Source organism: Bos javanicus, chromosome 4, assembly GCF_032452875.1.
Source record: "Bos javanicus breed banteng chromosome 4, ARS-OSU_banteng_1.0, whole genome shotgun sequence".
Classification (NCBI taxonomy): Eukaryota; Metazoa; Chordata; class Mammalia; order Artiodactyla; family Bovidae; genus Bos; species Bos javanicus.
In genome coordinates this window covers 52,691,520-52,763,608 of record NC_083871.1, presented here as the reverse complement: position 1 = coordinate 52,763,608, position 72,089 = coordinate 52,691,520, and positions in this window count along the sequence as shown.

The following is a 72,089-nucleotide window of genomic DNA, read 5'->3' as shown; positions in this document are numbered from 1 at the left end:
CATCAAGAAGCTTTTTAGTTCCTCTTCACTTTCTGCTATAAGAGTGGTGTCATCTGCATATCTGAGGTTATTGATATTTCTCCTGGCAATCTTGATTCCAGCTTGTGCTTCTTCCAGACGAGCGTTTCTCATGATGTACTCTGCATATAAGTTAAATAAACAGGGTGACAATATACAGCCTTGACGTCCTCCTTTTCCTATTTGGAACCAGTCTGTTGTTCCATGTCCAGTGCTAAGTGTTTCTTCCTGACCTGCATATAGGTTTCTCAAGAGGCAGGTCAAGTGGTCTGGTATTCCCATCTCTTTCAAAATTTTCCACAGTTTGTTGTGATCCACACAGTCAAAGGCTTTGGCATAGTAAATAAAGCAGAAATAGATGTTTTTCTGGAACTCTTTTGCATTTTCCATGATCCAGCAGATGTTGGCAATTTGATCTCTGGTTCCTCTGCCTTTTTTAAAACCAGCTTGAACATCTGCAATTGGCTTGGAGAATTTTGAGCATTACTTTACTAGCATGTGAGATGAGTGCAATTGTGCAGTAGTTTGAGCATTCTTTGGCATTGCCTTTCTTTGGGATTGGAATGAAAATGGACCTTTTCCAGTCCTGTGGCCGCTGCTGAGTTTTCCAAATTTGCTGGCATATTGAGTGCAGCACTTTCACAGCATCATCTTTCAGGATTTGAAATAGCTCAACTGGAATTCCATCACCTCCACTAGCTTTGTTCGTAGTGATGCTTTCTAAGGCCCACTTGACTTCACATTCCAGGATGTCTGGCTCTAGGTCAGTGATCACACCATTGTGATTATCTGAGTCATGAAGCTCTTTTTTGTACAGTTCTTCTGTGTATTCTTGCCACCTCTTCTTAAGATCTTCTGCTTCTGTTAGGTCCATACCATTTCTGTCTTTTATCGAGCCCATCTTTGCATGAAATGTTCCCTTGGTACCTCTAACTTTCTTGAAGAGATATCTAGTCTTTCCCATTCTGTTGTTTTCCTCTATTTCTTTGCATTGATCACTTTGCATTGAGGAAGGCTTTCTTATCTCTTCTTGCTATTCTTTGGAATTCTGTATTCAGATGTTTATATCTTTTCTTTTCTCCTTTGCTTTTCACTTCTCTTCTTTTCACAGCTATTTGTACGGCCTTAAGTGAATACTAAGTCTGTGTGTTTGTATTACAGGTAACATGCTACTTTTATAAATACTCTCATATTGTATGCTTCATTACCACAAGGCTTTTAACATGGCATTGACAGCGTTGTACTGACTAATAGCCAATAATAGTAACATTACTTTGCTGCTACTGCTAAGTCACGTCAGTTGTGTCCGACTCTGTGCGACCCCAGAGACCCCAGAGACGGCAGCCCACCAGGCTCCTCCGTCCCTGGGATTCTCCAGGCAAGAACACTGGAGTGGGTTGCCATTTCCTTCTCCAATGCATCAAAGTGGAAAGTGAAAGTGAAGTCGCTCAGTCGTGTCCGACTCTTAGTGACCCCATGGACTGCAGCCTACCAGGCTCCTCTGTCCATGGGATTTCCCAGGCAAGAGTACTGGAGTGGGGTGCCATTGCCTTCTCCAACGTTACTTTAAATAGTAGGAAATATCCTGTAACGGGCTCTGTGTGGACTAGGCACTGAAGAAATGTTCGTTTGGAATCATGTGGCTTGATTATTTTTCAGCACTTGAATGTGATCTAATTCTTTTTTTTTTTTTTTTTTGTTACCAAGTTCTTTATTTATTTATTTTTTTTTATTCTTCCAATTTTATTTTATTTTTAAACTTTACATAACTGTATTAGTTTTGCCAAATATCAAAATGAATCCGCCACAGGTATACATGTGTTCCCCATCCCGAACCCTCCTCCCTCCTCCCTCCCCATACCATCCCTCTGGGCCGTCCCAGTGCACCAGCCCCAAGCATCCAGCATCATGCATCGAACCTGGACTGGCAACTCGTTTCCTACATGATATTTTACATGTTTCATTGCCATTCTCCCACATCTTCCCACCCTCTCCCTCTCCCACAGAGTCCATAAGACTGTTCTATACATCAGTGTCTCTGATCTAATTCTTAATCAAATGGAATGTCATTTTCACAGCCTATGGATGGGTTGACAGAGGGTGAGCAGGATTTAGGAGTTAGACTTTTTGTATTGTGAAGAAGAGTAGTAAGTTTAGGGGATCAGAGGCATTTGGACAAAGTGGACAGATAACTGCAGATTCCACTATCTAGGAAATCTTGATGAAGGAGTTTATGTAATTTTGAGTGTTCTCTAACTCTTTGGAGGAGAGGTCAAGTTTAAGATAGAAATTCCAGTTTGTAAGTTACAGGACCAAAGGTTATGTCACTAGGAATTACTTTGTAAACTACTCCATTACAGCCTTGTCTTATATATGATTATTTACAAATAGACCTGTATAATTTCCCAGTAGGCTTACTTAGTCAAGAAGTAATCCTTAAGATTGTCTCTTTATTTTTTTTTTTAATTTATTTATTTTAATTGGAGGCTCATTACTTTACAATATTGTATTGGTTTTGCCATACATCAACATGAATCCACCATGGGTGTACATGTGCTCCACATCCTGAACCCCCCTCCCACCTCCCTCCCCGTACCATCCCTCTGGGTCGTCCCAGTGCACCAGCCCCAAGCATCCTGTATCCTGCATTGAACCTGGACTGGTGATTCATTTCTTATATGATATTATACATGTTTCAATGCCATTCTCCCAAATCATCCCCCCCCCCCCACAGAGTCCAAAAGACTGTTCTATACAACATATACTAATGCATATATATAGAATTCAGAAAGATGGTAATGATAACCCTGTATGCAAGACAGCAAAAGAGACCTCGTTAATCTCTCCTTAAGGCAAGAACCAATGCAACAGTTTTAAAGCAGTTCAAAATTTATTCCATTTTATAGTCAAGTACCGGAGAAGGCAATGGCACCCCACTCCAGTACTCTTGCCTGGAAAATCCCATGGATGGAGGAGCCTGGTAGGCTGTAGTCCATGGGGTCTCTGGGAGTCGGACACGACTAAGCGACTTCCCTTTCACTTTTCACTTTGATGCATTGGAGAAGGAAATGGCAGCCCACTCCAGTGTTCTTGCCTGGAGAATCCTAGGGACGGGGGATCCTGGTGGGCTGCCATCTATGGAGTTGCATAGAGTCGGACAAGACTGAAGCAACTTAGCAGCAGCAACAGCATAGTCAAGTACAGATTGAGAAGTTGATAACTTTCAAACTAAGAAAAATAGGATACCAATAACATCTGGATTTTATTTATCATAAAATTTCTTATACCTGATACTGTGGTTAATGTGGAGTAATTTTTTTTTTCTCTACTTGCTGAAAAAGCCTTTTATTCAGAATATAAGAAAAAAATTTTAAATTTTGTGGAAGTCCCCTTAAATCCGGTGTGATAGTAGTTTTGCTGGATTTTATTCTCAGAAGCTCTGTTTTGTTTAAAAAATGATCCTTTATATTGTTTATTGTTTGTGTGTTTTTTGTGAAGTTGCTCAGTTGTGTTTGACTCTTTGCAATCCAATGACGCTTTACCATCTAAGCCACTAGGGAAGCCCTATATTGTTTATAATAGGTTATTATTTTGGTGTCATTTTTATCTTCATCAGAATTAGTGAAAGAGTCAGTTCCTAGGCAGGTTGATAAGGAGTCTAGGGGTCCCCAAGGAGAGAGGGGTCTGGAATTCTCAAGGAGGAAGAAAGGACAAGCTTTTTTTTCCTTCTCTACATTCCTTAGGATTATATAACAATAATGTATCCTGCCTGAGGACAGTCTCTGGATTAAACCTTCTGGCTAATTCTGTTATCTTAAAATGTAAATTATGGGAGGTCTTTACAACCTCCAGACATTTTTTGGATTCATTGGAGAGTATATAACTTCATTGTTAACACTAGCAAGCGGGTACTCTTTCTGCCCCCTTCTGATGCCTATGTCAGAAGCTTTCTCTATCTCCTTTATACTTTAATAAAACTTTATTACACAAAAGCTCTGAGCGATCAAGCCTCGTCTCTGGCCCCGGATTGAATTCTTCTCCTCCGGGGGCCCAGAATCCCGGTGTAGAATCCTGGTGTCTTCGAGTGATTCAACAACAGCCTTTCATTAGTGTTGGAATGTATTAAGGGAGTAGGTTTCCTTGTGGCTCGGCTGGGAAAGAATCTCCCTGCAATGCAGGAGATCCAGGTTCGATCCCTGGATTGGGAAGATCCCCTAGAGAAGGGAATAGCAACCCACTCCAGAACTCTTGCCTGGAGAATCCCATGGACAGAGGAGCCTGGTAGACTACAGTCCTTGGGGTGGGTTGCAAAGAGTCGGGGACAACTCTTTGTGTGTCCCTTGATATTACTATCTTTGTGTGCCTGTTAATATTAAGAGAAATATTAGAAAGGAATAGAAATAGATACTTCCTTATCTCTAGATGATTATGCAAGATACCTATTGGAGAGCAATGAATGTCATTGGTTAAATTCCCTAGGAATAATTCTCCCTACTTCCAAGGTTGGCCTAAATAAGAGCTGGACTTGAAGGCCAAAATTCATCCTGAGGAAAACTGACAGATTCTTTGCTTTGGTAGTGCTCCAAAACCTTTGATACTTATCTGAAATTTGGGATACACTGATTTACATAACTGTTCTAAAGTAAGCTTTAAGTATGGAATAATTCTTAGCTTTTAAGCTGTGGATAGTTTGGTCATTAGCTTTGAAAAGTACTTCTGGACCACAGGACGTCTTTTGACTTTTTCTTCAGTTTGAATCTGACCATATCATAGGATAGAAGTAAGCCCATAATCTGGGCTATTGTGTCATTTTGGGTCTCAAGCATGAAGAAAAATACAAACATATTTATACACATAAACAAAATGTCTGGAGTTTTACCTATGAACTGGTTTAAATAAATCTGAATATAAAGTATTTTAATTCTAGTTTTTCTGAATACAAATTCCTTCTCTTGTTTGATCAGATCCATATTGTGTGTCTGTATTACAGTAAAATTAAATACCAAGCACGGTTCTTTATAATGAATTGTATTTAATGTCATTTTCGCATGAATCCTGTGAACTAGTAATTGTTTTCTGGGGAGTTGGATCAGAGAAGCAGAGTCAGGGAGGCCAAGAAAGAGTGTGAACCCAAGTAAAGGGAGAAGGCAGCATTAGTGACAGCTTAGATCTGGCATTCTACTGTTATTGAGAGTACTTTTAATAAAGAATGCTGTGAAATCCTGCTTGGTTCAAGATATTGTCTCTAAGCAGCAAACATCAGGCTGGAGAAGGGAATGGCAACCCACTCCAGTGTTCTTGCCTGGAGAAAACCAGGGACGGAGGAGCCTGGTGGGCTGCCGTCTATAGGGTTGCACAGAGTCGGACATGACTGAAGCGACTTAGCAGCAGCAGCAGCATGATGAACCTACTGATAATCCTTCTTAGGCCAGATCTTTATTATCTAAAAAAATTAAAAATAGCTTTATTGAGATGTAATTGACATATAACAGTGTGTAAGTTTAAAGGATGAATCGAATCACAAGCTGGAATTAAGATTGCTGGGTGAAATATCAACAACCTCAGATATGCTGATGATACCTCTTTAATGGCAGAAAGCAAGAGGAACTAGAGCTTCTGGATCATGGTGAAAAGAGCAGAGTGAAAAAGTTGCCTTAAAACTCAATATTCAAAAAATGAAGATCATGGCATCAGATCCCATCACTTCATGGCAAATATGTGGAGAAAAAGTGGAAATACTGACAGATATTATTTTCTTCGGCTCCAAAATCACTGCAGACAGTGACTGCAGCCACAAAATTAAAAGATGCTTGCTCCTTGGCAGAAAAGCTATGACAAACCTAGACAGTGTATTAAAAATCAGAGACATCACTTTGCTGACAAAGGTCCATATAGTTATACTCAGTTGCTCAGTAGTGTCCAATCCTTTGCAACCTCATGGCCTGTAGCCCGCCAGGCTTCTCTGTCCATGGGATTCTCCAGGCAAGAATACTGGAATCAAAGATATGACTTTTTCCAGTAGTCATGCACGGATGTGAGAGTTGGAGCATAAAAAAGGCTGAGCACCAAAGAATAGATGCTTTTGAATTGTGGTGCTGGAGAAGACTTGAGAATCCCTTGGACTGCAAAGAGATCAAACGAGTCAGTCCTAAAGGAAATCAACCCTGAATATCCATTGAAAGGACTGATGCTGAAGCAGAAGCTCCAATCCTTTGGCCACCTGATTCGAAGAACTGATTCACTGGAAAAGACCCTGATACTGGGAAAGATTGAGGGCAGGAAGAGAAGGAGGTAACAGAGGATGAGGTGGTTGGATAGCATCACTGACTCAATGGACATGAATTTGAGCAAACTTTGAGAGATAATGAAGGACAGGGAAGCTTGGTGTGCTGCAGTTCATGGGGTGGCAAAGAGTTGGACACAACTTAGCAACTAAACGACAACAACCTGTTTATTTGATAGTTACATATTACAAAGTGATTACCACACAGATTATCCAACATCTCCATCATGTCAAATAATCGCCATTTCTTTTTTGTGGTGAGAACATTTAAAGTCTACTCTTAGTAACTTTCAAGTATATAATACAGTAGTATTAACTATAATGAGCATACTATATATTAGATTCCCAGAACTTATGTTATAACAGAAAGGTTGTACCCTTTGACCAATATCTCCACATTTTCCCCAGCTCTCAGCCCCTGGTAACTACCACTCTATTCTCTATTTCAGCTTTATTAGATTCCACATATAAGTGACATTATATAATATTTGTCTTTCTTTGTGTGACTTATTTCACTTAGCATAATTATGCTCTCAATATTCACTTTGTCACAAATGGCAGCGTTTCTGTTTTTCTATCTCATATCTTCTTTATCCATTCATCCATTGATAGACACTTACATTATTTCCGTATCTTGGCCATTATGAATAATGCTGCAATGAACATGAGCTTGTAGATATTTATTTGAGATCCTTTTTTTAATTTCCTTTGGATATATACCCAGAAGGAGATTGCTGGATCACAGGTGGTTATAGTTTTAATTTTTGAGGACCCTCCGCACTCTTTTCCACATTGGCTATACCAGTTCATATTTTTGGTTACATCTTTAGAAATGTAGTTAATGTCTAAGGATGAAACATTTTAAGATTCTTTATATAGCCACTTAATCAGTATGTCAACCCTTGGCAGATATATTTTATAAAAGTAAGAATTAATAGTACAACTAGTTGACACTAGTAAGACTTCATTCACCGTATAATAATGTAACTCTTCTAGTTTAAAATGAGCATCCTTCTTCAGATATTAAATGACCCACTTCTGAGGCTTCATAAAATTTTCAACTATTGTAAAAAAATTTTTTTCCACTGTTTTATACTTTGTGACAGTATTTTTCAGAGCCACAATTATGAAAGGGGTGAAGAAAAAGGGCTATTTAAAATGTTAAAGGAATAGATTTATTTTAGTAAGAGGAGAGTGAGAAAGAAAGCCAACGTTAATGTTTACATGGAGGAGAGGTTATTTTATAGGGAATGAAGGCAGCTCTTTTCTTTTTCCACTAATATAAATATTAAGTGATAGACATTTATTTTAAAGTATAGGGGTATGTTTGACTTAGAGAAAATGTTAACAGGAGAATATTATGAAAGTGGATTGTAAAATCTCCTTTTAAACATATTTTGAAAGAATAGGCAATGATGCAGTTTGATTTGGGGAAATTCTTGCCCTGCATGCCCATTCTAAATTATAACCACAGACATAAGCATAAATGGAAACCCACTCCAGTATTCTTGCCTGGAAAATCCCATGGATGGAGGAACCTGGTAGGCTACAGTCCATGGGGTCACAAAGAGTCAGACACGACTGAGCGACTTCACTTTTTCACTTTCACTTTCACTTTATGGGGTAAGCTACTCTTTGAATTAATTCAACATACACTTACAGGGCTTCACATTGTACTAGACACTGGAAGGTCAACTTCCAATTCACAGTTTGCATGCAAACAGAATGCAGATAGATACGCAGACAAATGAAATGTAACGTAAGTGTTAGCTGGAAAACGGGAAGGACCAGCCCAAAATTTATGACCTCCATCTATGGATTCTTGTAGACGTGTGCCAAGGCACAATGTCAAGCACTCTGTGTACATTATTTTGTTTATATTCACAACAACCTCATGGAATATATACTATCATTTGCCAGACTTTATCAGTGAAGAAACTAAGGTTAGAGAAGATTAAACAACATGTCCAAGATCATGCAGACAGCAAACTGCAGAGATTGATTTCAAACACAGGTCTCTGGCAGTGGAGCTGAAATCCTTAAACACTGGGCCAGGCAGTCTAAGCCTGAGAGGAGGCAGTGCTGGGTGAGTGGGAATTGAAGGGACTGAGGAAAGCCTCTGGGAGGAGATGCTATAAAACTGAATATTGGCTATTTCTATTTTGTAAATAAGTCCATTTGTATCATTATTTTTTAGATTCCACTTACCAGTTCAGTTCAGTCTCTCAGTTGTGTCTGACTCCTTGTAACACCATAGACTGCAGCATGACAGGCTTCACTGTCCATCACCAACTCACGGAGCTTACTCAAACTCATGTCCATTGAGTCAGTGATGTCATCCAACCATCTCATCATCTGTTGACCCCTTACCCTCTTGCCTTCCATATTTCCCAGCATCAGGAAATGAGTCATCAGTTCTTCACATCAGGTGGCCAAAGTATTGGAGCTTCAGCTTCAACATCAGGCCTTCCAATGAATATTCAGGACTGATTTCCTTTTGGATTAACTAGTTTGATCTCCTGGCAGTCCAAGGGACTCTCAAGAGTCTTCTCCAACACCACAGTTCAAAAGCATCAATTCTTTGGCATTCAGCTTTCTTTATGGTCTAACTCTCACATCCATATATGACTACAGGGAAAACCAGGGCTTTGACTAGATGGACACCTTTGTTGGCAAAGTGAGATCTCTGCTTTTTAATATGCTGTCTAGGTTGGTCACAACTTTCCTTCCAAGGAGTAAGTGTCTTTTAATTTCATGGCCACAGTCACCATATCTACAGTGATTTTGGAGCCCAAGAAAATAAAGTTTGTTACTGTTTCCTTTGCTTTCCCATCTATTTGCCATGAAGTGATGGGACCGGATGCCATGACCTTTGTTTTTGCATGTTGAGTTTTAAGCTAGTTTTTTAACTCACCTCTTTCACTTTCATCAAGAGGCTCTTTAGTTCTTCTTCACTTTCTGCCATAAGGCTGGTGTTATCTGCGTATCTGAGGTTATTGATATTTATCCCTGCAATCTTGATTCCAGCTTGTGTTTCATCCAGCCCGACATTTTGCATGATATGCTCTGTGTATAAGTTAAATAAGCACAGTGACAGTATACAGCCTTGGCATACTCCTTTCCCAATTTGGAACCAGTCTGTTGTTCCATGCCTGGTTCTAACTGTTGCTTCTTGAGCTGCATACAGGTTTCTCAAGAGACAGGTAAGGTGGTCTGGTATTCCCATCTCTTGAAGAATTATCCACAGTTTGTGGTGATCCTCACAGTCAAAGGTTTTGGCATAGTCAATAAAGCAGAAGTAGATGTTTTTTCTGGAACTCTCTTGCTTTTTTAGTGATCCAGAGGATGTTGGCAATTTGATCTCTGGTTCCTCTGCACTTTCTAAATCCAGCTTGAATATCTGGAAGTTCTCAGTTCACATACTGTTGAAGCCTCACTTGGAGAATTTTGAGCATTATTTTGCTAGCATGTGAAATGAGTGCAATTGTGCAGTGGTTTGAACATTCTTTGACATTGCCTTTCTTTGGGATTGGAATGAAAACTGACTTTTTCCAGTCCTGTGGCCACTGCTGAGTTTTCCAAATTTGCTGACATATTGAGCGCAGCATCATCTTTCAGGATTTGAAATAGCTCAATTGGAATTCCATCACCTCCACTAGCTTTGTTCATAGTGATGCTTTCTAAGGCCCACTTCACTTCATATTCCGAGATGTCTAGCTCTAGGTAGGTGATCACACCATCATGATTATCTGGGTTGTGAAGATCTTTTTGTACGGTTCTTCTGTGTATTCTTGCCACCTCTTCTTAGTATCTTCTGCTTCTGTTAGGTCCATGCCATTTCTGCCCTTTTTTGTGCCTATCTTTGCATGAAATGTTCCCTTGGTACCTCTAATTTTCTTGAAGAGTTCTCTAGTCTTTCCCATTCTATTGTTTTCCTCTATTTCTTTGCCTTGATCACTTAGGAAGGCTTTCTTATCTCTCCTGTTCTTCTTTGGAACTCTGCATTCAGATGGGTATATTCCACAAATAAATGATATCATATGATATTTGTCTTTCTCTGACTGACTCACCATAGAAAACAAACATAGTCACCAAAAGGGATACAGAGCAGGCAAGAGAGATAAATTAGGAGTTTGGGATTAACATATATATACACACTACTACATATAAACTAGGTAAACAACAAGGACCTACTGTATAGCACAGGGGACTCTACTCAATATCTTGTCATAACCTATTATGAAAAAGAATCTGAAATATATATATATATATATATATCTGAATCACTTTGCTGTATACTTGAAGCTAACATAATGGTAAATTACCTATATGTGCATGCTAAATCACTTCAGTCATGTCTGACTGTTTGCGACTCTATGGACTGTAGCTTGCCAGGCTCCTCTGTCCATGGAATTCTCCAGGCAAGAGTACTGGAGGGGGTTGTCATGCTCTCCAGGGCATGTTCCTGACCCAGGGATCAAACCCATGTCTCATGTGTCTCCTGCATTGGCAGGTGGGTTCTTTACCACCAGCACCACCTGGGGAGCCCTATATTTCATTTTTTTTTTAAATGAAGTATTGAATGAGTAGGTATTGGCCAACTCAATAGTGATGGTAGTGGAGGGGTGGAAAGTGAAGTGGTGGAAGGGATGGGAGGTGGAGAGGTGGGTGGAGGAGGGATGAAAGGCAGAAAGCTGAGAAAGAAGAATGGGAGGTGGAAGGTTTGGAGGTGGAGGTGTGGGTGGTAGAGAGGTGTGAGGTGAAGGGGTATGAGATAGAGAGGAAGATAAACTTGGCAGAGAAAGCAGCTGTGGACAGAATTAATCTCAGTCACATGTTATTTAAAGATTCTGTCATTCTAAAGTCCTCACTGAGTTTTCTGGTGTTGAAAGCAGGGTTTTCAATAAGAAGTGCTCACGGGATGACAAGCTATAAGAAGTTGTCACTGTCTTCCTTAGTCCAAGTACCATAGCATTGCATTGGACAGCTACATTTCGGTTGTTCTGCCTGTCTTTGGTAAGGCCACTCCCCTTTTTTCCCTCCAGCCTCTAGCTGCCTTGTAACTACCATTTTAGTTCTTTCTCTTTTGTTATGAAGGGACATGGTCTCCTTCCTTTAGCGAACACTCCCTCCCCTGTCCTATTGTGCAGCGGTTTAAGCACAGCCTCATGATATCTCATGTACCCTATTGTAATTGACTCTTGTTGAAATCCTGAAATAAATTACCCTTATTCTGGGATTTGATATTACTCCATCGTCTGACAGCCTCTATGACCATGCTTTCCCTCTCAAACATTTGCAATTCTTTTCATTTAGAAGGGAGAGGGAGCAGTAAAATTCATAATATTTTTCTTCTTTCAGGATTTTTGATGTTCCAGTTCTTCTGTGGTCAATTAATACTCATCATTGTGGCACCTCATGCGCCCTCTATGCTAATTCTCTTTCATACATCTCTCTGTCTGATGTCATACATCAGTACAAACAAATAAATATGGAGCCATTTGGTTTGTATTCTTTTTTTCCTGGTTTTTGCTTCTTCTCAGGAAGATAAATTTTATTTATTTTTTCTAACTGATACGTAGATACACATTTTGTGTCTCACGTAATTTTGTTTCTTAACTATTAGAGCTTGATTAAGATCCCAAATGGACTCTTCTCTTTCTGAACTGAATTCATAAGCAACTGTGTGAGAGAGGTCGAGTCATACCAGTGGCCTCATAGGAGGTGATTTAGAACTTAGCTTTACATCTGAGCCATTACTGACCTCCAAGACTTAGTCCCTGAATAAGAAAATTAGACCGTGTGAGTCCAAAGCAGAGCTGGAGAGTCACAGGCTTTTCCCAGGCCATCCCCACAGGGTCAGAGACTGGCCCGAGTTGCTCCTTCCTCTAGGGAAAAGTGAGTCAGAGCAGCCAGAGCTGGGACTGACACGTTCAAGGAAGTTTCTCCACATAGAAACAGGAGACCAGGGAAAAAAGGAGACTCTTCCATGTGGAAAAGAAACCTGATTTAACTTTGTTTCCTTTGATAATGTTAACTATTGTTCCCTTCATATTAGCCTTTTGTGTTTCATTTCATACAGAGAATTGTCTTTTACGATATACAATTTACAATTTGAGGTAATCCTCAAATATATTGATTTAGAACTTTTTCTGCCTCATATTTTTCAAATTGGGGCCCTTTCACTCTCCCTTTAAAAGTATGCTATTGTTCTATTGTAACTGCTATCCAGTTAAAATAATTGATATTTTTATAACATGGGCTTTAGTAATGCTCATTTACAAAGTGCATTTTCCTGAATTGATTTTATCAGTGACTTTTCTTCCAAAATAATTTCCTTTTAGGAAGATATCAGAACAGCACACATAACTGTCCCCAAATCATATTTGGAATAAGATCACTTGGGAACATGAATCAAAGAAGGTATACACCCAGCACAGCTCGGCTACTGATAGCAAGCAAAAGAATATGTAGTTTAAAGATTTCAAGACATAGGACATAAATTTCCTCTGTGTGGTTCAACTGCCTTGTCTAAATTTTCATTAGGCTGATTCATTCGTTCCCCAGCAGTGTTATTTGATGTGATTTTTCCCTAACAGCATCCATGGTGTAAAACTATCTCTTACTGGCTTTTATCACAGTAGGATTCAGGGTGCTCATTTTGGAAAGACTGCAGGTCTCAATAGATGGTAGAGAATTCAGTAAAATGCACACAGAGAGAGTTTAAGAATTGTTTTTATAAGACCGGAAATCCATATTGCTTATATTTTAATGATTTTCTGCAGAGGGTAAAAATTCTGCCGGCAATTAGAGGATTGTGTGACATTCAAGTCTGCCCAGAGTAAGCAGCCAAGCAGAACACTCTCTGCTCTACAGATTTTCATTGTTCTACTAACTTTCCTATGCCAAAAACACTCAGTTGCTCCCTTTCACCAGCCTCTAAGGTCATAAGACAGACAGTTCTTTCTTGATTACTCAAACAAATACATGTCTGATTCAGAGGGGGGAAGAGAGTTGCCAACAGTCAACGCTTAGGAAGGGCAAGGCTGCTTTCGCTTTTTAAGCCAACCTGATGAATCACCACATCCATGACTAATTGTGGTATTAAAATGTACCCAGTAATACAGCCTGTTTTTTAGAGAGGAAAATACTAATAGAGACACAAATAAATATGGGATAAAACTAGACACTTTTTTCATGACTATATACATAGCACAATTGCCTTGACAAATATCTGCACATAAACTTTCAATTAAGTCATAGAAAATGTGGAATTAGCATTGCTGCTCTCAACCTGGCTTTCTTTACAAAAGTCAACTTCATGGGCTCAAAAAAATATTTTCCAAATGTTTTCTAAATTTCATAAGGTTAAGCATGGGCAGTGACTTCAATAAATTATGATGCTGAAAATTTTTGTTTTATGGAAATGATAAAAACAGACTGATTTTCACATATATACATATATAAATAATATACAAATGTAATATGTAATGATTTATATAATACACATGTATGAAAATGTGTGCACATATATATATGAATTATGTATATCATATATGTGCATATATATGTGTAAGCCTCATGTTTTCTTTGCATAGGTAGCTACAATATGGAATTTTTAAAAAACAGTATGGTTTTTGTCTTCAATTGTATAGTCTGTTGGAGAGAAAATACATAAACAGAATTCTAATATAGTAAGAAAAGATCAGTAACAGTTCTGTACTAGTTATGGAAACAAGGGAGGAAATCTTAATGGAGGGAAGTATATCAAGAAAAGGTTTGATGGAGTCTTTAGGGTTTTCTATGTAGAGGATCATGTCATCTGCAAATAGTGAGAGTTTTACTTCTTCTTTTCCAATTTGGATTCCTTTTATTTCTTTTTCTGCTCTGATTGCTGTGGCCAAAACTTCCAAAACTATGTTGAATAGTAATGGTGAAAGTGGGCACCCTTGTCTTGTTCCTGACTTTAGAGGAAATGCTTTCAATTTTTCACCATTGAGGATAATGTTTGCTGTGGGTTTGTCATATATAGCTTTTATTATGTTGAGGTATGTTCCTTCTATTCCCGCTTTCTGGAGAGTTTTTATCATAAATGGATGTTGAATTTTGTCAAAGGCTTTCTCTGCACGAGACAGCAAAAGAGACACTGATGTATAGATCAGTCTTACAGATTCTGTGGGAGAGGGAGAGGGTGGGGAGATTTGGGAGAATGGCATTGAAACATGTATAATATCATATATGAAAGGAGTCGCCAGTCCAGGTTCGATGCAGGATACTGGATGCTTGGGGCTGGTGCACTGGGACGACCCAGAGGGAGGGTATGGGGAGGGAGGAGGGAGGAGGGTTCAGGATGGGGAACACAGGTATACCTGTGGCGGATTCATTTCGATATTTGGCAAAACTAATACAATATTGTAAAGTTTAAAAATAAAATTTAAAAAATAAAATAAAATAAATAAAAGAAAATAAAAAAAGAAAAGGTTTGGGAAAGGGAGAAGTAAGCTGATCTTAAAGGATCTGGGGCAGTTAATCTTATAAAGGTAGAGGGAGGGTGAGACAGGCAGTGAGTGAAGGGAATTTCAGGTAGGGGAGACAGCATAAACCAAAAAGGCAACTAGGAAAGAAACTGCATGAGATGTATAAAAACAAAAATACTTAGACTCAAGTAGAGCAAGAGGCACAAACTAAGGTCTGTGAGTCACGTCTGGCCTACCTCCTATTCCTATATGGCCTATGATCTAAGAATGTTTTTTGCATTTTTAAGTGGTTTTAAAAAATAAAAACAAAAATATTACCTTATATTTTTTATTAAAATTTTACAAAATTCAAATTTCATTGTTCATAAATAAAGTTTTATTGGAACAGAAATATATTCATTCATTTAGATATTACCTATGGCTGTTCTCCTGCTACAAATAGTCGGGGACAAGGACTGAATGTGGTATTCCCCTTGCATTGCAGTGTTGTTTGCTGCTGCTGCTGCTAAGTCACGCCAGTCGTGTCCGACTGTGTGCGACCCCATAGACTGCAGCCCACCAGGGTCCCATCCCTGGGATTCTCCAGGCAAGAACACTGGAGTGGGTTGCCATTTCCTTCTCCAATGCATGAAAGTGAAAAGTGAAAGTGAAGTCGCTCAGTCGTGTCAGACTCCTCAAGACCCCATGGACTAAAGCCCACCAGGATCCTCCATCCATGGGATTTCCCAAGCAAGAGTACTGGAGTGGGTTGCCATTGCCTTCTCCTCAGTGTTGTCTATTATACCACAAATCACAATGAAACACTTAGAACCTGGCAGTGTTTGGGTACCATGCATATCACCACCTTGCAATATTATTATTTCTTTCCAGTGCATACTTACCATATTAAAACAGGAACAGAAACATGGACTTCAAATAGAAAGTTAAAGTTGGTCAGTCACATCTGACTCTTAGAAGCCCCACATTCTATACGGTCTGTGGAATTCTCCAGGCCAGAATACTGGGATGGGTACCCTTTCCCTTCTCCAGGGGATCTTCTCAACCCAGGAATCGAACCTGGGTCTCCTGCATTGCAAGTGGATTCTTTACCAACTGAGCTATCAGGGAAACCCTAGGCCATACTTTTAAAAGTATAATCAATTTACAATATTATATTAGTTTCAGGTGTACAACATCACAATTTGATAATTTTATACATTACAAAATGATCACTACAATAAGTCTAATTACGATCAACTAGGGCTTCCCTGGTGGCTCAGTGGTAGAGAATCCATCTGCAATGCAGGCTATGTGGGTTCAATCCCTGGGTCAAGAAGACCTCTGGAGGAGGAAATGGCAACACACTCCAGTATTCTTGCTTGAGAAATCCCATGGACAGAGGAACCTGGCGGGCTACAGTCCATGGGGTCCCAAGAGTCAGACATGATCTAGCAACTAAACCACCACCATCACCATCAACCACCATACAAAGTTATTATATTACAATTGACAATATTCCCTATATGTACACTATATCCCTGTGACTTATTTATTTTATAACTGGAAGTTTGTCCTTCTTATTCTCCCTCCCCCATTTCCCTCATGTCCCACCTCCCTCCTCTCTGGAAACCTCCAGTATATCCTCTATATCTATGAGTTTGTTTCTCTTTTGTTATGTTTGGATTCTTTTCTTTGTGTGTGGTGTTTTCTGTTCCACCTTGGGAGGTCCCTCCAAACATTTCTTATAAAACTGGTTTAGTGGTGCTGAACTCTTTTAGCTTTTGCTTATCTTTAAAATTCTTTTGTCTTTCCTTCAAAACTGAATGGTACCTCTGCCTGGGAGAGTATTCTAGGTTGTAGGCTTTCCCTTTTCATTACTTTGAATATATGGTGCCACTTCCTTCTGGCCTACAAAAGTTCTGCTGAAAAGTCAGCTGATAGTCTTAGGGGAGTTCCCTTGTACATAACTAGTTGCTTTTCTCTTGCTGCTTTTAAGATTCTTATCTTTCATTTTTGACATTTTAATTATAATGTGTCCTGGTGTGGATCCCTTTGATTCCTTGTCTGGGACTCTCTCTGCTTCCTGGACCTGGATGCCTATTTATTTCCCCAGGTTAGGGAACTTTTCTTCACATAATTTTTATTACTATGTGAAGCTATTATTTCATCACATCATTTCTCTTCCCCTTTTCTTTCTTTCTTCTCCTTTTGGGACCCCTATCATGCAAATGTTAGTATGCTTGATGTCCCAGAGGTGTTTTAAACTATTCTCAGTTTTTAAAATTATTTTTTCTGTTCAGCTTAGGTTATTTCCAATACTTAATCTTCTAGCTTATTTAACTTATATGCAGAGTACATCATGAGAAACACTGGGCTGGAAGAAGCACAAGCTGGAATCAAGATTGCTGGGAGAAATCTCAATAATCTCAGATATGCAGATGACACCACCCTTATAGCAGAAAGTGAAGAGGAACTAAAAAGCTTCTTCATGAAAGTGAAAGAAGAGAGTGAAAAAGTTGGCTTAAAGCTCAACATTCAGAAAATGAAGATCATGGCATCTGGTCCCATCACTTCATGGGAAATAGATGGGGAAACAGTGGAAACAGTGTCAGACTTTATTTTTTGGGGATCCAAAATCACTGCATATGGTGATTGCAGACATGAAATTAAAAGACACTTACTCCTTGGAAGGAAAGTTATGACCAACCTAGATAGCATATTCAAAAGCAGAGACATTACTTTGCCAACAAAGGTCTGTCTAGTCAAGGCTATGGTTTTTCCTGTGGTCATGTATGGATATGAGAGTTGGACTGTGAAGAAAGCTGAGCACTGAAGAATTGATGCTTTTGAACTGTGGTGTTCGAGAAGACTCTTGAGAGTCCTTTGGACTGCAAGGAGATCCAACCAGTCCATCCTAAAGGAGACCAGTCCTGAGTGTTCTTTGGAAGGAATGATGCTAAAGCTGAAACTCCAGTACTTTGGCCACCTCATGCGAAGAGTTGACTCATTGGAAAAGACTCTGATGCTGGGAGGGATTGGGGGCAAGAGGAGAAGGGGACGACAGAGGATGAGATGGTTGGATGGCATCACCGACTCAATGGACATGAGTTTGGGTGAACACTGGGAGTTGGTGATGGACAAGGAGGCCGGGCATGCTTCGATTCATGGGGTCGCAAAGAGTCGACTGAACTGAACTGAACTGAACTGAGCGACTGAACTGAACTGATCTAGCTTGTTGATCTGTTTCTCTGTATCATCTACTTTTAAATTTTCTTCTAGTGTATTCTTTAAGTTATTGTGTTCTTCATCTCTGTTTGGTTCTTTTTTTATATTTTCTAGCTCTTTGTTAAACTCACTATGTTCATACAAACTTCTCCTGAGTTTGAGGATCTTTATAATCACTACCTTGAACTCTTTATCAGATAGATTGCTTATCTTTCTTTCACTTAGTTCTTCTGGAGTTCTGTCTTGTTCCTTTATTTGGAACATATTCATCTGTTTATTAATTTTTACCTGATTCTCTGTGTTTATGCCTATGTATTAGGTATGTCTGTTATGTTTCCTGATGTTGGAGAAGTTGTCTAATTTAGAAGATGTTCTGTGGGGCCCAGCAGCACACTCCCTTCTGATCACCAGAGCTATGCTCCAGGATGCTCCCTATGTGAAATGCATGGACCCTTGTGTTGTGGTGGGGATGACTAGTGTGGCTGCCAGCTAGTAAGTGGGGTTGTGCCCTGGCCCACTTGGCTGCAGGCTCTGCCTAGTGTGGTGGTTGTTGTCTTGCTGGTGGATGGGGACCGGTCTGGGATATCAGACAGGATTTTTAATGCACAGTGGAATATGGATTTTTTTAAACTGAGTTATATGGCAAAGCATTGTGTTTGCAATGCAATGACACTATAGCTTTGCTAACAGAATATAGTATGTGTCAATATTCCGAGATTAATAATTTGTCACAGTATTCTCAACTCATAGGAAATTAACAGTCAGAAAAATTAGAAAACTTAAAATGGACTATCTCATTATAGCAGAATTTCTACACAAAATTAAAAAGTCAAAAATGAAGTTGCAACCGAATTAAGTTTCTGAGCAGATCATTTGTTACCCACACAAAGAAAGCCACTTATCAATGGTGAGTTAATAAAGTCATATCTGATTGCAGCAACTAAAGGATATGTCCAGAGAAAATAAACTTGAATAAAACTGTTAGCCTTTCCATAAGACCAGTTGCTTCAAGAGTTGAGGACATTAGAAGCAAAATCAATAGTCAATTGAGAAATAAGACAAATAATTTCAAGTGGTTTTGCTTGGTTTTTGATGACTAAGACTTAACACTAAGTTTAAGGTGGCTAAAGAATTAGCTTCATGGTTCCAAAAAGTATGCACTGGAACAACTACAGATGAGAATATTTTCATAGAAGTTGAGAAAACAATAATTCAATAAAACCTGGAGCAGAATCTGCAAAGATGTGTTACAACTGACAGTAGTAAGAATATGTATGAAGAATGAAATGGGACACATTTTATAAAACTTGTGAAACTGTGAATTCATTGTATGCTGCTGCTGCTGCTGCTGCTAAGTCGCTTCAGTCGTGTCCGACTCTGTGCGACCCCATAGACTGCAGCCCACCAAGGCTCCCCCATCCCTGGGATTCTCCAGGCAAGAACACTGGAGTGGGTTGCCATTTCCTTCTCCAATGCATGAAAGTGAAAAGGGAAAGTGAAGTCGCTCAGTCGTGTCTGACTCTTAGCGACCCTATGGACTGCAGCCTACCAGGCTCCTCCATCCATGGGATTTTTCAGGCAAGAGTACTGGAGTGGGGTGCCATTGCCTTCTCTGGAATTCATTGTATACTCATCAGCAAATACTTTGCACAAAATTGTTGACTTTATCATTTGTCATGAATCTAGTAGCATCATGGTGAACTGCATTCACCTTCATGGATTTAATCATCATTTCTATGAATTTTTGTCAGAAATAGAAGCTAAACAGGGCTTCCCTGGTGGCTCAGATGGTAAAAAATCTGCCAGCCATTCAGGAGACCTGGGTTTGATCCCTAGGTCAGAAAAATCCCCTGGAGAAGGGAATGGCTACTCACTCCAGTATTTTTGCCTGGAGAATTCCATGGACAAAGGAGATTGGTGGGCTACGGTACATGGGTAATGTTTTGAATCACAAAAAATGTTAAGCCGCTTTATACTACCATTCTTTCAAAAGTTAAAATAAGAAGTGAGATCCAGTCCAGTTTAATTTTATAACAGATACATGTACTGACCTCAAACTACAGTTGCAGAAGCATTTTTCAGAATTAAATACAAATAAGGAAATTTCCGTATTTCAAAATCCATTTAACTGTTCAACTGATAGCTTCCACCTAAACTTCTTCAATTGGAAGTAATCTGCAATGCAGTGATATATTAAAAAACAAGTATGAAGGAGAATTAATACCATTCTATAAATGCTTTCTAAATAATACTTGTGCTTAGTTAAAATTATATGTTCTTGGATAAATATCAGCATTTTAATACCTGTCTATATAAAAAAGGCATTTTTTCAGAGTGAAATACATGAACGTCTCAGAACAGACCAACATTAACAGATGTATACTAGTGATCTATTTTGATGATAGAGAATATTAACTTTGAGTCCCAATTGAACAAAATATTATTTAGAGGAAAGAGAATGCTGTTATTCTCATAGTGGATTGGGAGTACAACAAATCATTATACTCAATTATTATCATTATATTTTTAATTTTGTCAGTAAAATATTTGTGGAAATTTGTTCTCTCCCTTGTTGCATATTTACCTACATAAGATCCAGTGATTCTCCTTTTGTCCTACAAAACTTAAAATATTTACTATCTTGCCTCTTTCAGAAAGACATTGCTGATCCTTAGGTAGAGTAAAAAACAATAACCATATCATGGCAAAAATTAGTATATTTTTTACCTTTAAATTTTTAAAATATATTAACTGACTGGTTCCAAATAGGTAAAGGAGTACGTCAAGGCTGTATATTGTCACCCTACTTATTTAACTTATATGCAGAGTACATCATGAGAAATGCTGGTCTGGAGGAAGCACAAGCTGGAATCAAGATTGCTGGGAGAATTATCAATAACCTCAGATATGCAGATGACACCACCCTTATGGCAGAAAGTGAAGAGAAACTAAAAAGCCTCTTGATGAAAGTGAAAGAGGAGAGTGAAAAAGTTGGCTTAAAACTCAACATTCAGAAAATGAAGATCATAGCATCTGGTCCCATTACTTCATGGCAAATAGATGAGGAAACAGTGGCTGACTTTATTTTGGGGGGGCCCAAAATCACTGCAGATGGTGACTGCAGCCATGAAATTAAAAGACGCTTACTCCTTGGAAGGAAAGTTATGACCAACCTAGACAGCATATTAAAAAGTAGAGACATTACTTTGTCAACAAAGGTCCATCTAGTCTAGGCTATGGTTTTTCCATTGGTCATGTATGGATGTGAGTTGGACTATAAAGAAAGCTGAGCACCAAAGAATTGATGCTTTGGAATTGTAGTGTTGGAGAAGACTCTTGAGAGTCCCTTGAACTGCAAGGAGATCCAACCAGTCCATCCTAAAGGAAATCAGTCCTGGGTGTTCATTGGTAGAACTGATGTTGAAGCTGAAACTCCAATACTTTGGCCACCTGATGTGAAGAACTGACTCATTTGAAAAGACCCTGATGCTGGGAAAGATTTAGGGCAGGAGGAGAAGGGGACGACAGAAGATGAGATGGTTAGATGGCATCACCGACTTAATGGACATGGGTTTGGGTGGACTCCAGGAGTTGGTGATAGACAGGGAGGCCTGGTGTGTTGTGGTTCTTGGGGCTGCAAAGAGTTGGACACGACTGAGCAACTGAACTGAACTGAACTGAACTGAAAGTTATTATGTTAAAATTTTCCTACATATATTAATATTTTCCTTTGCTTTGACTCCATAAAAACATTTCTTTTCCTCAAACAACAAATATTTATTTCTAATTTTTGCTACCTGAATTTTTTAATTTAACTCTTTAGTTTATTGAAAAAATTTTTAACCAAACTTCAAAATGTGTATCATTATTTTTTCCAAATATTTAACCAAATATCCTATTACCATTTATTAAATAATATTGCCTTTATTTTATAATTTGAATTGATAGCTTTGCTATATACTAAATTCTTTTACCTATTAAGAGTTACTTATGAATTGTTTAGAGAAGGAAATGGCAACCCACTCCAGTATTCTTGCCTGGAAAATCCCACAGGCTGAGGAACCTGGTGGGCTATAGTCCATGGGGTCACAAAGAGTCGGACACAACTTAATGACTAAATCACAACCACCATGAACTGTTTATTCTATAGCTTTAACCTGCCCTGCTGCTGCTGCTGCTGCTAAGTCACTTCAGTTGTGTCCGACTCTGTGCGACCCCATAGATAGCAGCCCACTAGGCTCCTCTGTCCCTGGGATTCTCCAGACAAGGATACTGGAGTGGGTTGCCATTTCCTTCTCCAATGCATGAAAGTGAAAAGTGAAAGTGAAGTCGCTCAGTCGTACCCGACTCTTGGCGACCCCATGGACTGCAGCCTACCAGGCTCCTCCATCCATGGGATTTTCCAGGCAAGAGTACTAGAGTGGGTTGCCATTGCCTTCTCCGTTAACTTGCCCATTTTTGCATAAATAATCCACTGAATAATTATTGAATTTCAGCTTATGCAGCAGTCTAGGCAAAATCAGTAAACACAGATGCACTATGGAATTTAATAGAGGAATTAGGCCTTAAACAAATGTGGAAGGTAGTTTGAGGACTACAATCAAAGGATTGGAGGCTCAATCACTAATCACTTTTGCCCAACAACTTAGAACAGACTGGAGAAATTGAAGCTTGGAGGGAAGTCTGAGAAGCTGCATCTGGCTGTCACTATGACACTATGTAGCAATGAAATGTTAGCTGACAGTAAATTCTATGAAGCTGTCACATCAGGTTGCCATGACCTCAAAAAGAAGTTCATGGAAATATCTACAAAGCCACTACATCTGGCCACCACACATCCTTAGAATAACGCTTTCTCCATCATGTCCTCCAAAACTTACATGAGCTCATCGCATGAGATCAACAAATTAGAGAAAGGGATTCCTGAAAATCTAATTCCTTAGAAATGGGAATACTGCAAAGTTGACAGCTAAGAATTGAGCAGTATCCACACCATTGTCAATCCAGTTTCCACTTAACCTTTTAGCCATGTAAACTTATTAAAGATAACAATAGTATTATACTTGTACCTAACTAAATATACACTCACTGTCACTAATAAAAGTGAAAACAAAACCTTCAATTTACCCATCTCTGAGTGATGTTTACTCCTGTTCAGTTATATTCTTTCCTCGATAAATCTGTCTTAAATACCAAGATATAGAGTTCAGATATAGAGTTAAATATCATTTACTGTTCTGAGGGGAGAAGAAAAAATATATAAAGAATATAAAATAAATATGTGTGTGTGCATATATATATATATATATATAGTATCCAGTTATTTGATCAAATACTAATCTAGGTACTTCTATGAAGATATGAAGGTAAGACATGCTTAGCATGTGTCACCAGTTAACTTTAAATAAAGAACACCCTTACAAAATGGATGGGCCTCATCTAATCAGTTGAGTATCCAGTTATTTAATGCTAGAGTATCCAGTTATTTAATCAAATACTAATCTAGGTACTTCTATGAAGATATGAAGGTAAGACATACTTAGCATGTGTCACCAGTTAACTTTAAATAAAGAACACCCTTATAAAATGGATGGGCCTCATCTAATCAGCTGAAAGACCTTAAGAGCAAAAATGAAGTTTTCATGGGGAAGATATTCTGCCACAAAATTAGGACATCACTTCCTTTATGAGTCCCCAGTCTGCGAACCTGCTCTATAGATTTTGGACTTGCCACCTCTACAATTGTGTGAGCAACTCCTTAAAATAATTATATATATAAAATCTCCTACTGGATCTGTTTCTCTCATGTTTATCTTTTCTGCTTTATTAAAATGACTAAAGCTTCCTGGACAATAATTAATAATGGAGATGATAAAGAACACCCTTTTTTCCCTGTTGCAGTGATCATTATTGCTTGAATGCTTATCAGAAAAAAAAAAAAAAAAGAAACTCATCTATGACAAAGAGAACTTAAAAAAAGACAACAGAAGAGTTGTGAGTCTAGGATCATATATTTTGAAAAAGAAAAATTTATCTAATGTCAGGCAAATCATTTATTCAAGTCTAAATAGCTTCTAAAATCTACCTTCTATAGTTCTTACACTAAATTTATTTAATTTCTTCTGATTTCTCATTCAAATAAAAGTAACTTATATTCAATATATATTTCAGAAGCTTCAAGTTTTATGTCTAGAAAGTTATCCTAAAGGAATAATCCTGAGTGCATATAAAAGATATTGTCATAAATATATATGGTAGACATATATAATTTATATTGTGTGCATATATGTATATATTCATAGGACATAAATGTATATTTGTTTTATATATTACTATATATTATTTACATATATATATATATATACACATATATCACAGGGATTTTTTTGTTAAATAGAAAAAAATGTCTTAAGTGTTCATCAAAAGAGAAACTGTTCTATACTTCATGGTATAATCATACAATAGACAATTATGGCTCCATAGAAAACTACATTATAGAAAATTATTTAATTCAATGGGAAAAATGTATCTTTATTTTATTAGTAAAAATAAGTTAAAAACTGTACTCACAGCATGGCTATATTTTTGTGATTAAAACTTAAGATAAACATCTTATATATTCTATAAGTCCTATATAGAGACAAATATAGTCATGTCTATTTTACTTCTCTAGTTTAATAACCTCAATCACTCTAATCAGAAAGTTTAGTATTACACTTTTGAAAAGCTACATCCTCTCTCTATTCCTATATTCTGACTTTACACTTCCTCCAACCAACAAAATGTTTCTGAGAACTCTACAAGATTACTTACTTCTAAAGGAACTTGCTTCCCAATGCCAGTTTGAAAGATTACTAGAAAGCTCAATGACTTCACTACTGCCTCTGACTTTTTTCTGCTGTAAAATATTGCTATTGAAGAACACATTAGCAAAATTTTTGTCACTGTCTACTCTCCAATGATGCCCGTGCCAGTTAAGATCCTTGTACAGAGTATAGAGGGGCCTCCAGGTAGACTTAATTGCAAGTGATGTAAGCACTCTAAATAAAAAGCAGAGATTGACAGACTGTATGCTGCCTAAAGGAAACCCCTTTAAGTATAAGGACACAAAAAGTTAAAAGTAAAAGGAAAATGAGGAATATGTATATCATATGAGAACTGTAGAAAGTGGATCTTAGAAGTTATTTAGACTTGGATCTATGATTTGCCTGACATTATATAGTATTAAATTTCAAAAAAAATATTAAACACACTTTCCCAGACAGTTCATTTTATTTATGCTTATCTCAATAAATTGTTTAGTTTGGCTACCTATATTATCTATATACAGTGTATTCACCAGATAATGGCCTCAGTATATCCTGTACTTGGTCACAAATTGACATTCAGTCTGTAATTCTTATATTTGCACCAGATTATATTTTATTAAGTAAACAGAGAGGTTGTTTTAGCAAAATAGGATGTAGTTAACAAACTCCATGAGAGGGATGAATTAATATTAGGGAAAAAATTTCTAAAAGTCAGAGAGCACATTTTACTATACATGCAGGGGGCTATGCTGCCAACTTCACATTCACTGTCTCACAGCTCACTGATAACGACTGTCCTCACAGCAACTGTATCTGGTGGTTGCTATTATGATACAATTTCATAGACCAGGAATTGGAATTGTTATAATGGGTAAGTAATTTGCTGAAAGGTTGTGTACAGTTGGCAAGTTGTAGAGGAAGAATTTGATGCCACACTTTCAACTTAGTGCATGGCCTCTCAGGTTGATATATAGATGGTGGTAAAAGAATGTGCATGTGTCTTTATGTATGAAAAGGGAAGTTGTGGAGACTATATTAGGAATTACAGAGTAAGAAATTAATTTATATTTCACCATTTAAAAACTATGGATGAAGAGGTTATGCATTTCAATGTAGCAAATTGACCAATTAAAAGAGTTGGGCAAATATTTAGGAAGGGAAATATACTGTTTCTCCAAAACTTGAATTTGGAGTTAGAATGTATATCCACTATGCATTTGGAAGGAGGAGGCCAGAAATTCAAAACTCTAAAAACAACTTTATAAGGCAGACAGGATTCCTTTGGGACTTCATATTAAGCTATTTTCAGTAGGAGTACAAATATTTTGTTCAAAATGCTAAGAAACGCCCTTGAAACATCTCCTAATAGGGTCATAAATGGCCTGCTGAAACAAACATAAACCAATTTGTCCCTATGCCCATAATATTACTACTGTACATGAAAAATCAGTATTTACTATCATTTTTTTCTGATTAAACAATAGCCTAATTTGTGTCAATAAGGTAGATGCTGTGACAAATTAATTTGGATAAAACATTTTTTAATTTGATGCAAAAAATACAATTTTGGTTTTAATTCATTAGAATGGCAATTTATTTTCAAGATTAGCTTTCCCTTTCCTTATGTGTTATTTAAAATAGCTGTTGCCTTTTATACTTCTTTACATTTCTTGTAGCAATTCATTGCTAAACTTAAATATCTGTAGGTTGATCACCCTTTTTTACCTAATGAAAATAATGAAAGAATGTTAACATTTGTAGAGATAAATAATATTGTACTCTATCCACTTAAGGGTACTCTCCTACACTTTGGGAGTACTTAACTATCAAAGTCTAAAGTTGTGGATGGAATGTAATACTTTTCTGTCTGTAGGGAGCATAAAACTAGACAGACCAACTCTAAAAGAGAAAAGCTCCCCATAATCTTCACTGTGGCTCCCCTTCCCCTGTGAGGTGTTTGTCCCTCCTCACACCTTCAGGGGTATCTAGCAACTGCTATCACAATCTGCTCACTGAACAGGCTCAGTCATTGTTACTTCAGTGGAAATTTAAATTGGTGTATATTCTCTCCCTAAGGGATTTATATTTTAAGCCTAATGTGACATGGAAAGTATTATCTTCCTACTCTTGAAAAAACATTTGATTATCAGATATTAGTAAGAAATATTAGTGAAATTAGAGAAGTAGCCATGAAAAGTCTATTTATGTATCCCAAAAGACACAAATCTATGCATAGCTAGTCCCAAAGTAAACTTCTATAAGTTACATGAAATAATAAATGAATCTGAGGTGCTTGAATAATAGAATACTAGAACCAGATGTCACCTAAGAATTCATTGTCTACTTTGCTCTACCCGAGATAGTAATTTCTCCATAAGAACACTAACAGGTGGTCAACAATTTACACCACTCTTTTGGCCTTTTAAAAACAGCTAGGTTTCAGAAACTACTTGGCAAACTGCTAGTCAACTACAGAAATGTATCTGCTCAGAAACCCCAAAATAAACATGTTTCCCAAAGGAATCAAACATGTTCTATAAAATCCTGGTCTGTTCATAGAATATGGTAAGCATGAATTTCATAGAAAATTAATGATAGCACTGAGATCCTTTGTGCCAGATTAAGAGGTACTGAATGCAGTGGGTGATGGTTCACAATAAGAACAGAGAGTTGTGCACTAAGAAGTATGCTCCAATCCTGGATGTTTACTGGCATAAAATTCAGAACATTAAGAAATAATGTTTCATAAGAATTCCATTTCATAATTTTAAGTTATTGTTCTCATTATACATGAAATCCGCCATTATATTTAGATACAATATGCAATGGTGTAAATCCAGACCAAATACATTCTAAACAGAGTCAATGGGGTGAGATGACCACTCCCTAAGTTCCAGTCAATGGGGTGATATGACCACTCCCTAAGATAAGCACCCTCAGTCAGGAATCTGAGATACTGAAACTTAGCAAACAAATGGGATAAAATGGAGTTTTTGAGAACAGTTCACTAGTCTATGTGCTTTCTGTATGATAAAATACATTTGCAATGCTTCTTTAAATGTATTGGGCTTCCCTGGTGGCTCAGCTGGTAAAGAATCTACCTGCAGTGCAGGAGACCTGGGTTTGATCCCTGGGTTGGGAAGATCCCCTGGCGGAAGGAAAGGCTACCCACTCTAGTATTTTGGTCCGTAGAATTCCATGGACTGTACAGTCCATGGAGTTGCAAAGAATCGGACATGATCGAATGACTTTCACTTTCACTTTAAATGTATCAATTCTACAAATTTTTATTTTATTTTTATAAACAGTCATTCAATTTCAAATTTACTCAGTAGATATTACTGCACACATATCATAATTTGATTATATATAATATCAATTTGAGATATGTATATTATAATTTTATATTTAACTTTTAAGCCCTTTAGACAGATTGATAACCTTGGTAATCTCTATTTTGCTTAATACTGTCTTGCTTTCTCTGCTCTTGGACATTCTCATGACTCATTTAATGAAGAAAAGATCACATTAACAGTCAATGATACACAACCAAGCATCTAAAGTAATCTCTAATCTAGAAAAAAAACAAAGATATTTTGAAATCTAATACTATATAAATGCTATATTTACCTAAGATATGTGGATTTTAATTATAGGCAGAAAATTTCCAAAAATCAAGACATTTTACTGTCACTCAATATTGATATGAACAACAGATCTAAGTTTTAAGAATTAATTTGATCATTTTGTGAGATTTTAAGATTTCTTCATGAGACTGATTCTAACTAAAAATATTCCTTCTCAATACTCTTCTTCAGTAGACCGCTAACTCTTTCTCCCCTTAAAACCATGAGCAAACAAAAATAAATGAATAAAAATTTAAATATAAAGATTTATTTTACAAAGATTTTTGTACTTCAAATGGTTCTTACAAAACTTTTGGATAATTCAGCTGCAAACTAATCAGAAACACATGGGATTGGATTCCCTTTGAGATTTATAATCAGGGTGAAAGGACTTGGCAAACTACAGTGGTTTAATAATAACAAAAAAATCAAGAATATTCAACTTCACAAGTTTATAAGCTTCCTCCCAGTTCACTTCCTTTGTTGTTCTGGAAGCTTGAATTATGAAAACTACCTGGTTATCTGAGCTAGTATTCTCACACATTAGCACCTTATCCACCACCCACTAACTTCAAATTATCTCAGTCAAGAAGACTTTGAGTAAAAAAGAGAGCCTAAAATGGGATATATAGTGGTGGACCAGTAGCCTCCTTTCTTCCCCTCCTGGAGTTTATACTCCTGTGAGAATTTTGTGGAACTGGTATCTGTAAAAGATGCATTGGGAAGCACAGTTTTGGGTGGAGTAATGTGCCAGCATTGCACAGGACAAAGATACAGTAAAGGCCCAGGGAAGGAAAAGATCTCCAGTGGTCTAGATAGGAAATAAAGAGGATGTAAATCAGAAAAACAAAAGAGGAAATTAACAAGTAGAGTCATAAATGAAATAATTTAAATATAAAATCATCAGGATTTGGTAGCTGCTTGACTTTGGGAATCAAAGGTGAATTTCATGGGTAAAATAAAGTTGTACTGTATGTATGTCTGTATAAAGCCTGGGAAAGATAGTAATGAGTTTAGGTTTATATGTTAGTTTTATATGCTATATACAAAATTCCTATAAGCTTGGTAGTTTAAAGAAATTTGTCAGGAGCCGCGTTAGGCGTTACTGACAAAATGGAGGCACGGCCCCAACCCCCTCTCCTCATCCCGCAGGCACAGTTCCGGGATGAAAGAGTTAGGCCTTGTGATTCTGACTTGTTCTTTCCTTTCTTCAGTTGAGTTGGCTGGAAGGAATGTTAAGGTGCTTATTGTTCTTGAGAGAAGCATGAGAAAGCACAATGCCTTCTGCAGTTGTGCCCAGAAAATAATCAATAAAGTAACCATTGACATTTGTTCAAGGATCTTTATAAAGAATGTCCCAGGATGAGCATGTAGGCCGCAGCTTGAGGTCATGGGGAGGATTGTTTTCTGAGACCTGTTTGTGAGGGAAATATTTATGGTCAAAGAAATTTGCTGAGTTTAGGGTTTAGGAATAATTAAGAACAGCTAGAAGCCTTTTTAGGAGATAATGATCTTAAGATGCTAGGGGCAAACAGGATTTAGAAAGATAAGAAATAAACTGAGGAATGTGAGTTACAATCACAAGTTAAGTATAGGACACATAAAAGAAAGTAGATAACAGATAGTAAAGCCGATTCTGAGAGTATCGCTGAAGCAGGAACTCTGTTTGTAGGGCAACAATGATTTCTGGAGACAATAAATCTGGGTGGGGGAAACTAAAAATGTCAAACCTCTGGCCTAATGCTTTTGTCAAAGTATAAAAGAGAACCTGAAGCTTGAAATAAGCATGTAGTCCCGTACCTCGAGTCAGAGGCTACATCATTGTCCACCGACACCACTCATCCCTTCAGGCTGATTCCCTGGCTGCTGGAACTGGACTCCGGCAGAAATTTCTCTTGATTATCTTACAGTTTCTGTGATCAGCAGTCTGCACATGACTTAAGTAGATTCTCTTCTCAGGCGCTCACAAGGCTATAACTGAGGTGTTGATCGGGCTGTGTTTTCCTCTGGAGGCCTGCCTGTGGAAGATTCACTTTTCCAAGCTTTTTCAGGTTTCTGACAGAATTTGTTTCTTGGCGGCTAAATAACTGAGGTTGCCAACCAAAGAATTTTATGTCTCTGAACTGTGGTGCTGGAGAAGACTCCTGAGAGTCCCTTGGACAACAAGGAGATCAAATCAGTTAATCTTAAGGGAAACCAACCCTGAATAGTCATTGGAAAGATTGATGCTGAAGCTGAAACTCCAGTATTTTGGTCACCTGATGTGAAGAGCTGACTCATTGGAAAAGTCCCTGATGCTGGGAAAGATTGAGGGCAGAATGAGATGAGATGACTGGATGGCATCACTGATGGAATGGACATGAACTTGGGCAAACTTTGGGAGACAATGAGGGACAGAGAGGCCTGGCGTGATGCAGTCCATGGGGTCACAAAGAGTTGGACATGACTGGGCAGACGACTGAACAATGCAACAACAACCCATCTTCTAACTAGTTGCTAGCTGGAGGTTGCCTTCAGGTCAGATCTTAGAAAGAGTTCCCTGCCGTATGGCGCTCTCCACAGGAAGTTCAAAACGTGGCCATTTGCTTCTTCAAAGTTAATGGAAGATTCTCTAGCTCTATCTTGCACAACATGGCATATGATATAGCTTAATCAGAAGCGTGAAATTCCATTGCCTTTGTCATACTTGATTGATTAGGAGCAAGTCACAAGTTCTTCCAGTGTTCAAAAAGAGAGGGTAATAGGAGAGAAGGACCTACTGGAAGTCATCTTACGGTGTATTGCCACAGTTCTGATGCACTGTGTTTGAGGTGTTACAGGAGCTGTCTGGTGAAAAGGTCATCCCTAGACAGTGTACATCTAGAAAGTTCTGTCCTTAGTGAACTTTCTGTAGCAATTTGAATTAAACTACTACATTCTCATAATACTCTTTATCCAGATTGTGCTGAATGCTGAATGTCTTTAACATCAAGAGGACTAATTCTTACTGTGACAACAAAAAATGAAATAATATTTTTCAGGTGGTGGTGAAAATATAACTTAGGAAAGTGTGTATGGTGTCACTTAGGGCTAGAAAGCATGGAAATACACATTTATTCCTTAAAGCCAAAGATAAAATAATTTAATTTTCTAATCTGAAAAGCTCCATAGCACATAAATAGGCAGCCTCTCAGCCAACATCTCTTGGAATAAAATGTAATACCTCCCACTACACTCTAGGTTCTGAGCCAATTTCCATTTGACACATAGTAGTTAATTCTGGTCAGCTCTCAGCAAAATCTTGACCTTTGAATATCATTGGAAAATTGAAAGGAGATTTAGAAAGAGAGGCAATATGCTAAAAACTGGTGCTTCATTACCACCCACTCTCTTTGTTTCCTGCTTCTCCTGTCCCTAAGTGACTAAATAAAATGAGCATAGATCATCTATATCTTGGATTTATGTGACAAAATCTATCAACAAGTCAGCAACATCACTTGTGCATAATACTCTCCCTATCTTTCATTTCTGGTGGCTTTGGCCAACAGATACTCTGTTCCCTAAAGGCAGAAAGCAGAACAAAAGATCAGTATATTCCACAAAGGAAAAAATAAATTAAATAACTCTATAAAGAATAATTTCCTTCTGCCTAAATTTTGAGTTTTATTATGCAATCATGGGTTTGTTTGTTTGTTTAAGCTATTCAAAGCTATGTTTTAAAAATCTAGTTATAAAATTTCAAAAAGCATACCATAACTTGGGGAGATACTTGATATATATAAGGCACAGGATTGCTATTTTTTTACAACTAAAGAGTCTTCAAAATCAGTAAAGATTTACACAATAAGTGAATAAATAAAAGATGAAGAAATACAATGACTAATATGCTTATTTAAAAGGGGTCAAATTTATTTGGAATTAAAACCATGCAAACTTAAGCAATGAACTATTTTAATATATTTAATAACCAAATTAACATACCCAAGCAGGAGTACAGAGAAATTAGTACTTTTAAGTATCTGGAGGTGGCACAAATTGGCGCAAACTTTCTGGAAGATGATCTCAACATATATCAAAAATTCTAATATGTAATTCTAGGAATTAATCTTAAGGGGATCAAAAGGGACTTACCTCCAAGTAAATATTTTTCAGTTTACCTTTTTGTTGATTTACAGTGTTGTGTTTATTTTTGCTATACAGCCAAGTGATGCCGTTATACATACATATTATATGCACACATACTTTTCTGCATATTCTTTTCCATTACAGTTTATTATAGGATATTGAATATAGTTCCCTTTTGTTTATCCATTCTCTGTAGACTAGTTTGTATCTGCTAATCACAAACGCCCAGTCTGTCCCTCCCCCATCACCCCTACCTCCTGGCAACCAAAAGACTGTTCTCTGTATCTATGAGTCTGTTTCTAGTTCATATATAAGTTCATTTGTGTCATATTTTAGAATTCACATATAAGTGATATCATATGATATTTGTCTTTCTCTTTCTGATTTACTTCATTTAGTATGATAGTCTCTAGGTGCATCTGTGTTGCTCCAAATAGCATTATTTCATTCTTTTTTCATGACTGAGTAGTATTCCATTGTAAATATGTAGCAAATCTTTTTTGTTTTAATACTTTTTATTTTGTATTAGGGTATAGCTGATTGACAATGTTGTGCTAGTTTCATGGAACATTGATGGGGCCTCAGCCAAACATATACATGTATCCATTTTCCCCCAAACCCCTCCAAGTATTTTTATCACAGTTTGTTTAAATTTTATTTTTATTTTTTTAGAACCAAAACCATTTTATATTGGAGTATAGCCTACCACATTTTTTTATAATAGAATAAACCTGGGATGAAAGAATATTTAATAATAAGGGGTTACCAAAATGTTATGATATAGTCACTTGTGAACATACTATTAACCTGCAATAGACACTTTAGCCTGTCTTATCACTCCATGTCCCATTCTCTCCTCACTGCCATCCTCGCACCATCCACAGGGGCATTTGTGCTTCATAACCCTTTGTACCTACCCATTCCCCCTTGTATCGATAGCTAATAAGCTGTAGATACACCAACTAGTCCAATCAGGTTTGTTCTCTTAAAAGTTTAGAATTGGAATTAAGAGCCCCTTTGGAGAAGACTCTTGAGAGTCCCTTGGACTGCAAGGAGATCCAATCAGTCCATCCTAAAGAAGATCAGTCCTGGGTGTTCACTGGAAGGACTGATGTTGAAGCCAAAACTCCAATATTTTGGCCACCTGATGAGAAAGCTGACTCATTTGAAAAGACCCTGATGCTGGGAAAAATTGAGGGCAGGAGGGGAAGGGGATGACAGAGGATGAGATGGTTGGATGGCATCACCAACTTGATGGACATGAGTTTGGGTAGACTCCATCAGTTGGAGTCTTGATGGACAGGGAGTCTTGGCATGCTGCAGTTCATGCGGTTGCAAAGAGTTGGACATGACTGAGTGACTGAACTGAACTGAACTGAGTAAATCTGCACTTTACTTAAATGGAAGACCTGTGAACTCTAGTGCTGTAGAGGTGACACACAGAGAAGGAGAGAAAGCAGTCTCCAGAGAAGAATGAAGCAGAGAAAAGCAGAGGGTAGAGGAGGTATTGAGTGCAGGCTAGGGTCAAGACCATGCATCAACCCCCAGAGTTCTTGATAATATCCTTGATGGAATCCAAAGAAAAAATTCAATTTTGAAGACCCCCATCTTCTATTTTTTTAGCCCTTCCTCCCTATCTTTTCTTGTTTTCATTTAGGTATTATATATATTTGCCAATTAGGGCTTCCTGAGAAAGGTTTCCTAATAGTACCCTAATTTCCTTTCTGGAGGCTGACCAAGACTCCAGGATCCACCAGCAATAGTTGTGTTCAGTTCAGTTCAGTTGCTCAGTCGTGTCTGACTCTTTGCGACCCCATGAACCACAGCACACCAGGCCTCCTGGTCCATCACCAACTCCCAGAGCCTACCCAAACCCACATCCATTGAGTCTGTGATGCCATCCAACCATCTCATTCTCTGTCGTCCCCTTCCCCTCCTGCCCTCAATCTTTCCCAGCATCAGGGTCTTTTCCAATGAGTCAACTCTTCACATCAGATGGCCAATATTGGAGTTTCAGCTTCAATATCATTCCTTCCAATGAACACCCAGGACTGATCTCCTTTAGGATGGACTGATTGGATCTCCTTGCAGTCCAAGGGAGTCTCAAGAGTCTTCTCCAACACCACAGTTCAAAAGCATCAATTCTTCGGTGCTCAGCTTTCTTTGTAGTCCAACTCTCACATCCATACATGACTACTGGAAAAACTATAGCCTTGACTAGATGGACCTTTGTTGACAAAGTAATGTTTCTGCTGTTTAATATGCTGTCTAGGTTGGTCATAACTTTTCTTCCAAGGAGTAAGCGACTTTTAATTCATGGCTGCAGTCACCATCTGCAGTGATTTTGATGGTGATCCAGGTGCATGCAACTTACTATGGAAGCTGAACCTGACAGACACCCCTTCTCCCCATCCCTAGCAAAGGCAGAGAATAGACTCCCACGTAAGCTCAGCTTTCTGCCAGTCCTTTGGATCTTAAACTGTGGCATCCTAGCTATACTTCATGCTTTCCACATCTTAGTACTCTGCATTACCCTAGGATCCAGCTTATTCTCTTACTTATCCCTCAGCCTCCCTCTGGTTTTCTGGGAACTCAATGGCCTTCCAAAATGTTGCCTTTGACTAAGTTAGCCAGAGCCAGTTTTATGGGACTATTTCAAAATATGTTAATATGTGCTTTTCTTTCTCACATTTCCTTGTATTGATACCCTCCCCTCTTCAGCTAGTGGAACCTTGGTCATTATCTTAGGCAAGTTTGGAATTAAAACAGGAATGTAACATGAAAAGGTAACCATACTCAGCTTTTGACCAAAATTAGATTTTTAAATCCCTGGTGAAATACACACATATATTTTTTGGCAGTGATGTGTGACTTGCGGGATCTTAGTTCTCTGACTAGGGATTGAACATGGGCCATGGCAGTGGAAGCACCAAGTCCTAACCATTGGACCACTAGGAAATTCCACCCAGTGATATTCTTGAAACTGAGGCTTTGTTTAAAGGGATAAGGTTTTTCTAAATCCCCTAAACTCCAATTCTTATATAAGGATATAGGCTTAATAGATGTTAATCCTCGAGTTTTATTAGAACTGTAGTGAAATGATGAAGTATATTATGCAAGGGATATATTCTGTATGAAAAGGAGAAAAGGAAAAAAGTCTTTGCCATGAAAGGAAAGCACACTTCTCAGAGGGAATGCAGTTAAGCTGATGAGATGCCTGTCAGAACCAGAACAGCCACACTGCCTTCCCTGTGCCTCCACCAAAGGGAGAGAACAAGGAAACTCAAAATGTCCATAGAAAGCAGAAATAGGTTAAATGAAAGGTTGGTGCTCTGCTTCTCTGTCAATAGGTCAAAGAGCTGTATAGTAGGATTGCAGAGGGAGACATTCAACACTGTGACATATCCAAGAGGGTGCACCAGACCTCCCTCAGCCTCCGCATGTCTTGTCAGAGACCCCGCAGCTCCTATGTGGGTCAGTGAGGGAATGCAGAAATGCTTCAAGGACGTAGCAGGGACTCTGGATTGGGAAAAGGAGACCACATAGTATAGGCACGCAAGTTGAGGCAACTGGCAGAAACCAAGACAGAAGTTAGCACCAGCAAAATAGTCAACAGGTTCAGGTAGAACCAGCCACATTGGCAGAGGACACTAGCACTGAACCCTTGGGGACCAGACCAACCTTTCTATAGCAAAGGACAAAAAAAAAAAAAAAGGCAAAATAGTGGTCCCATATCTTGCCATGTGAAGACAGGTACAACTTCCACTTTCACATTGGGAAGAAAGATGAGAAGGGGAGAGCATTTGCTAACAGAAGATACAGTCAAAATTGGGTTCTAAATTATTGAAAATGAGTATATTTCCTTAAAAGAGTCTGAGGTATCTATACTTGGAAAGGCTGTACTTGGAACTGAATCTTTTCCTGGAATTGAATCGTGTAAGCAGGATGAAATCAGCTAAGTAAAATAAGGGAAGTTACAAAATATTTTGTATGTACAGGTTATAGAGAACATATGTAATTCCTGCTATACTGTAATCAAGCATACTCAGTAAGACAATAGGAAAACAATAGATATGTATGCTTATAGAGATTAAAATCCAATATCAAAAGAAGAGAATACAGGTGTAATTGGGTTTTCCTACTTTCATGATTCCTACTTTTGTACGTGTGCCCTAAGCTTTGTCTTCTCCTCCAGCTCTCAGATCTCATTTCCTCTGTTATAACTTACTCTGATGCAGAAGGAGGAGAATATAAAATGAATCTAGAGATCACTATTTAAAGAGATAAAAGAAGAAATATAAGTGCTAACATGCCTCATGTCTTTAAGTATCTCAAGTTATATGATCAAAGAGAAGAAAAGCTTAAAGGAAGTACCAGGTGTTTATAAAGTTCATTGTGCAGTATTTTCTGAAGAATGAAGAAAATAGGAATAAAAATAGGGTAAGAATACAGATTTGTAGTAAGCCAAGCCACCATGGTTGCTGAAACGGTGACTTATGGGACACTGGTAGTGACAACACACAGCTCTAGGTAACGTAACAGATGAGAAGCGCTGCAAGGAAAATGCGGGGTGTATGTAAAAATTACCTGCTGAAAGGATGAAACTTAGATAAAGTCAATTACACTAAATATTTGTATATCAGCTGGTTCACATATCAGCCAGTCCCCTGAAGTCATACCACATTGGTTACCAGTGTTGGGAGGCAATTCTCTATGGTCTCTCAATTTTCTGAATGTCTTGTGAGCAGTGGCACTGACTGACTTTATCTTTTCAAGAATGTTTGTATAGTTAATAGACTTGGAATATGGAGATAGGTCTTCCTCTGGATCACAGAGAAACTTTGCATATTGTCTATTATAATAAAGATAGTGTCTCTCTCCCAGAACAAAAGTTGGGCAAATTTTATCTTATTAAAATAATTAAATTCCTTAAGGTTGGGGTTTCTTAGTTGTGACAGAGCACCACTGTATAGACAGAATCCATCTAGCCCTCTTCATATCAAACCCATGGGGATCTCAGGAGAGGGAGAATCAATGCAAATATAAATCTCATGCTGCCTGCTATGCCGTTACAATGTACTTTCTCTGAACCAGGAGTCTTGTGTCTTCTGCCAGCATCATGAAACTATGTCAGGCTAACTTGTTAACATGAAAGTAAAGTAACACCCAGATCCTTCATGGGACCTGATAATCTGCTCTTTCTAGGTGAAAGGCAATTGCATGTCACACAAGCATGTCATTTTGAAAGGCTTTGATCTTCAGCGTTGAAAATTCTGACCAGTGGGAGGTTCCAGCATTATCTGAGTAATACAGAGTGCTGAGAAAATAGTTACTAAAGGAAGAAGAAAACACTATATTTCATTAAACAACTTCAATCTTTTCCAAAAAAATGAATGGAAAGGTCTTTATTAGTGGACTATACAAAACTCAATCTTTGTCATCAATGCCAATTTAGGGAAGAAGAAACCTCAAAGACAGTGGCATTCATACTGAATATTAGATACAGAAAAACATTGAACTATATTTCTTTCCCCTTGTCTTAAAATTTATACTCTGCTGGCCTTTACTAAAAGGGTTTTGCATGAGTGCTCCTTCGCTTCAGTCATGTCTAACACTCTGTGACCCCATGGACCGTAGCCAGCCAGGCTTCTCTGTCCATGGGATTCTCCAGGCAAGAATACCGAAGTGGGTTGCCATGCCTTCCTCCAGGGAAAAGTGCTTTAGATTTTTTTTAAGTGATATTATTAATCACTCTAGATTTTTGAAAACAGTAGCATTGTGCTGTTTTATTATACAGCAACTGATAGTCCACTTTTTTCAAAGACACCGAAATCTATGGAAGAAATGAGCCCCATTATTTTCACTTGTATTTGATAAATGTAGATATAATGAGGTTATATAATTCCTAATTATGCATATCTCATCAGGCTAATTAAACACCAGTAATGTAAATCACTTCCTGATCCAAACACATCTCTTTATGACATTGAGATTGAAGCAGTCAGTGAGGCTTTAAGCTAAATTACACTTGAATTCTTTATGGCTGGGTACCAATTTAAGAATCATTTTGCCTTGTTTGCAATGGTAATTGTCAAGGAAAAAAGAGTATACTTCAGTAACAATTTAGTTAAGCACTCCAAATTCAAAGTAATTCTAAGAATTAATATCTACACTCAAACCAACAAGCATATCTTTAAAAGTTTTGTAGAATGTTTCTTTTGGGTGAGCACTTTATTATTGGGGGTGGCTGGGAGGGGAGGAAGGAAGAGGAACTGCCTCACTACAAACTGATAACAAGGTTGTTAAAATCACTCTTATCAAAGGCCTTTGCACTTGTTTAGGAATAAAAGAAAAAACACTTCTGTGAGTCACTGAATTTTGTCGTTTCTACTTTGACAGGTCACCTTGTTCTATTGGACAGAAACTGAGTCAATGTGGGAAGAACTAGAATTTGGATAAAGTTCATCAAAGGTTCACACAGAAAAAGTGACTTTCCTGCACTGAATTGCTTTAAGTTTTTTTTATATTGAATTTAAGTCAAACGTTCTGTATTATGAAGGCAAAGCTTCCAATCTGTAATAGAAAAACAGAAACAGAATATTCCCTAAAATTTTCTGATTAGATTTTTGATCTTCTAATAAAATTTTAACTTTTACATAATCAGACAGCATTATGGAAAAGAATCCATCAGTGTCTGCACTCTCATACCTGTGGTTTAATCACTTCTCTCCATGCTTGCATATATTAAACAAAGTCAAATGTGTGAGATAATTTATACTTCCTAGTCAATAACCTCCTATTATTCCCATGTCCCCTACCCATTTTATCCATCCCCCCCTTTTTTTTTTTGCATAGATACTGAGCAAAGAAAGAAGAGGTTAAGGAATGTAGGAAGGGAGGTGAGTAGATTAACCCTATACTGTTTGTTTTTTTTTTTAAATCTCCATTACAACCAAATTTTAATTTTAAATCATATGATGCTTCATAAGACAAAGGCAAGTACTGAGATTGGCACAGAAATTTAAAAAGATTATAGATTTTAAGAAAAGTTTTTTGAGGTATGCCTGTATTGCTATGAACTTTCCCCTTAGGACTGGTTTTACAGTGTCCCACAGGTTTTGGGTTGTTGTGTTTTCATTTTCATTCATTTCTATGCGAATTTTGATTTCTTTTTTTATTTCTTCCGTGATTTGTTGGTTATTCAGCAGCGTGTTGTTCAGCCTCCATATGTTGGAATTTTTAAGTTTTTCTCCTGTAATTGAGATCTAATCTTACTGCATTGTGGTCAGAAAAGATGCTTGGAATGATTTCTATTTTTTTGAATTTACCAAGGCTAGCTTTATGGCCCGTTGCCAGTCCAGGTTCAATGCATGATACCGGATGCTTGGGGCTAGTGCACTGGGACGACCCAGAGGGATGGTATGGGGAGGGAGGAGGGAGGAGGGTTCAGGATGGGGAACACATGTATACCTGTGGCGGATTCATTTTGATATTTGGCAAAACTAATACAATTTTGTAAAGTTTAAAAATTTAAAAAAAAAAATTTTTTTTTAAATTTAAAAAAAAAAAAGAAAAGTTTTTTGCTTTTCTTCCTCTAACTTACTTCTCTTCACTTTTAGTGTTTTTCAGTAGCTTTTTTTACAAGATACATTTTATTTGTTTATTCATTTAGGGCTTCCCTGGTGGCTCAGCAGTAAAGAATCCACCTGACAACGCAGGAGACACGGGTTCAATCCCTGGGTCAGGAAGAGCCCCTGGATAACGAAATGACAATCCACTCCAGTATTCTTGCCTGGGAAATCCCATGGACAGAGAAGACTGGTAAGTTACAGTTCGTGGGGTCGTAAAAGAGTTGTACACGACTTAGCGACTAAACAACAATTTATTTATTTAATTTTATTTTTGGCTGCACTGGGTATTCATTGCAAGGGTTTTCTCTAGCTGTGGCCCATGAGGGCTACTCTCTAGTTTGGTTCGTGGGTTTCTCTTTGTTGCAGTGGCTTTTCTTTGTTGCAGAGCATGAGCTCTAGAGCATGCAGGCTTCAGTAGCTGTGGTTCACAGACCCCAGAGCACAGGCTCAGTAGCTGTGCCTCAGAGTTTAGTTACTCTGAGGCATGCAGAATCTGGACCAGAGATTGAACCCATGTCCCCTGTATTGGCAGGTGAATTCTTTACCACTGGGTCACCAGGGAAGTCTTGCAAGATACATTTTTAACTACTGTATTGTTCAATGTCAAAAAGAGTTCAGGGTGAGAAAGATTACAGCTGAGACATTCACAAGGATTTCCTGGTTTTGATGGCTCTTGCTCTGTGATAATGTGTTTTTGACATTTTAAAAAAGCTACCTTTTTGTTTTAATATTATCAGTCTTCCCTTCTCCTTAAGAAACCATGTTGTGCAGAGGAAGGGAGACAGATTAACTAACTGCAGGTTCTTTGCCCATCAATCTCAGTGACCTAAGACGAGCTTTTTAACCTTACTCAACTTTATCAATAAAATGGAAATAGTCAGGGCTGGCTTGAATAGTCACAGAATTTTGATGAGGTTCAACTAAAATGTATATATTTTATATTTGAGGAATCAATATGTAATAAAGATCTTGAAGTGTTAGTACTAAGTTATATTTGAAATAGATAAATTCATCAATATCCAAAAAGAAAAGAGTTCTATGCCCCATGAGAAGTATGACCCATTGATAATTTGTTCACAAAATTATAATATAAAAATAGTACCCCATGCCTCAATTTCATCAAGGCCAAAAAAACATGAGGCATAGTAATTCTGAAGTGATTTGAGATCTGTTTGATTTTTGTACATTTGTACATGCCATGGCTCAGACGGTAAAGAATCTGCCTGTAGTGCAGGAGACCCAGGTTTGATCCCTGAGTCAGGAAGATCACCTGGAGAAGGAAATGGCTACCCATTCCAGTATTCTTGCTGGAGGATTCCATGAACAGAGGAGCCTACATGGCAGGCTACAGTCCATGGAGTCACAAAGAGTTGGACACACCTGAGCGACTAGCATCATTCCACAAAGTCATTGGCAACTGGGTGACTGCTGATGATGTGAAAAAAAAAAATACAACAGACTGACGCCCCCTCCCCCTACTTTATTATTATCAAATAATACATCGATAAAGATAAACTAAAGCATATTAAATATTTTAAGGGTTTATTTGAGCAAAGGTGGATTCCAATGGGACAGTGCCAGATTAGAAGTATTTAAGAGCACTCTGCCTGACAGGACCCAGGGAATGACTTCCACAGAGAAAGTGCAGAAACAAAGAAGGGATACTGTTGCTTGACTGTAACTTAAAGCCTAGTTGGCTGGTTGTGATTGGTTGTCCTTAGCATTTTGATTCCATCACCTCAAGGCATTTACTGGCTTAGATTTTGGTTTGCACTTGTAGGCCACCATGGCATCAGAGCCATCTCAGTTATAATGGCCTCATTGTTTAATTAATTTAACAACATACATATATAGAAAAATTCAAATGGAATTAAACAGAAAGTTACATTTCCTGTCCTACCTGCTGCCATTTATCCTCCTTCCCTAAGTTTCCATTTTTAGTTCTGGTGGTTTTCTCTTTGTACTTCATTCTGACTGATATGTTTATACTTCCACTTTCTGATGAATAAAGTTTAGATAATATCATTGAATTCTCAATAGAAGACATTCAGAAAACACACTGCTTCCCATCTGTCCTTTCTTCTGAGTTTTGTTTTATGCACACATATGAACACAAATAAACATACCCACACACATGCTCTTTTAGCCTTTCTACAGTTTAATAATTGTTAAATAACATAGCAAACCACGAGTCCTTGTTTCAACTTTGTTGTTGTCTAGTCACTCAGTCATGTCTGACTCTTTGCAGCACCATGGACTGTGGCCCGCCAGGCTCTCAGTATTCTTTCCAGGCAAGAATACTGGAGTGGGTTGCCATTTCCTTCTCCACGGGATTTTCTCAACCCAAGGATTGAACCCGTGTCTCCTGCACTGGCAGGTGGATTCTTTACCACTGAGCCACCTGGGAAGCCCTGTTTCAACTTCAGGTCCTGCATATTGTCTCAACATTATGCTCTCCATTGTTCCCTCTCTTCATCCTCTGTAGCATCTTTACTTTCTATCAGCAAAGATTTTAATAGTCAATGCCTCCTAGAGTTAGGCAGTGTACAACCACGTGGGTTCATATAGATACCTTAATCATATTTACATTTTATTCTTGTATGTCTATAATTAATCTTTAAAGCCTTATCTGTAAGTGATTCATTATAGGTAAAAAACAATAAGCAATATTTACAATATGTTTTTAGCAGTATTATTTACTGTAGAAGTAAATAGTCGGCTGTTTCTCTGTATTCTTTTCAAGTTTTCACATTTCTGGAATTTTACTTGGATATGTCCAGGTTGGGTTTTTTCGTTCATCAGACTTGTGTCTTTTTTCAACTCTGGATAATTTTCCTCTATTACATCCTTGATTGTTTTAATTCTTCCATTTTCCACTCTTTTTAGAACTTCTAATAGGTACTCACTGTCCTAAATTGGCTCTTCGTATTTAACTTTTATATCTTTTTTGCTCTGTATCTTGACATATTTAACTGACTTTGTCTTCTATTTCCTTTCACTTTTTACATTTGGGTAACTGTTTTTCAATTTCCAAAATCTCTTGCTTATTCCTTAAGTGCTCACCCTCTATGGCAACCTAATCTTATTTTATTACTGCAACTAGTCTGATCTTTCTGATAAAAATAATTTTATTTTTTTCACTTGTTTCCTTTGAAGCCAATTACTCTGTTTGTTCATTTGTATTATGCTTCTTGCCTTACAGATTTTCCTTAATAATTATTGGTCCACAGTTGGCTATTCATATTGGCTAACAAAAAACTAAATTAGCATATATAGTTGGTATGAGTTTCTTCAGGATTTCTGTTTCTCTATAGTGTACAGTGTCTACACCTTAGGAAGGAATGGGGGAGAAAGTGGTGCAAGTTGGGTTCTCTATCATCCCACATTTTGTTCTGAAGTGCTAAAATCCATATTAGAAGTTGTAGGACTTGGGATGATTGGTCAATTTCTTTGGAGATCAGTCCTCTGATTTAGAAAGGGGCTGTAAGAGATGGGTTGAAAGCTGCTAATTTTTTGCATACTAAAAATACTTTGTTGTCATAACTAAGTGCATTACATACACATTCTAAATGGAATCTATTGTACATTTGATGAAACACATATAGCATTCATCAAGGTAAAAGTAATTAATACATAGTCATGGAATGGAAAGATGGTACACATAAAAAGAAATTTCACTTTTGGCAAGAATTGTAATTCAGTTCCATGGGTAGTCCATCAATTCCTCTTTCCCAGTTCTGCCTGACAGAACAGCTGCTGAAAGGACATGAAAACTCCACAGAGACTTGTCAGAAAAAAGGGCTTCCTTTTCTACTGCCAGTTGTATCCCGATTCTGGTTCCATTCTGATTTATCTGCTGCTGCTGCTGCTGCTGCTAAGTCGCTTCAGTCGTGTCCGACTCTGTGCGACCCCATAGACGGCAGCCCACCAGGCTCCCCCGTCCCTGGGATTCTCCAGGCAAGAACACTGGAGTGGGTTGCCATTTCCTGTTCCAATGCATGAAAGTGAAAAGTGAAAGTGAAGTCGTTCAGTCGTGTCTGACTCCTAGCGACCCCAAGGACTGCAGCCTACCAGGCTCCTCTGTCCATGGGATTCTCTAGGCAAGAGTACTGGAGTGGGGTGCCATTGCCTTCTCAGTAACTATTTAGATGCTTCTGCCTTGGAATGTATTCAAACTTCTGGGTCTATTCACGAGCACCCTTCTGCCCTAAGTGATTTCTCTTCAGGATAATGGAATAAGAAAATGGTGTGTGTGTGTGGGGGGGTGCAGTAAATTACTTTCTCATACATTCTCTTATAAATGGAATTTTATCTCACACTTTTTTGGATAAAATTAAAATGAAAAATTTTCCAGAGAAGCATAAAAAGATAACTTTGATTAATCATCCAAACCAGGACACTTTCAGACTGAATTGCTCAGTCCCTAAGTCATGTCTGACTCTGTGACACCATGGACTGCAGCACGCCAAGTTTCCCTGTCCTTCAGTATCTCCTGGAGTTTGCTCAAACTCATGTCTATTGAGTCAGTGATGCCATCCAACCATCTCATCCTCTGTTGCCCCCTTATCCTCCTGCTCTCAATCTTTCCCAGCATCAAGGTCTTTTCCAATGAGTCGGCTCTTCATATCAGGTGGCCAAAGTATTGGAGCTTCAGCTTCAGAATCAGTCTTTCCAATGAATATTCAGGATTGATTCCCTTTAGGCTTGACTGGTTTGATCTCCTTGCAGTCCAAGGGACTCTCAAGAGTCTTCTCTGGGTTCTAGTAATAATGATGCCTGGTTAACAGGCATGCTTCGGGACTGATTTGGATAAACCAGGATGCATGCTCACCCCACAAAGGTAAGCTTAACTAGGTGTAGGATCAGTTGCAAAAAGACTTTAGTCCAAAGAAAAGAAAATGAAATAAGAGAAGTATACCATTCTGTGAGGAGATATAAAATATCCTCCTGGGTACCTTGGATCTGATGCCACCAGGATATCTTACAGGTAATGAATGGAGTTACAATCAAGTAGAACAGCTTAGAGAACAGTATCCCTTTTGTTATCTCAATGAACAACAGAAACTTTTCTTGGATATTATGTTTCAAGAGCAATAATAGGGTGTTAATTCAAGGGGTAGGGTTATGGTAAAGGAAGTGATTCTCAACTGAGGTTAATTTGTCTTCCCTTCTATCTTTCTATCACACCAGAAACACAGGCACATACACACACACACACACACACACAGAACATTTGTCAATGTAGGAAGATACTTTTGGTTGTTAACATTAGAAGATGCTGCTGGCATCTATGGGCAGAGGCCAGAGATGTTGCTAAACATCCTAAAATGCATAAGGTAGCCCCCACAATACAAAAGAATTTTCAGTCAAAAATACAAATAATGTTGAGGTGAGAAACCCTGGATTAGTGTTAGAAACCCCTTGGACAGAGCTTGCAGAAGGAATTGAGTATGTCATTTGGGAATAGCCAGTAACTAACCATAGTACTTGTTAGCTTTCTTTCTCTGATATGACTTCCTTCTGATATTTTGTCACATTGGTTAAACCTCCAAATATGGAAGCTGATGACAATTTTTTGGACTGACTGATCAGTGAATAGATTTTTCCCAGACCTTTAAGTAGGAACTCAACCCAGTTAAAGCATGATACCAATATAAATTAATCACAGTCCTTCTGCTCCAGGCATCTCCAACACAAGGGTGACACATATAAACATTCATTCCATAACAGTTGAGTCATTTTAAGAGTATATTTGCAACTTTGAGTGCTTTGTTTCTACAGAATTATGATTTCTGAATAAATGGATATATTAACTTTAACATTTAACCACAAATATATAGTAGAAACACCTGCTACAAAGTGGAATGATATTTATGAGAATTGGTGAGAGGGTTGCTTTTTGATATAGAATGAAGCTATTTGAGCTATTCCCAAATGACATACTCAAATGACTCCCAAATGACATATCTATTCTGGCAAAGTTAGTTTGCCAAGTTATTAATAATAATTATAACACTTGAAGCTCAAGTCTCTTGATTATCTCTCAGCATTTTAGTTGTAAATGTTTGAGAATTTGTTTCTACTCTCATGATTTAAGCAACTCCCAAGGGCCCCACATCCAATACCACCATCTTTGGGGTTAGGATTTCAACATATGCATTTTTGAAGGACACAGATACTCAAAGCATAGCTGTTAAGTTCTCAACTACCAACACAGGAGCTAAGGAAATATATAGAGTATGAAATACAAATTATAGGAAAAAATGATGAGGATAGCAGGTAAGAGAGAAAGTAAGGTTGCAACTAAAAAGTGAAATGGGTAGTTTTGAGAATGCTCATAAAAGAGAGACATTCACTTCCATGGTCTTTTTGTGATTTCTCTAAAAGGTTAATGGCAGAAATTATAGGAGAAAGATATGTTTTATGTCATTAATTCCTTAAGCAATGAAAATCTTGAATTCCTAAGCTCTGTTTATTTTAACAAAATTTGATGGCAATCTTCCTGTGTTCCAAATAAAAAACACAAGTCATAGTTAATTTCCTTGATAGCAGTGGTACATAATTTCATCTTTTTTTTACACTATGTTATAATGCAAAACACAATTTTGTACCTACGCTCCATTTTTAGGCCTTTCCCTCACTATCAGATTATTAGTTCTCAAATCTGTCTGCTTATGCCAGAATGCCTGCCTTTAGTTTGCTTCTAATCTTTTCTGGGCTTGGAAAATAGATAACTGAGCTGTCTAAGAATTATATGTAAGATAAGTTAGATTCAAGGCAGCAAAGTTTAGCACAAGGGCCTAGACTTAGCCTCTGAGCTTCCCAGTAGTCATTCTGATGTGTGGGAGCCTTTCTCTCTTTCACCCAATAAGTACTAATGTTCACATTCTGGCTTCTTAATAAATATTTGAGCAAGAAGCCATAGTCCTTAGGTTCATTATTCCATTTCTCTAGACAGCTGCAACTTGGGTTTTAGAGTGGGGATGATAAGTCACTACCACCATTCACTTTCCACAAGGAAAACTTGCAGTTGGCTTAGCTTCTCCCAAGATAGTCCTGTGACCAGTCACCATGTTTTCTGTCTGCATGCCCCTCCTGCGCACCATAGCTGCTCACTCTGAGCATGGAAGCTCTTCAAGGCTCAATAAGAATAGCTAACAACAGTTCAGTGGCAGCCTTCACCACCACATGTGGACACCTTCTTTTGCAGAATGAGAAGAAAATAAATCAATAAAGGTTACATGGCAATTTAGAAACTAAAATAATATTTCAGTTTCCATTTTAATTAGCTTTAATTGACTGAAGAGCAAAAGAGATGCAAAAAGGGAAGTCAGTAGTTTAAATTATGCTGGCTGTCATGACTCACTAGACAGGTGTCTTTGTTATGAAATAATTATTTAATAGCTACAGTTTGTGATTTGTTCTTGTTGTTTAGTCACTAAGTCAAGTCTGACTCTTTGCAACCCATGGGCTGTAGCCCACCAGGTCCTCTGTCCATGGGATTTCCCAGGCAAGAATACTGGAGTAGGTTGCCATTTGCTTCTCCAGGGGATCTTCCTGACCCAGGGATTGAACCCATGTCTCCTGCATTTGCAGGAGGATTCTTTATGGCTGAGTCATCAGGGAAGCATAGTTTATGACAGAGTTTGAAAAAGAACAAATTACCTATAGAAGGAAAAGTATATGAAAGGTAACCCTGAGACTCTATGCTAGAAAAATATATTGTGGTATCTACAAGAGTTATTTAGAGAGGATTTCCATGAGAAAAACTAGAAGATAACTTGACGGAATCTCCAACATGTTCTTCAGCAGGCATCTAACAAAGCAGAGGGTGCGTGATGTGTGTATCAAGGAATTACAACTTCAGCAGTCATGTTGGCTGCAGTTGTTCAGTGTGAATTTCTCTGGTTGAATCTTCAGTGACTTTAGATATATTTGGAATAGATGTTCTTTGCAGCAATAAGGACCTCATTGATGAAGGTTTTGTGCTTTCTTCTTCACTAAATCTATTTAAGTCCTGTCAATTGTGCCTTTTCAAATTATTCCAATGTATATCCTCACCTCTACTGCACTCTCGTTGCCTTATGTCAGACCCTCATCATTTCTTCCCTGGCCTATAGCAATACCTTTCTAACAGATCTACTCACCTTCAGTCTCAATCCTCCAGTTATGCTCTACATATCACTAGAATGATCTAGGTAACAGGACAATCTAATCGTTAAAATTCTCTGAGGTATCCACACTTCTTTAGGAAAATCCCAAATCCTTAACAAAAATGTAATGCTAATTTTGCTTTAGTTTCTGCCAACCTCCCTAGAGTCACTTCTTGTTCTCCACGCACCCCCCACCCCATGTACCTAACATTTCACTAACACAGAAATATTTGTCACTCCCTCACTGCCCCATACTCTCTTGCCTTTATGCCCAATTGTTTGTCTTCTTCTTTGCTCCACCTCTACATCTTGAAACAGGTTTTCTTCCACTTACCAAAGAGACTCAAAGTTGTCTCCTCCAGGACACCTTTCCTCACACTACTTAACCCTAATTCTCCCGTCTCAGATTGCCCTCCTCCACCCAGAATGGCTTAGGTATCCAACTACATTTCCCCACAACACCTTAAACATCAAGACCTTATCAGGATGCTCTTCATGCTTACTTTTCCACTCCCTCCTCACCAAGGAGAAAGTTTTCTGAGGATCATGATCATATTTTAAAACTTACATCTTCAGAAAAAGTCCATCATAATGTAAATAACTCAAAAAGTTTTGGTGAAAGAAAAATGAAGTAAGAGAGAGGGAAGGGGGAAGGAAGGACAGGAAATGAAGAAAGCATAGAAGAGGGGATGGGAGAGAGTGAGGGAGGGGGTCAAGAAGGAAATACTGGGGAGCTCTTCTTCAAAATTAAGCTGAAAAACAAATAATTCTGGAAAACAACTGACTCAAACCTCCACTTAAGGCATTTAAAACTCTATTCAGGGGGCACATTGAAAGTTTTCTGCTCAGAAATTTGCACCCTGGGAGCCATATGATGATAAGAATTCAAATCTTGAGGCAACAAAATCAAAGCATGTTGTTCTGAAAAGTTGTGAAGCCATAATGTAATTTATACATTACATAAATGTAATTTATACATTTATACATTACATAAATGTAATTTATATTCAACTATTTTGTTCCTGCTTTATAAGCATAACTGACAGCCTTGTGCCTGTCAAGAGAATAGAAATACAGCTTTCATCAGTGATGGTCAAATTTTTTCAAATTTAGATTTTTTTAAAGCAGAACTAGAGAAATATTTATAATTCTGAGTTGTACAATTCAAGGGACCACTTTGACAATGTATAGCACAATAGTTTTAGAGAAGGATTTTACAATGAAACCTTTAATGACCACTTTTTGGACCATCTGACTGGGATCAAATCTGACAATCTGACAAAGGTCCTAGAATCAATGATACAGACAAGCAAACAGTAAGTAAGAACACAAGTTCTTGCTTAACTCCTGTATGCCTCAATAAAGCACAGCTTTCTTGCCAAGCTGGTCACTGGGGTCTGCAGCATAGCAATTTAATACTCCAGAGTACCTGCCACTCAGTGCAGACACACCAGCCTGTTGATTCTGCAAGAGTGGCATTTCTGCTCCTTTCCAAGCAAATCTGATATCTTACAAGAAAAAGAGTAAACCATTCACATCACCCCCAAATGAAGTTTAAGAACGAGCATCACAATTTACATTACTGACCTTTGGATGTATGGTGGCAACTCCATGAAGGGATCCTCATACCCAGAGGGTCCAGGAAGGACAATATGCTCTGGATAACAAAGTGTTCGACTGCACTGGTCTGTGCCATGGTACAAGAAGGAAACTAGTCTGATTATGCTCAGTCAAAACTTGGTAACGATGTCTTCCACAGTATTCTCTCTCTAGACTCTTTGCCAAAGAGGTGGATGTTACCAGGTCTTCCTTAGGAGTACATCAGATGCATTGGGCAAAATGGCTTCCTGTTAGAGAAGGAAAACAGGGTAGAAAATGTGAAGATCCATGAATCACATTCTCTACAGAAATCAATACCCGATGTTTTCATAAGACTGAGACAGTTTGACTTCTAGGAGTTGTTGGCAAACATCCTAAGGTGGTCTCAGAGGCAACTGCCAGGAATTGTGAGTTCCTCAGGACATAGTAATTGAGCTCATTTACTTGAAAGCTTGCATTATCCCCCTTGGTTTCACTGATTATACTGAAGAATTCCAGAAACTATTCCCCAGAAATTCTCCAACTATTAATGGTCACCACAACTATGGTTAGAAAGCTCAAGGCAAACCTTAGCAACCCCAAAGATACTACCAAGAGTATGCTGAAAGAACATCTTTGTATAGCGTCTGCAATAATACTGCTCCTTACTATCCTGGAGGCAAACTTTTCCCAGTCCCAATTAATCAAATGCCAATTTCAGAGTTACCACAAAAACAATTATCATCCAAGTGGCAGTATGAGTTGTCATCAGTTCAGAAGTTACTATTAAATCTTAAATTTTCCTAATTAAATGAGGAATGCAGTGGACATGAACTTGGGCAAACTGTGGGAGATGGTGAGGGACAGGGAGGTCTGGTGTGCTGCTGTCCAGAGGGTCACAGAGAGTCGGACATGGCTGGGTGACTGAACAACAACAGTGAGACTTATTTTCAAAGAATCCATGAATAGGCCTGCATTTTGTAGATGTATAATCAAAAAATCTTGCAGAAATAATTACTGATGATTTAATGAAATCAGTTACATGAATCGGAGAAAATTAAAAGTGTAAAATCAAAAATCTCTATGCTCTTTCTAAAGTCACCAATATTACTGTTATTTGCCTTACCTAAGACAACATGAATATAGTTGAAAATAATTACCCTCCTGCTAAGGCCAAGCACGAATTTTAAGCTATTTAACAGGTCTTGTTTTAGTTATGAGGGTAATCACTTTTTCACCTACAGGAGTAAAGTTTTCTATGGCTCTGACCTCAGAGCCATAAATATAAAATAAACCTGGCATCTGGAAAGCACAGTAGTGTTCCACGTCTGGTGTCTGGGCCATACCCACCACAAGCGAAATCAGAATCTCTGGTGGTGGCAAGGGGGAGGACTGGACATGGAAATGCTTCTGAAAGTTTCCCAGGTGATTCTACTGGGCAGCCAGGCTTATGAATCACTGTGGTGGGTGAATAGCACTGTGCTAAACACAGTAATGGAAATAAGCAACTAGAAACCTTTCCTTGCCCTTAAGGAATTTGCCTTGAAGGAACAATACAGTATATCTTATGGCTACCTACTCATTGCACCCTTCCTTGAAACATCACCCATAAGCTGCCACATGAATGGGCTTAGGCAACTGTCTATACCAAAAAATCACTGCTGCTCCTGCTAACTACACTGATTAAATGAAGATCTGCATATAGAATTCAAGGTAAGAAAACTAAATCTCTGGAAGTTTGGAATTAAGATCCCCAAAGTCTAATTCAGCCATTTGCGGGTAGCTGAGCTGAAAAAAACTGAAATAAGGCAGGAAATTTTGGCAGAGAGAAAAGAGAAGAGTATGAAAGTAAATATCCCTGGGAAAGAGTCAGAGGGGTGATATGATCCTGATAACAGGAGAGAGAGAGCCATTTAGCCTTCAGACAGGTTCCACTGCATACCCTGCAAGACCTGCTGTAGGTTTATAATACCTTCTCCTTGTTTTAGGCTGGTTGCGTGAGTCTCTGCTTCTTGCAATAAAAAAATGCTCCTTCCTCCTCTTCATTTTCTGGGTCCCAGCTGGATTCCCACATGATTTGTGAACCCTCAACATCCTTCTTTTTTCTCATGAAAACAGTAAGAACTTTAAGATGGGAAGTAAAGGGTCCTGAAGTGGTCTGGGAGGCTTTACAGATGATGTGGGAACTGAACTGGGATCTAGAAGATGGAGGGGAAAAGAGAGCTCACTCCAGGTGAGAGAAAGAGCAAGCACAAAGCAACAGAAGCAGAAATGCACCAAAGAAGAAAGAGGAACACAGGAAAATTAATTTAGCTTGGTGGGGATGAACCTAACTAAAGGGCAGACATAATAATTCAATGGTCTTCTATTTCTTGGTTTCTCCTGCATGAAAAAAAATCCTAATGCTCAATACTTCTAAATAAATGCCTTTTAAACTCCTAAATACATCCCATTCCATCTCACTATTCTAGGGGAAACACTCTCATAATAACAACCAAAAATAAATAAATAAATAAACAAAAGAAAGGCACTGATAGAAAGGAACAGACAATGCTTGCCAGTTTCTGTTAAAAAAATGTTTATTTTTTACATATCAGTGGACCCTTATAGCCTGTTTTATTTTCTGTATACTTTGGCAAAAGTTGGTTATTTTGAGACAATGTTTTACTTCTATTAACAAAGTAATTCTTTTTTAACAAAATTTTAAACTTTGTTGCATGTTTATATACATGGGCTTCCCTTGTGGCTAAGCTGGTAAAGAATCCACCTGCAGCTGGAGACCTGGGTTCGACCCCTGCGTTGGAAAGATCCCCTGGAGAAGGGAAAGGCTACCCACTCCAGTATTCTGGCCTGGAGAATTTCATGTACAGTCCATGGAGTTGCAAAGAGTTGGACATGACTGAGTGACTTTCACTTTCACTTTTATATACATGGTTAGCCTAATGGTCATAGTCTATAATCATTACTGGTGACAAGAAATAGTGAATTTTAGTATTAACTATGGGTTTTCCTGGTGGCTCAGATGGTGAAGAATCTTCCTGAAATGCAAGAAACCTGGGTTCTATCCCTGGGTTGGGAAGATCCCCTAGAGAAAGGAATAGCTACCCACTCCAGTATTCTTGCCTGGAATATTTCATGGATAGAGGAGCCTGGTGGGCTATAGTTCATTAGGTTGCAAAGAGTCAGACAAGACAGAACAACTAACACTTTTACGTTCAGTATTAACTATAAGGACTTCCTTGGTAGATCAGTGGTAAAGAACCTGCCTGCCAATGCAGGAGATGCAGATTTGATTGATGAGTTGGGAGGATGCCCTGGAGAAAGAAATGGCAATCCACTCCAATATTCTTGCCTGGGAAATCCCATGGACAGAGGAACCTACTGCTGCTGCTGCTGCTAAATCGCTTTAGTCATGTCTGACTCTGTGCGACCCCATAGACAGCAGCCCACCAGGCTCCACCATCCCTGGGATTCTCCAGGCAAGAACACTGGAGTGGGTTGCCATTTCCTTCTCCAGTGCACGAAAGTGAAAAGTGAAAGTGAAGTCGTTCAGTTGTGTCTGACTCTGCAACCCAATGGACTGCAGCCTACCAGGCTCCTCCCTCCATGGGATTTTCCAGGCAAGAGTACTGGAGTGCGTTGCCATTGCCTTCTCCGACAGAGGAGCCTAGTGGACTACAATCCATGGGATTGCAAAATAATCAGACTTAGCAAATAAACAACAATAACGTAACTTGAAAGCATTTTGGATAATATATGGGCTTCCTTGGTGGCGCAGATGGTAAAGAATCTTCCTGCAGTGCAGGAGACCTAGGTTTGTTCCCTGGGTGGGGAAGATCCTCTGGAGAAGGGAATGGCAACCCACTCCAGTATTCTTGCCTGGATAATATTGGTTAAATGCTGAGACTTCAGCAGCGGTATTTACCATCAACTGTAAATAATGAGATTAAGGTTCTAAGTATTAAGAGATCTTTTTTAATTCAAGTACTTTCCCATCAGTGATATAGATCTGGAGTCCCTGGTAGCTCAGACGGTAAAGCGTCTGCTTACAATGCGGGGGACCCAGGTTTGATCCCTGGGTTGGGAAGATCATCTGGAGAAGGAAATGGCAACCCACTCCAGTATTCATGCCTGGAAAATCCCATGGACTGAGGAGCCTGGTGGGCTACAGCCCATGGGGTCGCAAAGAGTCGGACACGACTGCGCGACTTCACTTCACTTCACTTCAAGGTGTTAAGCCACAGCAAGGCTGGCAATCAGCCAATAAGCATCACAGTGCCAGCCCCGACCTGAGCTGTACCCATAGCCTGGAGTGACTCTCACCAGATCATTTTTAGTGATCTTCTCACTGAAGTATCTACATTCAGTATCTTCTATATATATGCATGTCTTCAGGTTAAAGATGGCCCAAGCTGGACAGGTTCTTGTAAATTAGTTGATATTTTACTAATGAAACCTAGATAGTTACTTGTTGGGCTAAAGGGGAATGCTGAATTTGCTTTAAAAAAAAAATTTTTTTTTTCCATCTCATATCTCCATTGCTCTACTAAAATGGCTTTTTAAAGTCTTGCATTCTTTTTGCTTAGAATGTAGGCAGGAGCAGCTTGTGCAAACCCTGCCTGCTCCATACGTCAAGCAGTGTTTGTATATATTTCAGCGTATCCAAGCAAGGCCTTTTTAACTTTCCATCCTACGGACGGAGCTGTACTTTCCTGAATAGCAGCCAGGAAAAAACTTGGAGATTTGGCAGGAAGACTGTGGGAAGCCTGGTGCAACACCAGGCTGAGATCTGGAGCAGAGGCTTTCTACAAAGGCAGAGGAACGAAACACCTCTCTTTGTTTAGCTCTACGTACGAGTACAAATGGAGACCCCAGATTGCAATCAGGCCCTATTGTATAAACATGGGGTTTCCATGCCATACAGCATTTTTGGCACCAAGCACCTTATTATTTTTCAGCTGGAAAACCAATTAGCATTCTTTTTATATCTGAGTGTTAATACTTGGGACTTAGAGCAATTTTTTGGCCAGCAGCCCACACGGCTGTAGTCTCTTGGGCAATGCCTGACAAATTAAGATAAAACTGTTACTTCATGTTTTCCTACAAAAAGAAAACAAAAACTGTTTCCTGTTCTTATTAATTGGATGAAGTCAATTTCCACATTTAACAAATAAAAAGGTAGGCATAATCAGGGTGTCAACCTACGGTTCTTATCTCTCCCCAAGCGGGTTCCTCTGCAGGAATGTTGGACTAAAAGAACTGTCAGGTTCTGACAAACCTCTCCTTCTAATGGAAAAAAATCTCCATGGTCAACAGAGACCTCTGTCCAGTGGATAGCCTGTGGCCACCACAGGGTCACCCTTTGACCTCTATGGCAATTTTTTCCCTCTAAGTTTGAGCAATGGGATTTACCTGGAGAAAACTATTAGGAGATTCCACTCCTGACAAGTGAATTAGTCATAACAGTCAAGAGGGCACTGCCCAGTTTGAAAGAAATAAACAAAGCCAAAAATTTCCCTATCTTGAAAGCAGAGCAAAGAAAAGTTCACACTCTAGGAATGCAGCTTATGATTAGAGAAAGCCATATCTGGGCTGCTGTCTCAGAATATCTGAGCATGTGGGAGAACAGGAAAAGAGGTTGAAATTATTGTGAGAGGTGCCCATCCCGTAATGTATTCCCTTATGATAAACAAGCCTTGCCATGGTGATGAAGACTAATGCCACAAGTTAGAGGAATGTGGCCCTCCAGTGAGCAGACCACATTTGGGAAAATCTCCAGGATGATGCAAAATATTTAGAAGGGAAGTGGTAAAACAAACAGAAGGGAAACACTGCAATCTGACTGCAGTTTGAAGACAAAAATACGTTGGACACAAAAAATAGTTTGTGTGTAGTTACAACAGTGCTTTTGTGTTCTTGGTACTAAATGTACATCTCTTTGCTAGAAATGGCCTGAGGGGCCTGCTGCTTCCCTTAAAGACTTTCTTTGTAAACAGCGGGTGGTGGCATCCAAAAAAAAAAAAAAGAGAGAGAGAGAGATACACATGAAAGACTTCTTTAAAGAATTTGTATAGAATATTTGCTTTGCAACAAATTCTGTTCCAGAGCTATATTACTTAACATGAGGGCTGTGAAGTAATTTTTAAGTTATATGGAAATTATCTTATTACTAAATATCTGCTATCAACAGCAGAAAATGATCACCTAATAATTTAAGGGAGTAACTAGAAAATGTCCAGTTTTGCACAGGTAAAGAAGTATTAGAATTGAGGTTCTAGATAGCAGAGGTCACACATTCCCCTACACAACGGGTGACCATACATTCCAATTTGCCAAGACAGTCTCAGTTTACTCCAGTTATCTAGGTTTAGTTACTAATAGTGCCCCTTTCACTCACAACAGTGGTTTGGATAACAAATAATTTAGTGACCAAACTCCTACAGAGACCAAGAGTCTTCAGTCTATCTTCCATGGATATCAGTCTGATGCTTTATCGATCTTTGAACCTAAAAGAATGTATATAAAAAGGAGGGGAAAGGAGAGTTGCTGTCATCTTGCAGAGAGGAATTCTCAGTAGCGTGGCTTCATCTAAAAGAAGCACAGAAGGACCATGAACAAAATCATTCTAGGGGAACGGAGAGAAAATATCCCACCCATAGAGCCCCCCTGAGGCAACTTTTAGAAGTAACTAGGAGCTTCTCACTAGATTACATACCAACCTCCAAACAAGTGTTTTTTTTTTATCAAATCCTAGAAGGCAGGCAGTCATTTCAAAACCAGACATGCATGCTGCCTCTCTTTCTGCCCTGCAGGCTAGAATGTATCACTTAGATGTTCCAAATCAGAAAGTGTTCAGCCATTTCCATACCACCAGGAGCTACAATGTTGGGCTGCAGCTATTTGGATCAAATGGAAATGCTTTGATCTCTTTTACATCTAAGTTTAACTGTGGCTTGGGCCCAAAAAGTGGGATAATTTTGGCAACTTCCCCTGTACACTTTTATCTGAAGATAAAAGGAACACTTGGAAGCATAAACAGAAGGTGTATTTCTGTAGGCCCAAGAGCCACCACATCAAACAAACAAAACTATAGGCATTTATGCTGAATATTAGCTCTGTTTCATCAGCTCTATTCCACTCCCTCATTCACTGATAGGCAATAGGATCATTTCCTTACACTGAAAATATATAAAGATAATACAACATTAAAGAACTTAGGAAAAAAAGAACATTTCCATCATAGTGATTTTCATTTTTACATTGAAATCTTTAAAATATAAAAACACATTTCTTAAGTTACAAATTTATTATAATGGCTTTAGATTCAGGAGTCCAAGGTCCTTGTTACGTTCTACAAATATCTGGGTGATGGGAGTTGGAGCAGTCGTTCTGCTAACCTCCTTGTATCTCAAGGTTCTGGGCTTTAATCAGGAATTTACAGGTTGATAAACTCAGTTAAAATGGAACATGGGTCCCTATGGGAAACCAGTTTGGAGCTCCAGTGAGGAATTATGACTTTCCAATCACCTTTGCACAATGCATATTATTCATTTGAGGGCTAAATGAAAGCGATTCACTGGCTTAGGGAATTTAAGGACCTATTTGATCTTATAGGTGAAGCTATGGTCCAGGAGAAGGCCTGGCGAGCTGCAGTCCATGGGATCACAGAGTCAGACATGACTTGGCGACTGAACAACAACATAGTCCATTCAAGCATAAGTTAAGGTAGAGTGGAGTTCTAAAAGTGGAGAGATGTCTCCTTATAGGGAAATACATCTGAGTGAACAGACACAGTCTAGCTGGATGCAAATCAGATAGGCTCTGAGCAAAGGTATTGGGCACATTATTGCCAAAGTAGTGCTCTTGCTAAGAACAAAAATCACCAAATTGGAAGGAGAGATTTATGACTTTTCCTTGCTAACGTCTAATGATAAGTGAGCTTCTTGAAGGGCTCTTAGGACACACAGGGCTTGACTAAGAGAATATTACATGGCTTAAACATAGCAACTTGGCCCTCTCTAGAGTGATTTGTCAAATGGAGATAAAACAACCAGGCTAGTGATGGACAGAGTTGATGGATGGTTACAGGGCAGAGTTTATGTGTTAAAAAGGGCTTCCCCGGTGGCTCCGTGGTAAAGAATCTGCCTGAAATGCAAGAGACCAGAGTTTGATCCCTGGGTCAGGAAGAATCTCTGAAGAAGGAAATGGCAACCCATTCCAATATTCTTGCCTGGGAAATCCCATGGATGGAAGAGCCTGGCATGCTACAGACCATAGGTTTGCAAGTGTTGGACAAGACTTACCAAACCAAACCATGGATTAAAGGGTACTAATACAAAGAATTTAAATAATATTAGGAGTCATTTTTTGTGGGTCATCAGGTAGCAGCACAGTACTCATTTGTTTGCTGAAAAAATATTTATTAATTTTTATTCTTTTGAATGAAATTATCTTTTTGTTTTCTTATATTTGTTGGCTTAAGAGTTGGGAGAATAGTACCACCCTATTTGAGTTTTCAGTGGTAAAGTTTTCCCAGGTTTCTGGACAAGGGGATGTGACTCAAGCATGAGAAATGTGACATTCCCATTAACATTTCCTGGCCATCTCGGAAATGAGGATTCCATGCAAAACTTGAGAGTTGTATTAGATCATATCTAAAACCCCTTCCAGAAACACAATTTTGCATAACAAGAATCTGAACATTCTTAAAGAATTTCCTTTTATGTCCATTTCAACATGCTCCAGAAAAGGAAAACTGGTAGCAAAGCCAGAGGTCAAGAGAAAATATAATTAGAGAAAGGTCCAAACCACAACAGTGACAGACATGTGATTCTCAAATGCTCCTTGAAGCAGTTCTCTATCATGTGAAAGAGTTTGCGCCACTGGGCATGATCTTCCTTGAATACTCCTCTTTGATTAAAAAAAATTGTTTTCAGTTAAGAAACACGTGAATATATTCTCACAGTAGAAGAATCAATCCATACAAAAGCATATGGAATAAAAAAAATAAACAAAGTATTTGTATATATATATAGGTCATATACATTTATACATGATTCTATTATACTATGTCAATTTGTTTTCACCTGGGGCTTAAAGAATTTTCTACTTTAATATATACAGATATTACTCTTTTTTTATAATAATAAAATGTTCTGTAAGTTTACTACTATCTTCTTTGTTGATGATATTGCTTCTATTATTTGCTAGTATAAAAGAGAATATTCTTATAAATGTACTTTACTGTGAGTGAGTATTTCTGTGGGACAGATTCACAGAAATAGACTGCAAGGTCAGAGACTAGGTTTAGTTTAAATTCTGATAAATATTGTCTAATTTATATATGCTGAGCATCATATGTATGCCACATGCGTTTCTTTTGCAAAGAGTATTTTATATCCTTTGTCTGCATTCTATCTGGTTCTTTGTGTTTTGCATACTCATATGGAGGCACCCTTCATATATTGCAAATCTTTTGTACATGTTGCAAATGTTTCCACTAGTTTGTAGCATATCATTTAACTTCGTTTCAAATTGCTATCTCACAGAAGGTTTTTATTTATACATTTATATAATTTGTTTTATGGTATATAAATTTTATCTATTATTTAGGAAAACTTTCCTAATTCTCAGTTATAATTTTTCTATATCCTCTTCAAACACTTTTATAATTTGTTCTCAACACTTACTCTAATTACGCTCTCCAAAATGTACCTTTGTTTATGATATGAACTATGAGTTTAATATTTTCCCCAAAAGGAGAATCAGTTGTCATAATGTGATTAATTGAGAAGCTTTGAACATTTTTACTGATTAGAGATGACATCTTTACTATAAACTTTATTCCTCATTTTTCATCCTATGTTTTCTATTAATAGTGTTTGCCTATTCCTAGGCCAAAATGCCTTATATCATGTTCTGATTATTAGTAGTAGAGCAAATCCCATGATTCTCTTCTTCAAAAATGTAACTTCCTAAGTATTGCTTGTCTTTCTTTCATATATGCTTGAGAACCAGTTCATCAATATCTTTACAATGTTGAGTTCTCCCACTGAGAAATATGGAATAATGTTTTATTTATGTAGATTTTTAAATACCTTTCTCATAAAAATCACATTTCCTATTTATGTCTAAGTATAAAATCGGAGAAGGCAATGGCACCCCACTCCAGTACTCTTGCCTGGAAAATCCCATGGATGGAGGAGCCTGGTGGGCTGCAGTCCATGGGGTCGCTAAGAGTTGGACACGACTGAGCGACTTCACTTTCTCTTTTCCCTTTCATGCATTGGAAAAGGAAATGGCAACCCACTCCAGTGTTCTTGCCTGGAGAATCCCAGAGACAGGGAAGCCTAGTGGGCTGCCGTCTATGGGGTCACACAGAGTCGGACACGACTGAAGTGACTTAGCATAGCATAGCATAGCATAAAATAGATTTTGTTGCTGTTATTAATGAGAGATCCCTTTTATTATTACGTTTTCTGGGGCTTCTCTGGTGACTCAGTGGTAAAGAATCCACCTGCCAACCAGGAAACACAGGTTCGATCCCTAGGTCAGGAAGATCCCCTGGAGAAGAAAATAGCAACCATTCCAGTCTTCTTTCCTGAGAAATCCCATGGACAGAGAAGACTGACAGGCTACAGTCCATGGGGTTGCAAAAGAGTCAGACAACTCAGTCACTAAACAACAACAACAATATTAGGAAAGTTATTGATTTTTGTATAGTGACATCTGTATCTGATCACCTTACTATACTCTTAAAGTACTCTCTTAAAATTCTATTAGTTTTTCTTATTATCCTCTATTTTCTTCGTAGAAAACTATATATTTCTCAAATCAGTTGTTGTGATTTTAGTAAGACTTCAAACTCATGTTTTTTAAGATCAACCAATCAAAGTCATCCTTTGAGAATGTTATAGACTGAATGTCTGTGCTCATCTCCCACAAATCATATTTGAAGTTTTAACAACCAATGTGATGGTATTTGAAGATAGAGTGTTAAAAGAGTAACTAGGGTTAAATGAGGTTGTGAGGGTAGAGCCCTCATAATAGAATTAGTGGTTTTATAAGAATAGGAAGACAGAGAGAGAGACCTCTTGTTCTTCCCAAAGTGTGTACCATGGAAATAACACACGAAGACACAGCAAGAAGGTGGCCATTTACAAGCAGGAACACAGCTCTCACAGAACCCAACCAGGCTGGACCATGCTGGCACCATGATCTCAGACTTCCAGCCTTCAGAATTGTGAGAAAGTAAGCTTCTATTGTTTAAGCCATTGAATATATAGTATTTTTTTCACAGCAGCCCAAGCTGACTAAGACACAAAGTTGATGGTATTCTAGGCATGCTGGGAGTATTACTGGGACCCCATAAGAAAGCAAGTAACTCTTGTGAAATTTACAGATTTTATGCTTTGAAATTATGGTTTGCTTGCTTGTTTTGGATTGTATGGTTTAGATCAAATACTATATCTTTCCCTAGTAGGCTTATCCTACTTGTCTCCAATATATATATATAAATATTTTCAAATTTAATAGCTGTTTTAAATTTCTAATACTTGTCAATAGGTCCCACTGAAAATTACAATCAAGAATGTATAATTTATAAAAGGAAGGCCCCCTTAAAACTGAATAAATAAGAACAAGAAAATATTTTCAGCTTCACTGCTACACAGCTGATTTCTATTCATAGCTGGCCTGAGTCCCAGTCTTCCATAGAAGGTTTGCTTCCCTGGCATATGGAAACACCACAGCGGCAGACTTCCTCTGAGTAGCCCAGCCCTAAAGTTTGCAAGGCCATATTTCCTGTGAGAAGGAATTCCTGTGGCTGAAATCCTTGCTAACTTCCTTTTACAAAACTGCTTGCTTCATACAGGGACCTGCTTTCTCTGGTTCTGCAGGTCCAAAAGGATGTAGAAAAATTAAAATAACTTTTGGTTGATCGTGTCTCTCCATTTGCTTTGTTACAAACTAAGGGCTCATTTCCGTCACTAAATTTGTATATAATGGATCCGTATTGGTTTACAGATACAGATAGGAGAGACTTACAGATGATAAGATGTCACGTTCTATCCTTATTTACCAGTTGGTGTTAGATAGGTCTGCTCCTTCAGCCACCCTGGACTGACTGACTGTGGCTCCCTAGAGCATTGTTTTGAGGAGAGGTCTGAGGCTGCCTCTGGCCATGATCAATGAGTAATGTCTGTCATGAGTTTGGGAGGAAAAAAGGTGGGATGCCTGCCAAACATTTCTCATCTTTGGATATAATTGGCTTTTTGTTTCTGAGCTTAGTTGTATAACCTGGGAAGTTTTATTAATTTGTAGATATCATATGAATAAAAGGAAATATATTGCTTTATTTTTTAAAAACTTGGATCACAGTTAAGTGCTTTTAAGACTAAGAAGCTTTAACATAAAACATTGAGTATATTAATATATAACCTAAGTAAAGTTAAACCAAAATACACATTCCATATACATACTATTACATAGTACTGATTTTCCTCACTATCAATAATAGGTAGTAGCATGAAGAAGGCAATGGCACCCCACTCCAGTACTCTTGCCTGGAAAATCCCATGGACGGAGGAGCCTGGTAGGCTGCAGTCCATGGGGTCGCTAAGAGTCGGACATGACTGAGCGACTTCACTTTTCACTTTTCACTTTCATGCATTGGAGAAGGAAATGGCAACCCACTCCAGTGTTCTAGCCTGGAGAATCCCAGGGACGGGGGAGCCTGGTGGGCTGCCGTCTATGGGGTTGCACAGAGTTGGACACGACTGAAGCGACTTAGCGGCAGCAGCAGCAACATGGTAGTATTACTAATAGCTGCAACTTTCAAAATCCAAGTTGGTATTATTTTGAATTGCATATAAAATTACCAATAAAGTATGAAACAGATATTTTCAGATAAAAGTAGTATACTTTACTTTCACAACTCGGACCTGCCAGGAGGATAAAGGTTGAGGAAATAATACAAATATTGTTGCTTTTTTTTAACCAAAGATAAGCTTTATGTTTTGTGAAATTCAGCAATTAATATACAACCAAAGAGGTAGACTTTGAAAAATATTTGAGAAACATTCAAAAAAATAGTGATGTGCAGCTCTAGGTTTTGGAGGTTCACAAACCTATCCTTCATAGTGGGATTATCTGGAAAGTCTAATAGTGACTAAGTTTGTGTAAAAAAAAAAAAAATTGAAGTGTTCAGCTATGGTTTGGGATATTACAACGTAAGAACTCAAAACACTATTTTTCCATATTCACATATTTATAATATTTTACTTATTTTTTTTACAAGCAAGGAATGATTGCTTCTAACAACCCACTACTATGATTCAACTTGCCTGTTACATTAGAAATATTGTGTAAGCAAAGAGAAAGACTAGAGATAGAATGGGAAAGACTAGAGATTGCCTCAAGAAAATTGGAGATATCAAGGGAACATTTCATGCAAGGACGGGCACAGAAAAAGGACAGGAAATATATGGGCCTAACAGAAGAAGAGATTAAGAAGAGATGGCAATATACAGAAGAACTATAAAAAAAGGTCTTAATGACCCAGATAATCACAATGGTGTAGTCACTCATCTAGAGCCAGACATCCTGGAGGGTGAAGTCAAGTGAGCCTTAGGAAGCATTACTATGAACAAAGCTAGAAGAGGTGATGGAATTTTGGCTGGGCTATCTCAAAGCATAAAAGATGATGCTGTTAAACTGCTGCACTCAAAATGTCAGCAAATTTGGAAAACTCAGCAGTACCCTCAGGACTGGAAAAGGTCAGTTTTCATGTCAATCCCAAAGAAGGGCAATGCCAAAGAATGTTCAAACCACTGTACAATTGTGCTCATTTCACATGCCAGCAAAGTAATGCTCAAAATCCCTCAAGCTAGGGAATTCCAACAAAACATCTACTTCTGCTTCATAGACTATGCTAAAGCCTTTGACTGTGTGAATCACAACAAACTATGGAAAATTCTTGAAAAGATGGGAATATCAGATCACCTTACCTGTTTCCTGAGAAACCTGTATGCAGGTCAAGAAGCAATAGTTAGAACCAGACATGGAATCACGGACTGGTTCAAAATTAGGAAAGGAGTGTGATAGGCTGTATATTGTCACTTTGCTTATTTAACTTATTTGCAAAGTATGTCATGCAAAATGCCAACCGGATGAATTACAAGCTGGAATCAAGGTTGTTGGATGAAATATCAACAACCTCAGATATGCAGATAATACCACTCTAATGGCAGAAAGTGAAGAGGAACTAAAGAGCCTCTTGATGAGGGTGAAAGAGAATGAAAAAGCTGGCTTAAAACCCAAATTTCAAAAAACTAAGACTATGGCATCCAGTCCCACCACTTCATGGCAAATAGAAGGGGAAAAAGTGGAAACAGTGACAAATTTTATTTTTTTGGGCTCCACTAACAATGACCGCATCCATGAAATTAAAAGATGCTAGCTCCTTGAAAGGAAAACTATGACAAACCTGTGAGCTGTGTTGTGCTTGGCTGCTCAGCTGTGTCTGACTCTTTGTAACTCCATAGACTGCAGCCCCACCCTCCAGGCTCCTCTCTCCATGGGATTCTCTAGGAAAGAATACTGGAGTAGGTTGCCATGCCCTCCTCCATCCAGGGATTGAACCCAGATCTCCCACACCACAGGTGGATTCTTTACCACCTGTGTCACCAGGGAAGCCTGATGATGAACCTAGACACCATATTAAAACAGAGACATCACTTTGCCGACAAAGATCCATGTAGTCAAAGCTATGATTTTTCCAGTAGTCATGTACAGATGTGAGAGTTGGACCATAAGGAAGGCTGAGCACTGAACAACTGATGCTTTCAAATTGTGGTGCTGGAGAAGACTTCTGAGAGTCCCTTGGACAGCAAAGACATCAAACCAGTCAATCCTAGAAGAAATCAATCCTGAATATCCACTAAAAGGCCTGATGCTGAAGCTGAAGCTCCAATACTTTGGCCACCTGATGTGAAGAGCCAACTCATTAGAAAAAACCCGGATGATGGGAAAGATTGAAGGCAAGAGGAGAAGGGGGCAGCAGAGGATGAGATAGTTAGATAGCATCACTGACTCACTGAACAAAGTTTGAGCAAACTTCGGGAGATAGTGAAGGACAGGGAAGCCTGGTGTGCTGCAGTCCATAGGGTCACAAAGAGTTGGACACGACTGAGCAGCTGAGCACACAAAATGTGCTCTGTCACAGTCATTCTGTCCAAGAAACTGCCTTGTGGGACAGGGATATTTGGCATTTTATTGAGGATGGTTCCTTAAAGATAATCCAAGCTGCAATGGCATTTTATTAAATCCTACAAATAGCATTATATTCTGCTTCAATGCAGTAACATATCAAAACCCAGGCTGATTTTTTTTAAGAACTTCTATTGATGCTGAAAAGCTTAAAGATGTCTCTCACTGCTGACAGAACGATACTAATAAGAAGAGTTTTAACACTGGCAAGAGTTACAGTATGTCAAGCTATTTAAGGGATCATATTATAGTTCTCATTTTTGAGATTCAGTAGTGCTGGCATTGAGTAACTCTTTCCCATTTTGTTACCTGGTAAACTGCCTTTTCTTTCTCTCCTTCTCCCAGATTTCCTCTTCCTTGCAGCCTTCCCATATTCTCCCAGGTAATTAGTAGTTCCCTTCTCTCTGAAGCAAAAGCACACTGAACACCACTTTAGCAGCATCTGTCACACTGTGTCACTATTATTTATCTCGTATCTGTCCTCACTGGAGTGCAGTAACTGGGTATTAGTTATCTGTGTAACTTCAGTGGCCCTTACACAGGAAACCATCAAGTTTTGTCTTAAAATGTCGATGCAATAGCTTCTTTACATTCTTTCAAATTAATTACAGATTAATATGAGTCACAATAGTTAATTATATTAAATATTAAATAAAGACAGATTAACAGTTCATGTCCCTGTGACCAAAAATGCAAGCCATATGAACACACTACACACTGAATTAGGCCCACATCCCTCATCTGAAACTTTTGGAGATAGCTGTATTCATAATTCAGAGTTTTAAATAAATTTCAGAGTATGATGCATATAAACTGCACATTATTTGATATTCACCGTGTTTGGTTGAGCATCCCCCCAAAAACACATTAACATTCTTGTAGCATAAGTATGAATATTCACCTTCAAGGAGAATAAGTAAAGACACAAATGACCTCATCAATTCAGAATAGGTTTGCCACCAACTGAGTTTGCCATAAGTTTGTCCACCATCAGTTTGCCACAAACTTATGAAAAATGTTTTGATTTTCAGAACATTATTTAGATTTTGGAACTAAAATCAATAAAGGATTATGGACATGGATAATAAAATCTATTTGGGGTTTCATGAAGTTTCCCACTCTAAACGTACTCCAAATTGGATTTGAAATAAGACATTATTATTTCTTACAAAAATACAGTAACAGAATAAAATATCCTTCATATCTGTCATTATAATTTTAGTTCATTTCTGAAATCTTTATTTCTATAAAAACTAATAAATTTTATTAGTTGGAAAAATAAAACTTGGCAAAAAAACAAATTATTGAAAACCTTCTGTGTAATGATCTGACTAAATGAAATACAATAAGGGGGCTTTCTCACTGTAATCGTTTAGAAAACTACAATTAACTCATAAGGCAAAAGTATTAATTAACAGGTATTAGATATTACATATTGTGATCTGATCAATTCTCTTAATATTTATACTAAAGAGAATTTTTATAATGAGTCTATGTTTTAAAATGTAGGTTTTGATTATTTAATTTTAGTATGTCATGCCAATAGATCAGGAGACACTTGCCACTGAAAAGATAGTTGGTTATAACTATGGGTCCCAAGAAAAGGGGGCATACCACACCATATAAGGCCACATGGGAAAGCATTAGCATCAGTGAGGCAGAAGGAACAAAGAGAAAATGGAAGCAAGAGCCTTTATTGTGGTTTTCAAGGGGAAGAAACAAGCAAGGCAGGGTTAGACTCAGAATTGGCTGGTTTGAATAATTTCAGCAAGCTCTGGAGTAAAAGGACTGTCCATTGCAGTCTCATATCTGACCCTGAAGTGATTAGGTGGCCCAGAGTGTGAGAGCCCTTTAAAGCAGGTGGTTGGTGAATGGGTTCTGAACTGATCAGTTTGCATGTGAAAGGCACACTTCCAAATGAGTTGTTTGCTATCTCTAGGAATTAACTAGCTCTGGGAAGGACAGGGGCTTCCCCAGTAGTTCAGTGGTAAAGAATCCACCTGCAATGCAGGTGCCACAGAAGACATGGGTTCGATCCCTGGATCGGGAAAATCCCCCTGGAGGAGGAATCCATTCCAGTATTCTTACTTGGAGAATCCTGTGGACAGAGGACCTTGGCAGGCTACTATCCATAGGGTCTCAAAGAGTTGGACATGACTGAAGCAACTTAGCACGCATGCATGGGAGGGACAGTTCTTCCAGGGTCAGTAAGGTCCTAAGAGGGCAAAGCATCAAACACAGAAACTAGAAACTTAGCATCCTGAGCCGTCAGAAGAAGCCTCTGAAAGGAGGCATTATGCCCTCAATTAGTCTGAATTTAAGACCACATGTAATAAATTTTAGTATTTTTAATACAATTAAATTGTGTATTTTTATGCACTTTAGAAAGTTTGGACTTGGTATCTTCTGAGGTTGGCAAGCAATCAAAATTTCTTTTAAAATTTGTATGTGACATATTAAAAATATATCCTATGAAGAAATTTATAAACAAGATATAAAGTAGATTTCTGAATTACAGATTTCCATTTATTCCCTTAAAACTGTTTATTGGGTACCTACAATATGTCCAGAAGTCTTTACTGAAAAATACCAGGTAAAACAAAGTATAAAGTGTGACTGCTGCTGCTGCTGCTGCTGCTGCTAAGTTGCTTCAGTCGTGTCCGACTCTGTGCGACCCCATAGACGGCAGCCCATCAGGCTCTGCCATCCCTGGGATTCTCCAGGCAAGAACACTGGAGTGGGTTGCCATTTCCTTCTCCACTAGTTTGATGATTTTGTACATTCTCAGGTAACTTGATTGTTTACCTTTCATTTAATAAAATATTAATTAGTATCTTGAACAGATTCAACTATTTCTAAATACAATTATTTCAAAACCTAATAATAAGATATGTGTTATAAAACTATGAACAAAACTGTGCTAACCTTTGCTATTATGAAAACAGGGTTTAAAAATTAATTGCCACCCTTTTGGCACAAAATCGATGTAGCAGAGACACCATTCTGATTCTGAGGTCAGAAAGGTCACAGCTGTCCTTGGCTGTGTTCCTGCTGGTGCACGAAGGCTCCCTTTGTCCTTGGCTTTAGCCTTCACGTTCGCAGTGTGAGACAGCCCGTAACCAGGGATAGGAAGCGAATAAAGCAGCACCCCTCACCCCATTTGCCTTCCTCCCTTCCTCTGCTTTGCTTTTCTTCCTTCTTTAGTATAATGTACTAGTAGAATGATCTCTCTATGCTATCTCTGTTCCAGAGTGGTAATAATAATTATTTTTGCAAATATCATAAAACCCTAGGTCTAGGGAAGAGCTTAAAAGGGTATCTAACTTATCCTTTTATTTACATACTTGATTAATATAAATTATATGCTATTGCATGTAGTTCAAAAAAGCAGCTTATGTGGCAAGGTTTTTACAACAATAATAGTGTCAATTCTTTACATAAATTATCAGTTCGTCACAAGTGCCTCCATAGACTTGTCATAAAAGATCTCCAAATAACGAGTTTCTGTGAAACATTATCCCAGTTACATTAGGGACTATTTTTTAACCAATCTATCTCAATCATAAATAAGCTTTCTGTTTTCTTTTTTAATAATTCAGCTTCTGAATAGATACTCATAACACTTGCTCTTTGATAGCATGTTCACTATTAAATGACTTGTATATCATTGCAACAAAATTTAATAATTTTTTGTAATACTAGTGCTTTCTCTGAGATATTTTGGCATATAATATAGCTTCTAAATGTGATAAAAATTCCAATAATGATTATCTCCCTGATTATCTGAGGTTCCTGACTAGACTGAGATGAGAAGATTGACCTCAATGTTCTTAGTTTCACTTTCTAATAATATTTTCTTTCAGTTTCTTACTAAAGGATTTGGATATGCTGTGTTTTTGTGTTACAGCCTAGATGCTTCCTGAGGCCTCAGGATGTTGAAGGTCCTATCAGTTTTCATTTCTGGCTCTTCTGTGGGGCCGCCTTCTATCCATCCCCTGTACAGCATGTCACCTTTTGATTGCTCATCACTAACTCTTAGGATCAAATTCAGGTCTTCAGTGAAACTTCCAAGGTCCTGTCTGACATGGCTCCCACTTGTCTTCCCTAGTGACACCTTCCACCACTTGGTCTCAACTTCTGTGTTCCAGATACTCTGAGAGTCTTTCCATTTCCCCAACACTCCATGTTTTCCCTTTACCTTTATGCCTTTTATATATTTTGTTACTCTGGCTTGAAAAAAAAATCAGAATTCTAATTTGTATACCATAGAAATGATTCTACTTCCCCAAATAAGGCTTAAAAATATAAGGATCAAACACTGTGGCTTGTCCATCCATCCATCCATTATACAACTAGTAGCCTATCAACATCATTAGAAGTCTATGGAGGTATAGATTCTGGTATTAGCTAGGGGAGAGACATCATAGAACCATTTAATAACCATTTCTTTCTCCAAGTAGCTCAGACTTTTGAGAAAGGATATAATATTTGAGGAATGGAGGAGAAAATCCACAAATATTTATGTAAAACATTTAAACCACTGGAAAATAAAAATAAGTGGAATTTAGATTAGTATAGAGGGCAAGTATGAGTTAAAGAAGGTAAAAGGATGAAAGAGTCGATAGAGTAGGGTCAGAGGAGTTGACTGGAGCCAACTATGTAGGTTCAAAGGGTTGTGAGTGAGCGTCTGTGATAAGGAGATGGGAAAGAAGAGTTCAAATAAGGGGAAAAATTGGAAGACTCAAAGTTTTAAATGGGTAATTTATACACAAGGATCAATAAACTCAAGTGCGACTAGAGTTGTATAAGATAGTTTTACATTTCAAACTTTACTTAAGTCAGTATATATTAGAAAATTAAAAGACCTGAATGTAAGACCAAATACTATAAAACTCCTAGAGGAGAACATAAGCAGGACACTCTTTGAGGGATAATTGAAGCAATATCTTTTAGTTCAATATCTTAGAGTAATGAAAATAAAAACAAAAAATAAACATATGGGGTCTATTTAAGCAAATAATTTTGCACAGCAAAGGAAGCCATAAATGAAATGAAAAGACAACTTACTGAATGGGAGAAAATGCAACTGACAAAGGATTAATCTCCAAAATACACTAATAGCTCATACAACTCAATATTTAAACAAAATTTTTCAAATGGGCAGATCTAAATAGACATTTCTCCAGAGAAGACATACAGATGGCCAAAAGGCACACGAAAAGATGCTCAGCATCACTAATTATTAGCAAAATGCAAATCAAAACTATAATGAGGTTACCACTTCACACTGGTCAGAATGGCCATCATCAAAGAGTCTACAAATAATAAATCCTGGAGAGTGTATGAGAAAAGGGAGCTCTCCTATACTGGGTGGTGGGAATGTAAATTGATGCAGTCACTATGAAGAACAGTATGAAGGCTCCTTTAAAAACTAAAACTAGAGCTACCATATTATCCAGCAGTCTCACTCCTGGGCATATCTCCAGAGAAAATTATAATTTGAAAAGATACATTCACCCCAATGTTCATTGAAGTACTATTTACAATAGTCAAGACATGGAAACAAATATCCATCAGTAGCTGAATGGAAAAGAAGATGTCATATACACATAAACCCACACACAATGAACTATTACTCAGCCATAAAAAAGAATGAAATATCCTATCTGCAGCAATATGGATGGACCTAGAGATTATCACACTGAGTGAAATAAGTCAGAGAAAGACAAGCATCATATGGTATCACAAACATCATATGATGGTGCTTTCAGATGTGGAATCTGAAAAAAAATTAGACAAATGAAACAGACTCACAGATGTAGAAAACAAATTTATGGTTACCAAAAGGGAAAGACAGGAGGGAGGGATAAATGAGGAAATTGGGAGTAGCATATACACATTACTATACATAAAATAGTTAAAACAATAAGGACCTGCTGTATAGCGCAGAGAACTATACTCAACATTTTTAATAACTTATATGGGAAAAGAGTCTGGAGAAATATACATATATATATACACACAGTATATATTTATATATATTAACACACATATATATTAATATATACATATATATGAATCAGTTTGCTGTACATCTGAAATTAATACATTATAAATCAACTATAAGTCAAAAAAATTAAAAATTAAAATTAAATTATATGAGGACATTAACTTTGCAATTGTACAAATATTATCAGACAAATGTTATAAGAGGTAGTGAGCTTATTTAAATTAGAAATATGCCATCCCAGCTATGGAGTTGATTTAAATAAAATCACTATAAAACTAACAGGAAAGGAGGAACAGAGATAAAGCAATAATCATGAAGGCCCTACTGAAATGACTGAATATTGGGGCTTTCTGGACTAGAGCAGCAGACCTTGTCTATAGACTATGGATGATAAAATGAGAAAGAAGGAAAGAGAATATACACCTATGTTTATTTGGTGTTGATTTCTTAGTTTCCGAGCAGGAAAAAATAGAATATATATTTTTATGTGAAATAATTTTTGTGGCAAGATACATATGATCAGTCAGTGTGAGAGAAGCTGAGTAAAGGGAGGAGCCATGAAGTTGCTAGAACCATGAAGTATATTCTCTTACAAATGAACAGAAAGGAGAACATTGTATATGGTGAATGGATCATACAACACTTAGAAATCAGAGTAGTGGCCAAGTGTTCTGCAAGATGGTGCTTTTCTTTAGAGTAGCCAGGAAATTAGGGAGAGGATACACAATAGAAAGCCGTTGTTTCAGTAAAATACATCTCTTCAATTGAGTACATCCAAAGCACTCCTCTGTCAATCACTGGAGAAAAGCACAAGATGAGAAATAGGTTGAGATCAGGGAGCCATAAGTTTCAAGGAAGAAGCAAAGAATTTTTATGCAGTAAATTATGAAAATAAAGGCAAGAATTCTCACTGGTTAGGAAAAAAGTTT